The sequence below is a fragment of the Gossypium hirsutum genome, chromosome A05, assembly GCF_007990345.1.
Source record: "Gossypium hirsutum isolate 1008001.06 chromosome A05, Gossypium_hirsutum_v2.1, whole genome shotgun sequence".
Classification (NCBI taxonomy): domain Eukaryota; kingdom Viridiplantae; phylum Streptophyta; class Magnoliopsida; order Malvales; family Malvaceae; genus Gossypium; species Gossypium hirsutum.
Window position 1 is genome coordinate 108,756,078 of NC_053428.1, and position 72,089 is coordinate 108,828,166.

The 72,089-nt window shown below is 34.0% G+C and overlaps 3 protein-coding genes, 1 long non-coding RNA gene and 1 pseudogene across 5 annotated transcripts; 4 read left to right on the forward strand and 1 right to left on the reverse strand.

Annotated features, from left to right (window-relative positions):
• Positions 1 to 6,282: 6,282 nt before the first annotated feature.
• On the forward strand, positions 6,283 to 17,286 carry LOC107897015 (THO complex subunit 1). Of its 2 annotated transcripts, none has more exons than XM_016822343.2 (21): positions 6,283 to 6,623; positions 6,734 to 6,817; positions 7,484 to 7,558; positions 8,573 to 8,666; positions 10,290 to 10,435; positions 10,604 to 10,675; positions 11,559 to 11,631; positions 11,713 to 11,778; positions 11,876 to 11,922; positions 12,826 to 12,897; positions 13,015 to 13,140; positions 13,218 to 13,283; positions 13,382 to 13,420; positions 13,502 to 13,618; positions 13,708 to 13,790; positions 14,066 to 14,132; positions 15,458 to 15,529; positions 15,684 to 15,734; positions 16,195 to 16,254; positions 16,341 to 16,490; positions 16,838 to 17,286. In XM_016822343.2, the coding sequence occupies exons 1-21, from the start codon at positions 6,618 to 6,620 to the stop codon at positions 17,105 to 17,107; spliced, it is 1,836 nt and encodes a 611-aa protein (XP_016677832.1). In that variant the 5' UTR covers positions 6,283 to 6,617; the 3' UTR covers positions 17,108 to 17,286. The 2 variants fall into 2 exon arrangements, with proteins under 2 accessions (XP_016677832.1, XP_016677834.1); XM_016822345.2 differs by lacking the exon at positions 6,283 to 6,623 and adding an exon at positions 7,668 to 7,715 and having other exon boundaries at positions 6,728 to 6,817.
• Positions 17,287 to 19,547: 2,261 nt separating this feature from the next.
• Positions 19,548 to 27,206, forward strand: LOC107897016 (retinoblastoma-related protein-like; annotated as a pseudogene).
• Positions 27,207 to 29,907: 2,701 nt separating this feature from the next.
• Positions 29,908 to 37,533, forward strand: LOC107897018 (retinoblastoma-related protein). The gene is made up of 19 exons (XM_016822349.2): positions 29,908 to 30,192; positions 30,500 to 30,597; positions 30,686 to 30,790; positions 30,910 to 31,052; positions 31,141 to 31,237; positions 31,358 to 31,404; positions 32,103 to 32,301; positions 32,609 to 32,675; positions 32,897 to 33,079; positions 33,165 to 33,358; positions 33,459 to 34,350; positions 34,529 to 34,679; positions 34,769 to 34,841; positions 35,089 to 35,265; positions 35,351 to 35,470; positions 35,548 to 35,692; positions 35,807 to 35,919; positions 36,533 to 36,648; positions 37,104 to 37,533. The coding sequence occupies exons 2-19, from the start codon at positions 30,514 to 30,516 to the stop codon at positions 37,252 to 37,254; spliced, it is 3,057 nt and encodes a 1,018-aa protein (XP_016677838.2). The 5' UTR covers positions 29,908 to 30,192; positions 30,500 to 30,513; the 3' UTR covers positions 37,255 to 37,533.
• Positions 37,534 to 48,961: 11,428 nt separating this feature from the next.
• On the forward strand, positions 48,962 to 51,907 carry LOC107897020 (peptidyl-prolyl cis-trans isomerase CYP22). The gene is made up of 7 exons (XM_016822351.2): positions 48,962 to 49,361; positions 49,458 to 49,481; positions 49,575 to 49,662; positions 50,315 to 50,407; positions 50,894 to 50,926; positions 51,422 to 51,478; positions 51,592 to 51,907. Exons 1-7 carry the CDS (start codon positions 49,198 to 49,200, stop codon positions 51,700 to 51,702), a joined length of 570 nt encoding a protein of 189 aa, XP_016677840.1. The 5' UTR covers positions 48,962 to 49,197; the 3' UTR covers positions 51,703 to 51,907.
• Positions 51,908 to 53,258: 1,351 nt separating this feature from the next.
• Positions 53,259 to 54,059, reverse strand: LOC107897021 (uncharacterized). The gene is made up of 2 exons (XR_001684004.2): positions 53,670 to 54,059; positions 53,259 to 53,472 (listed from the first exon to the last, which is right to left on the reverse strand). It is a non-coding gene; the product is annotated as an uncharacterized lncRNA (long non-coding RNA).
• Positions 54,060 to 72,089: the final 18,030 nt, after the last annotated feature.

The following is a 72,089-nucleotide window of genomic DNA, read 5'->3' on the forward strand; positions in this document are numbered from 1 at the left end:
ATCATCATCGTCGTTCCATTCAGATGAGTGGATATTGGATTCGGGTTGTACCTATCATATGTCCCCTAACCGGGAGTGGTTCTCTGATTTAGTAGAACTAAATGGAGGAGTTGTTTATATGGGCAATGACAATGCCTGTAAAACTGTTGGGATAGGTTCAATCCAATTAAAGAATCAAGATGGATCAACCAGAGTTCTGACTGATGTTCGGTACGTGCCCAGTTTGAAGAAAAATCTCATCTCATTGGGAGCCTTGGAATCCAATGGTTCAGTTGTTACTATGAGAGATGGGATTTTGAAAGTGACATCTGGCGCACTTGTAATATTGAAGGGCATCAGGAAAAATAACTTGTATTACTACCAAGGTAGTACAGTTATTGGAGCAGTCGCTACAGCTTCCGGTAACAAAGACTTGGACTCAATGCAGTTGTGGCATATGAAGTTGGGACATGCCAGCGAAAAATCCTTGCAAATTCTGGCAAAGCAAGGATTGTTGAAAGGTGCAAAGGCTTGCAAATTAAAATTTTGTGAGCACTGTGTTCTGGGAAAGCAAAAGAGAGTGAAATTCGGCACTGCTATCCATAATACAAAAGGTATTTTGGAATATATTCACTCAGATGTGTGGGGGCCTTCCAAAACACCTTCGTTGAGAGGAAAACACTACTTTGTTACTTTTGTTGATGACTTTTCCAGAAGAGTTTGGGTGTATACCATGAAAACTAAAGATGAAGTGCTTGCAGTTTTTCTTAAATGGAAAACTATGATCGAAAACCAGACTGGCAAGAAAATCAAGCGGCTTAGGACGGACAATGGAGGGGAATATAAAAGTGATCCGTTCTTTGATGTGTGCCAAGAGTATGGTATTGTTCGACACTTCACAGTTAGGGATACACCACAGCAGAATGGATTGGCAGAGCGTATGAATCGAACATTGCTGGAGAAAGTTCGATGTATGTTGTCCAATGCTGGGTTGGGCAAGCAATTTTGGGCTGAGGCTGTGACATACGCTGGCCATCTTGTTAATCGTTTGCCATCATCTGCATTAGAAAGAAAAACTCCTATGGAGGTATGGTCTGGAAAACCGGCTACAGATTATGATTCCTTACATGTGTTTGGATCCACTGCATATTACCATGTGAAGGAGTCAAAGTTAGATCCGAGGGCAAAGAAAGCTCTCTTTATGGGAATCACTTCTGGAGTGAAGGGATTTCGTCTTTGGTGCTTAAGCACAAAGAAAATGATCTGTAGCAGAGATGTTATCTTTGATGAATCTGCCACATTGAAAAAGGTAGCAGATAAAGATATTCAGACGAGCAATACTCCACAGCAGGTGGAGTGTACTCCAAAACAGGTGGAGTTTGAGCAGATGGGGATTTGCCCAGTTAATAAGTCTAATTCTCCAGCCACAATAGAGGAATTAGAGGTTGAAGAGGTTCTGACCCAAGAACCACTAAGTACACCAGAACCAGTTGCAGTTGCAAGGCCACGGAGAGAAATTCGTAAACCTGCTCGATTTACTGATATGGTGGCCTACGCCCTTCCCGTTGTTGATGATATTCCTATCACTTATCAAGAAGCAATGCAAAGCTTAGAAAGTGATAAATGGAAAAGCGCCTTGGATGAAGAAATGCAGTCTCTCCGGAAGAACAATACTTGGGAGTTGGCGCAATTACCGAAAGGTAAAAGGGCAATCGGATGCAAGTGGGTATTCGCAAAGAAAGATGGATCTCCTAGCAAGAAGGATATTCGCTACAAGGCAAGATTGGTAGCTAAAGGCTACGCTCAGAAGGAGGGAATTGACTACAATGATGTATTTTCCCCTGTTGTGAAGCATTCCTCCATTAGAATTTTGTTGGCCTTGGTAGCACAGTTGAATTTGGAGCTAGCTCAACTTGATATTAAGACGGCTTTCTTGCATGGTGAGTTAGAAGAGGAGATCTATATGACTCAGCCCGAAGGATACACAGATGCTGGTGGTAGAAATTGGGTTTGTAAGCTGAACAAATCGCTATATGGATTGAAGCAATCCCCGAGGCAGTGGTACAAGCGATTTGATAGCTTTATGAGAAGGCAGAAGTACACAAGAAGCAAATATGACAATTGTGTGTATTTGCAGAAGCTGCATGACGGATCTTTCATTTATCTACTCTTGTATGTTGATGATATGTTAATCGCTTCGAAGAGCCAAAATGAGATAGATAAGCTGAAGGCTCAGTTGAATCAAGAGTTCGAGATGAAAGATCTAGGTGAGGCCAAGAAGATTCTCGGCATGGAGATAAGTAGAGATAGACAGAGAGGCAAGCTTTGTTTGAATCAGAAGCAATATCTGAAAAAGGTATTACAATGTTTTGGTGTAAATGAAAACACAAAACATGTAAGTACCCCACTTGCTTCTCATTTGAAACTTAGTGCTCAATTATCTCCGAAAACTGAAGAAGAAAGAGAATATATGGCAAAAGTCCCATATGCTAATGCAGTTGGGAGTTTGATGTATGCGATGGTGTGTACGAGGCCTGACATTTCACAAGCTGTTGGAGTTGTGAGCAGGTATATGCATGATCCTGGAAAATGACATTGGCAAGCTGTGAAATGGATTCTACGGTATCTTCGAAAAACCGTAGATGTTGGTTTAATTTTTGAACAGGATGAAGCACTTGGTCAGTTTGTAGTTGGATATGTTGATTCCGACTTTGCTGGTGATTTAGATAAACGTCGTTCAACTACGGGGTATCTGTTTACTCTTGCGAAAGCCCCAGTGAGTTGGAAGTCTACCTTACAGTCTACAGTAGCTGTGTCTACTACAAAGGCAGAATATATGGCAGTTACAGAAGCTGTTAAGGAGGCTATTTGGCTTAATGGATTATTGAAAGACTTGGGAGTTGTTCAAAGTCACATTAGTCTATATTGTGACAGTCAGAGTGCTATTCATTTAGCGAAAAATCAAGTCTATCATTCAAGAACCAAGCATATCGACGTAAGATATCACTTTGTGCGGGAAGTCTTTGAAAAAGGAAAAATTCTACTTCAGAAGATTCCGACAGCAGATAATCCCGCAGATATGATGACCAAGGTGGTAACAACAATCAAGTTTAATCATTGTTTGAACTTGATTAACATCCTGAGAATTTGAGCACCTTTAGGTGTATGGCGCTCGAGAGCGCATTTGGAGGCACTACAAAAGATAACTTTATCGAATTTGGGGAGTTGAAGGAAGTATGTGAAGATGTGATTATCCTAATCAAATCTTCAAGGTGGAGATTGTTGAAAAGTCAACAAAGGTAGGAAGCAACTTGTTAAAAAGGTTGAGCAAGTTGCACCGAATGTTGAAAAGTTGAATGGGATAATTGCAATTTTGGTCCCTAATTTTTTAGGCCATTTGCAAGTTAGTCCCTGAACTTCAACTATAAATAAGCCTTTTCATTTTTCATTTCAACCATCCCAACCAATCTTTCTCTCTTAGTTTTCTCTCTTCTCCCATTTGAGAATTCTTAAGGAATTCTATTTGTTTGTAATACTTTGGAGATAGTAAAGTTATCATCTGGTGTTAGTGCCCGAGGACGTAGGTATAATTTACCGAACCTCGTTAAATCTCTTGTGTTCTTTCTTGTCCTATTTTTCTTTCAATATTTGAGGGTATAATAGTAGTATTTAATTGTGCTATTAAATTACTATAGAAGGGATATTCTGTCTAAGGAAAGACTTGGTATTTAAGAGATCCATGTGATCCACCTCTCTTCCCTGGGAATTGAACTTTGTGTGATTTTTTAGTACAATAATTTACACGCTTCCGACCCTATTGGAACAACAGAAGAAGCATCACAGATAATATTATTATTGCACAATAGGTCATTCACTCGCTGCAGAGAAATATTCACAAATCTTGGTGTTTATTTGGGAATGTCGTTCTTGCATAAAAGAATCACTAATGGGACATTTCAATTTTTAATTGATTCTTAGCAAACTAATTGTTTTGTACAGCAGCTTATTGTCAATGGCCAGAATAGTGACTCTTGCCATATCGGTTTTACGTGTCGTACCTAGCTATTTCATGCAAACACTTTTAATTCCAATAGGTGTAGTGAATGAAATAAAGAAGGTTGTGCGCAAGTTTATATGGGATCTTCCAATGGTAAATGGAAGTTAACTCTTGTTAAGTGGGATACCTGCTGTGAACCGCTTGAAAAAGGTGGTTTGGGTTGCACCAATTACCTGTATAGAATAAGTCATTTCTGTTAAAATTAAGGATGGGCTTTCTCACTAAAAAGGATGAGTTATGGGTTCAAGTTCTTCGTAGGAAATACAGAATTGATGAGCTTTGTCCTATGAATCTAATTAGAGCAAGTTGTATGGCTCTCTATGGTGAAGATTAATGTTGATGGGGCAATTCATATGATGAATAGCTGGTCGTCTATGGGTGGAGTAATACGCGAAGCGAAGGGCCAATGGATAGTGGGGTTTCGAAAAGCTACAGGTATGGGAAAAATTATAAATGCAAAACTTTGGGCAGTCTTTACTGGTTTGGAGTTGGCATGGAGCAAAGGGTTTAAGAAAGTGGAAGTGAAAAGTGACACTATGCAGGTGGTAAGACTCATTAATAACAGAGGTTTAGCTGCAATCGTGACTGAGTATGGTAACTTTGCAAGCGGAAATGACAAGTAAAAGTTCTGAGGTGGCATCTTATTTGGCAAAAAAATGGAATAGAGATGTCAAACTTACCTGCCACATCATCACTTTAACGGTCAACATTAGTCAATAAGGTCTTTTTAATATGTTTTGGTAATTTGAGTATCTAATAATTGATTGTATAAAAAACAAGGGCTTAATTGATATTTTAAAAGGGTTCGAGGATTTTTTTTAACCTTTAAGCCTAATTAAAATCCCAAAAATGTTATAATGATATATTTGGTTCATTGATGGTAAATTTTGAAATAAACCCATCAAATAAAATGCTAATTTTATTATTTTAGTAATATTTATTATTAATAAAAGCAATTTGCTGTTAACAAATATGTAGTTTAATCTATTTATTTTAAATAAAAATAAAATAATATATTCATCTCAAAATTAGTAGATGTATAAATTTAAAAATAAAATTTAAATATTTAATATGTATTTAAATTAAAATATAATTTTATAGCATTTAAAATAAATTTAAAATGAAAATATTTTTATATGATTTTGCGGTGAAAAAGTATTATACAAAAAATAATGAAATAAATAAGAAAAAAGAGGTAATTTTGACTCAGATAAATTTTAATTTTCTAATTACATGGGAAAGTTACTTACTTATAATTATTTAAAGGAATCACGTTGACAATCCCATTATTAAGGAAAATAACATTCTAAATAGGGGTGAAATAAAAAAAAATTGAGTTGAAATTAAATTATATATTTTTTATGATTGTAAAAATGTAATTTTATCATTTTAATAACTTATATTTTTATAATTTTTAAAAGATTAAATAAAAATTTTATCATTTTTGAGACCAAAATATAAAATTATTATTACTAATTTAAAATTTTATCAATTATAAAAGGTCTAAATGGTTTAATTTTAGGGGACTAAGACTCTCACCGACTCCCTAACTTTACCCCGATTCTAAAGAAAAAAATACTTTTTAACATATTAAATCGAAAATTGTTATCTTACTGAATAAATTCCTATGAAAATGCTAACTTTTCATCTTCTAAAATGCTCAATTTCTTTTATTTCCTCTTAAACACACAAACAAAAAAAATCTATTTGATTCCTCTCTCTTTATTTCTCTTTCCTACCTTAATCTAATCATACAAAGAAAATATAATTTTTAATGTTTTTAAATTTTTTGATACATTATTTTTTTTCTTCATTTAGTTTTGTTATAAAAAATAAGACGATAAAAATATACAAAATTATAAAGTTTTGACTGCTATATTAAAATTTATATAAATATGAATCTCATGTGATAGACTGATAGTTAAGGGTGTTCATTATCCTTGATGTAGCTTAAGTTTGAGTCGTGTTAGTCATATTTGTTGTTTACTTTTATTAGTAGGATAAAAAAATTTTAATTGAGACCTACTAATTATAATAGTGACTTAAATATGTAATTTAAATGATTATATTTAAATCTAATTATTAAGTCATTTTTAAATCTAAGGTAAATTTTAGACATAAAAGAATTTAAATGCAGGAAAAGAAAAAAATGATTTTATTTAAAATTTAATTTTAAAAATATAAATGCTAATATAAAATATTTATTTAATTTATTAATTTAAAACAACAAAATGGAATTACGAGAATAACCTAAATTCAGATCAAACGATTTCTTTAACCCAAAAAAAAGAGAGGAGAAAAGGATTTCAATTTTCCATAGTCCATTTACTCGTATACCTTAACAACATAACGTTTTCTATGCTAACAATCTCATTTACTCCAAGCCTAGTGGCCACCATAAAACTAAAATCCCCAGCACTCGACCGCCGCCGCCGTCTCCGCCACCCTTAATTCGGAGCTTAAATTTTCACAGTCCACAACAGACGTTGTCTTATACACTGTTTCCATTATAATATCTAATATATTCAAACATTTCATGTTCAGTTTTCCAGATTATTCTTGCTAGGCCTGAGTCTTCTTCATGATGGTAAGTGTAACCCTACTTTCTTTATTTATTTTTTTTAAAATAATGTTTATATTTTTGGTGGTTTTTCTAATTTTGCAACTGAGATTTATGATTATTAATTAATTTTCCAGGAAGCATTCAGGAAAGCCATATTGCAGGCTGGCCCGCCGGAAACTTTTGCACTTAAGACGGTTCAAGAGGTTATAAAGCCTCAGGTATTTTTGAATTTTTGCACTGTTTATAATTCCTTTATTTAATGAACTTCTTTTTACTTTTGTTTTTCCCGTTGCCTTTGTATGAATCTTCCTTGCAATTCTTTGGTTTATGTATTGCTATTATTGGGCCTTTAGAGTAATCAATATCGATTTATGCCTTATTTCTCATTCATATGTAATAATTTATGAAGTGCGGTGGCAGTGGAGGTAGAGATGGTAAAAGGCTTTGAAATTGGGTGTTAGAATCGTCTATTGAGAAACAGATTTTAAGCTATCAGTTTGGGGAAATAAAATTGGACATATGCATTTCGAGATTCTCGTGAGATACATCCCCACGGTTAAATGCTTCGCAGATTTTAACATCTATAAATTGTTATCATCTCTTGTCCTGAAAAACCAAGTTCAGTGTTAAGCTAATCTTCTGTGAAATTTACAAGTTTGGTGCCGATTTCCTTGTTATAAATGGTGCCTGTAAGTGAACCTCAGATGAGTTCTGATGGCATGAGTTTAATGATGTTGTGACTTAGGTACAGATAAATTACATATATTCCGATGATGTCATTCTTTTGTCTTCTTTTTCTTTTCTGGTTGGCACTGCTTAGTTTCAGTATCTTGGTGATTGGGCATTTCTTGGTAATTTGCTTCTTTCTTATTATTTTTCAACAGAAACAAACAAAGTTAGCTCAAGATGAAAACCAATTATTGGAGAACATGCTTCGGACCTTGCTTCAGGAATTGGTGGTATGTAATCATATCTATTACTGCATTTATACAATTCTTTAGTCATTCTTTCTATATATACATATTCTCGGTCTTTAGCAAGTGTGCATTATGTAATCTTGTTTTACAGGCTATTCATTTTGGATGTTTATCAGTCATTCTCTTTAACTTCTTCTAGGTTGAGTATTCTCTTTGTTAACTTCTTTTTCTTTCTTCTTTTTAATTTTTCTTATATGATATGAAAGAAAAATAAGCTGATGCGGTATAGCTTATTAAACAATTAAAACTCTAAAGGATGGATGGGGCTTTAGTTTCTTAATTATCTGTGACAATTCTAGATTATACTATCCTGGTCCTGGATATTGGGCAACTATTAGCAAGCTGTTCCTTAATCTTGTCTTTTGTCTTTCTTCCATGCTCAATCTTCCATTCAGTTTCTCTCTTATACTAATAATGTGAAAAATGCCTTACAAGTATAATCTTTGCTAGAAACTTAAACTTAAACTTGCAACTATTGCATGGCATTGGAATTGTCATTCTTGGTTCTGTGGTATTGCTACCTGAGCATGAATTGTGTTACTTTTGAATATCTTGATTGGCAGTGGATATGCTGTCTTTTCAAGTGATGCAAATATTTACTTACAATTAGAAAGCATGCATGTCTGTTTTTTTTCCGTTTGAATCCTAAGACATAAAATGATGGGTCACCATCTACCCTTTCTCCATCTTTAAAGTTCAAAAGTACATCAGGCTAGTCAAAACTGGCATATTTCCTCTTAATAAATATTAAAAAGAGAGAGCTTTTCTTATAGATGATTTCATTTTAGTTAGAAAGGTGGGGAAAGAGTAATTTAAAATATTGAGAATCAACTGTAGTGGAAGTGGATATGAGTTTGGAAATAATATTTACGGAATTGAAGTGGGAGTTGACTTTGATGATAAGTTCCACTTTCAATATAGTAATTATATCCCTGTAAATTAGCTTAAGTTTGTCTGTTCACTAACATGAACGTTCTTACTTTTTCTCATGTGCAGTCATCTGCAGTACAGTCTGGGGAGGAGATAATGCTGTATGGGAAGTCAATTGATGATGTTGATGAAATGCAGGGTGTAATTCCACGACTTCTAGGTTTGTGATTACGCTTTCCAGATAAAGTTTTCATATCCGTTTTTTGTAGCCACTATAAAATTCAGTATTGCAGTTTTCATTAAATTATTTTACCTTCACAAATCTCCATTAGTCTATGATTTAACGTTACAAATTTAAGTGAACCTTAGGGAAGTTGTGATTTCTTCTAAACTGTTTAACAGGGTAAAATTTATATTTACTTTCAAGTTACTGACAAGTTCAAGCATAAGGCCATAGGCAGGAAGATAGCTTGTTAATGCTTTGACGGTGGAATTTTTCTCGTGTAGAAGAATTATGATAAACCTATGCATACAGATAAATACATTCGAACATATAATGAAGGTTTAGACACAAGGAAATTAGGTTTGAGGTCTATAAATTAATTAGATTGTGGACCAGGGTTATAGGTTCTGAGATTTGACATTGAATCATTGGCTGGAGTTGGGAAGTTTGGTTAATTGACTTTTTTATATCACCTTTGCTGCATTATGGTGCTTCTAAGTTGGTAGGAGTTGGTCTCGTCAAATTTGAAGAGTTTAGGATATAAAAGACGCAAAACAGAGGTTTCAGTGATAGAAGAGGAATATATTAAGTTTCGTGGGCCTGTTTCTATGTTGTGGTTTGTGAACACTAACTCAGACCTCAACTTAAATGAGTAATAGAAAATTATAGAAGAGCTAGAAGGAATAAAATAATGGATCAGACATCCTAAAGTTCTCTGAGATTCTAAATTGACTCAAATCCCTTTACAGATCATCTTTAATATATCAGAAATAGAAATAGAAAATAAGACCTAGCCCAAGCGAAAGAAAGACCGTATAAAGGTCTCGTTAGCTTAATTTGACTCAAGTAGGGAAGAATATGGGTCATAAATCAGAATAATAGGCCTGCTTTATGGCAGAAAGTAACCAAAATCTCTTGCACTCGGAATTCAAATAAACCACACAAATGGCAGGCTAACTGCTCAGTGACCTACAATGCGATACCTCCTTCTGAACCAAAAGTATATTTTTATTGTTTGACCCATGGACTTAGCTCTTGGTTTTGTGGGGGTGAAGGATACTGAGTCTATAACCTAGTTGCATATGCTCGACTAGCAGTTATTTAAACTCCTATCATTGCATTCTCTAACCAGTGGTAAGTCAAGCACCACGTCAGACTAGCTTGTTAGTTTATGGTGGTGGAAACTGTGGCTGCATATCTACTTAAACTCAGTTTACTTGATACCATCTCTTGAACCAGTGAGCTTTGCTTAGTTACTCCCTAATCGAATATGCATGTTTAAACATATACAGATATACCCACATTCAGCATTCACACCTGAGTCCGAGTGACATGTGTTCTATCATTTTGGTTGTTGACTTGGTTGTTCATTTCCATGTTCTAGATTTTATTGAATAGTTGAGTATTGGGGAAAAAAGATACGTTCATAGATATACTTGTAACTCTAGTCCCTCTCCATCCCCCCATTTTTTTCTAACTTGTCAATTGTTTCAGTAGGAACATTTCATCTACATGGGTAGTCAGACAGAAGCTTGCCTTTTAATTGATATGCTGACAATAATGTGATTGTTTGATTACGAATTTAATCAGATTCTCAGTTTACCTATTTCATTTGGTTAGATGTTGTGCTCTATCTTTGTGAGAAAGAACATGTTGAAGGTGGTATGATATTCCAACTTCTAGAGGACTTGACAGAAATGTCTACAATGAGAAATTGCAAAGACATTTTCCGTTATATAGAAAGTAAGCAGGACATCCTGGGGAAGGTGCGTTCTTAAAATCAATTCAGGTTTTTGGTGCTGTCTATAGATGTTAATTAAAAATCGGGAAGTTCTCATTCCTTATTGGTTCACTACACTCCCTATTAAGTGGTGTCCATGTCATGCCACAATCAATATTTACTCAAGAAAATTGATGCCTGCACTTTTTTACAGCAAGAGCTTTTTGCTCGTGGAAAACTTGTCATGTTGAGAACATGCAATCAACTTCTTCGTCGACTGTCCAAGGTATGTCTTAAGAATTTCTTTCTTCCTACATGCTCTCTTTTGACAAAGCAGTGTTTAGTAGTGAGAAGAACTTCTCACCGGTGTTCTTATACATGTATGTCATGCTCCTGACTTACTAGTGGTACGTACACTTTCTACATTAGAATTTGGAGAACTTGTTCCTTATCCGTTTCTTTGAAAGAAAACAACAACCATTTTCAGATCCCGTTTTGAATTCCATTTAGCTACTATTTAGATTTTGTGGTATCAGGTAATAGTTGTTTGCTGATTCCTTATGGCCAGATTTATTTAGTTTCCATTACCTAATAAACTAAAAACGTCATCATGCATGAAGTCCCCATCTATTATGGCATATGTATGACCTGTATGAACATCCAACTCAACCAGAGGCAGTATTTATATTGGTTCCAGTAATCTTGCTGGCATTATATTGTCTTGAAAGTGACTTTTCTCCCTCTCTAGCCTTTTGTTTTTCTGTTCAAGTGTATAGGTACACGGTTTAAAAAAAGAACCTGCTTGATACCTTCTGTTTATCTTGTTGTATGGTTTGTCTATCTCTGATATCAAGAAAATATCGATCTCTTTGTTTCAACATATCTGAGAATTCTAGAATCATGCAGAAGCATCCATCTAAGCAGTCAGGATATGATGATGAATTTCATTTTATATAGATTTATAAGTTTAATTTGAAAATTATTGTGATTGGCTGTTACATTAATTATGTCACATATTATTTTTTCTCTGATCATGAAAATAAGTTTGTAATGGTAATTATCGTTGTAAAATGGCAGTTCTTAAGCAGCATTTACTTTGATCTGGGTACAGCAATCCTGAAATATGCTGTTTATCTGTTTCTCTAATTCACTGTAACTTGAATTTATAGGCAAATGATGTGGTATTTTGTGGGCGAATCCTAATGTTTCTGGCTCATTTCTTTCCATTATCTGAACGTTCAGGTAGTTGTTTTATTCAGCTTCATTCTACTCTTCAATTGTTATTTCTGCTGCTTACTTTGTGCTTTCAAATAATGCTTGCAGCTGTGAATATAAAGGGAGTTTTTAACACATCAAATGAGACAAAATATGAGAAAGACCCACCTGAAGGTGCTTTTAACTCTGGGTTTGCATTTTGCTTGCAAAATTTTTGCATGTTTTGCCCGTCAATGTCAGCTTAAACTTTAATTTATATGTTTTCATTCAGGCATTTCTGTTGATTTCAACTTCTATAGAACCTTCTGGAGTTTACAGGTTAGTTGTGCTACTTTGAACTTTTGGATGTGGATCTTAGCTTTTCTGAGTCTCTTAGAATCTTTATTGTTCAAAATAGGCCTAAGATTAGCTTTTTGCTGATATAAATAAACTTCAGAGCTGCTGGTCTAGGTTATGTAGTCATTAGGTAGTATAAACTGTCTGGTATAGGTCAAACTCCATTATTTTTAAAACAGGGAGGAGATATAGTTCACTTTCTGTGCATTGTAACAGGGACAGATCTACGTAGGGTCTTGTGGGGGCTAATGTCCCACTGAACTTTTAAATATTGAAAATTCAAAATTTTAGTAAAATAATAAATTTGTCCCACAGTGAAGGTTTCTGATGGAAATAACTTTTTTGAACCCACAACAGTGAGTTTAATGAAAAGGACCGTTTTACCTCTACAAAATTGAGAATTTTAATGGAAATGACAGTTTTTCCCTTACAAAATTTTAAAAATAGTTTTCCCAATTAAAATTTTGAGCATATAAATTTTTCTCGAGTGAAGCATAACTTATTTTAGCCTCCCATTATTGTCTAAGAAATGTGAAAAAATTTATTATAAAAAGTAACTAAACATTTAGATAACTTTTCCCCATTGACCTGAAATCCTGCATGGTAAACTGATAACTTATGTGGGAACTTCAATTGCTGTATGCCAAATACATGGGTTTAGATTCCCTTGAGTTTCTGTTTTAGGAATTAATACTAGTTCTAAAATGATATCCCACGAAGGTTTTATTTTTTAGCTGTTTTAGAGGATCCAGCCTTGTTCTTCCCAGCAAGGTTTCTACTGTTGCACCAAAGAACAAAGTTGCATCCTGGATAAATAAACATTTATAAAGATTTCATCATTCTTAATCTGATTATCTTATTGAACTTAGCTTTCTGATTTTTCAGGAATACTTTTGCAACCCTGCTTCCCTTTCAAATGCTCCTATAAAGTGGCAGAAATTTACAGCTAGTTTAATGGTATGCCTTTTATAAGCTCTGAATGAGGGTTATTTTTTATTTTAATCTTCGTGGATATCAATTTTTTTGTTGCTCAGTTATAAATTGTGTTCAGCCACTGGGTATTGATTCGTGCAGGTTGTGTTGAATACATTTGATGCACAGCCTTTGAGTGAGGAAGAGGGAGCTGAGAACAATTTGGAGGAAGAGGCAACCACTTTCAACATCAAATATCTTACAAGCAGTAAATTGATGGGCTTAGAGGTGAGAAGCATTCAGAAGATAAGATAATTTATTTATGGCAAACATACTTATTTAATCTGTTGCCCTTTTGAAACCAGTTAAAAGATCCAAGTTTCAGGCGCCACATTCTTTTGCAGTGCCTCATACTATTTGATTATCTTAAGGTAATAATTTCTATGTTTGAAATAATTCATGTATTGAATAAGTTTTTTTTTCTTCCATCCATTATAGTAGTTGATAAATTATTTGTCTTTTCTGCTAGGCCCCAGGAAAGAATGATAAAGATTCATCTGAAAGCATGGTTAGTAATTTCTTTATTTTTTATGTTGTGTTCTGGGCAATCTGCTAATGCCCCTCTACTTTTTCTTAAACTTAATTCCAGAAAGAAGAAATTAATTCTTGTGAAGATCGAGTGAAGAAACTACTCGAAGTGACTCCTCCGAAGGGGAAAGATTTTCTTCATAGTATTGAGCATATATTAGATCGTGAAAAGAATTGGGTAAGCTTGAGTTCTTTTATGTTTCTAGATCATATCTTTGGCATTGTTAGGGCAGTCACTTATTTTTCCCAGAGTCTTTTTGCTCTTAGGTCTGGTGGAAACGCGATGGCTGTCAACCATTTGAAAAGCAGCCAATAGAGAAAAAAACAGTTCATGATGGAGCTAAGAAACGGTATGCTGAATGCAAGTTAATGTTCATGTTTATCATAAATTTCCTCAAACTTTGAGGTGTATGTAGATGAGTATTCATTCCAGGAGGGTGCAAAGAAAAACATATTTCTTGCTCAAAACTTTTTTGTGTTTCTATTATCCAATTAGCCTCCTACGTTTGGCGATACTCTTGTTCTGGTTAATTAATTTTGTTTACATAGTTTAAATATTTGTCATGCTTGTGGCCTCTGTCCGTGTATTCTTATAAAAGATATATCTTCTCCAATCTTGTTACAGTCGGACAAGGTGGAGATTGGGGAATAAAGAACTCTCTCAGTTGTGGAAGTGGGCAGATCAGAATCCGGTGTGTACTTACCAACTCAATGTTTTATAATTTTTCTACAAAATAAGAGTCAAACAAACTGTTAAACCCCCCCCCCCCTTTTTTAGTGAAACAATATTAACCATATACTGGACAAACTTATTGGTAATGTTGTGTGCTGTAACTTAGATCCATCGCTGACTTCTATGTTGCTACAAATCTTATTTTCCTTCAAATACCCATATTTGACATATATCCCATGAACAAGGGAATTGAGATTTGGTCTTTCAAATATATGTAAATCATGATAAAAATTTAAATGCATCCATGTTGGGTACACACCCATATATGTAACACTTACCCATAGGTCAGAGTAACATATGCGTGGAATTTTATGTTTTGGGTGCTTCTTTGCTTATCCTCCAAATAGTCAAGTCATAAATTTTCATGGCTTTAATTCTTTCGTTTTCTTTTATTACAAGTATTTGTATTAGCTACTGCTACTATATACTACAATCGTGAGGGGCTTTTTTTAAGAAACTGAAAAGCTTTTCTCAGTTAGTTCTTGAAAAGATTAAAAGCTATAAGATTATTTTTTTATCAATTTGTGATTCTGATTAATAAAAATAGTTGAAATGCGTGGGAATGATGTCATGGAGATTTATGATCCTATAGTTGTAGTTTAAAAGTATGGGACATGAAAGAGTTGTTCTGTTAATATCTAGAGTCATCTTTATGATTTATATTTTCTTTATTTCAATTTGAAAGGAACAAAACATGTTCCTCATGATTTAATTACCTATTGGCAAGGATCATTCATGACATGTTGGACTCTTTAAGATTCCATGTCAATTCTATAAACTTTCTGACATGCGGTCAGTAGCATAAAAAATTTAGAGGTTTGGTCACCAGTAGCCACAAGGGTAGTAGAGGTCCAGTCATGGATTTACTCTTAATAACATCTGTCATAGGTTCCTTGGAGATTTATATTTTCAATTGGAGGCCAAATTATCCATTAGACCTTGTCCTGTGATTTTTGTTTTCTCTCCTGTTGGTTTTTGTTCCTCTTGCTACATAACAGTTCTTACATACAATTGTTGCAACTTTGAGTTTTAAATGGCATTGGCATTGACTATTTCATTGCACTAGCCCCAATTCCAAGTATTTACTAAGACTTTGTATCATATATTCCTCAAATATTTTAAAAGTCCAGGGCTAGATCTGTATGATTGGAGTCAAAAGAGCATTGATGTCATTTTTCCCTTGTGTTTCTGTGATGTTTAGTTGTTAGCTACTAATTATTTCTTGCCGGGGTGCATTAGTTTTATGTGCTTCTAAATCTGCAAAATCTATTTTGGCATGTCCAGAATGCTTTGACAGACTCTCAACGTGTTCGAACTCCTACAATCTCAGATTACTGGAAACCCTTGGCTGAAGATGTAAGTTGATACTGATAATTTGTTTCAACTTTCTTTTAGTTCTTTCATGTTAGGAGATTTTACACGTCTTTCAACTTTTCTGTGATGCTGTTGTTTTATTTTCAGCACATAAGCTTTTAGAAAAGTAATAATAATCTCATCCTTGAAATTACAGATGGATGATTCTGCAGGAATAGAAGCTGAATATCACCACAAAAATAACAGGGTGAGTTTTGTTTCTCCGGACTTTTTAATTCTCATTCAGACCCGTACCTATACCCTTAGCCATATATAGACTTGTAATATAGATGCATGGTGTGCAGTTGGATTGATTATTATTAAGGACATTGAAGTTCACATGATATGCTTAAGAAACTTAACCTTTGACATTTTTAGGTAAACTGTCCAGTCTGTCATGGTAATTGGATTGAATCAATATATTAAGTTATTCACTAGATGCATAAATGCACTCATCCTTCATGCATATGGTTTTACCATTGGTATCAACAAACCTGCCAAGATTTTCTTTTTTCTTTAAATAAAACCTCCTAAGATTTCCAAATGTTTATGCATTTAGACATCAAAATGAGATCAAACTATCATAACCAATGTAACCATAAGATGTTATATTGATCACTTTTCCATATATATTTATTCATGGAAGTTTACAATTTTTTTTGATGCAGGTTTATTGCTGGAAGGGCCTTCGTTTTTCTGCTAGGCAAGACTTAGAAGGGTTCTCAAAAGTAAGTTATGTTGCATATGAAGAGTTCTTACATATAATTAGGTTAAATCACTGATCCTATCAAAATTTTTGTGGTGGTTATTACAGTTTACCGAACACGGTATTGAAGGAGTTGTTCCATTGGAACTTCTCCCCCCTGAAGTGCGATCAAAGTTCCAAGGTAAACCTAGTGACAGGTCGAAACGTGCCAAAAAGGAGGAGATGAGGAGTACTTCACATCAGGTTGAGGAAAGTCAGGTATCTCTTTGGAACTTTATCTTTCCATGTATTTATCATCTCTGAAAATAGGAGTGTTCGACCACACAGGACTTCTAAACTGCTTAATCCAGATGGTTGGAACATAAAAGATGCCTTTCAATCTTATTTTCTTTCTTTTCCTCGTGTTCATTGTGATGATTTGTGCGGAAATTTTCTATTATACATCTGCTTGGGGCTGGTATTTCATAAATACATGATTCATAGAGTGTTAACTATAGGCTTATCCTACAGTGTCACAGAAGTGAGCCAAAAGGATGAATATTTTCATACGCTGTGCAAGTCTTTTTTTTGTTTTAAATCTTTTCCCTTATTTTGCTGTCATCTAGATTGCAACACCGGCAAGTGAGATTGAGGGAGAAGGAATCAGAGCTGATGCGGAGGCCTCTGTAGCAGTGATGGATACGGATGTCTCAGCTGCAACAGGAAATAATTCCCAAGGGGGCACCCCAACCCCAGAACCAGATGAACATCAAAAGCAAAGCCCTGATACAGATGTTGGACAAGAAGCTGGGCAATTAGAAGCAGATGCTGAAGTGGAGACTGGGATGATAGACGGTGAGACAGATCCAGAAGCTGAATCTGATCATGTAGGATGAGATTCAACCTTCAAGGTATGAAGAAATAGTTTCTGCTTTCTAGTTGTTCATTAAGGGTTCTTAACACTAGATATTGGGGAAAAAAAAGGAGAGTTGAGTGTTTGACTGAACTTGATCCAATTTTGAACTATAAGTTCTGTAGTTATTGTTCTCAACCTCAATTGAATAACTTCCTTCCATATTACTGGTGCAGAGAAGATTATGAAGTTTCCGAGTTGCTACATTCTACGTAGCAATTTGGGGTAAAGATTATTATTCTGTACACCGCCAGTCGAGTAAAAAACTTCACAAATAAACTTAAGTTAATATCAAATTTCTTTTTTAATTATTTAATTATTAATATTTTACTACACCCCAAGTACAAATGGTGTATCTTATACCTGCATGTGGAGTTTTTTATTCTATTTACGGTGTATCAAATAATAATATGATATATATATACTCTCTTTATTCATTGCATTACAAGTGAAAATTTGGTAATATATAATTTCTTTTTTTATTTTTATTTTTAAAAATTGATGAATCAATTTGAATCATTCGAACTCAATTTGGTTTCTTTCTTTTTATTGAAAAAAAATACTGCACAAATGGTTTATACAGTTATTATGTTAAAAAAATCATACTATGTTAAAATACTAAAAGAGCCCTTAAACCATTACATTTTATTTAAACAAACCCTATTATTATTTTTGTAGTCAAATAAGCTCTTATGATTTTTATTCATGAAAGCCCTTAATTTTAATATATAGGCTAATCTCATGGGTAAAAATCAAGGGACTCTTATTAGGGACTTATTTAATTACAAAAATAGTATAAGAGCTTGTTTAAATAAAGTGCCTAGTTTAAGGGTTTTTTTAGTATATTAGCTTATAATTATCATACATAATTTTCTTTTCAATTTTCAATTATGATACACTTTATGAGTGAAATTTTATGAAAAATAACATAAAATATAAAAATTATAACTATTAAAATATAATTTAATGATTTTTAAATTGATTTGTAAGACCATGAAAAAACGATTTCATTTAAAAATTTATTTCTAATCAATTCCAATAAAAATGAAATTCATATATTCACAAGGAAAAATTCAAATAAGACTCAACTAGATTATTAAAGCTTCAATTTAAACTACTAGTTTACATACTCATGCATTGCATTGGTTAATATAGTGTGTATTATTTTAAAATTAAATTAATTAAAATTTTTAGTTTATAATATTATTGTTTTAGAACTATAGAAAATTTTGTTTCTTATTTTTCGAATAAGTAAATTATTGCATGATATTAGAGTATGAATATACACATGTTAGACTGTAATTTTTGGTTGCACAATTTAAATTATTTTTTAATACCCTTAATGGATAATGAATAAAAGTTGTGAAATATATTTGTCATTTGAATGTGATCTCTCTTTCTCGAATTTATTATTGGATCGTTTAAGGGGTATTATAAATTTGAGCTAATTTGAAGCAATAAAAATAAGAAATTCAATTATAAATTTTGATACTATAAAATGTTTAAATACTAATAAATGAATGCTTGTTTAATTATAAGTTAGTTTGAGTCGTTTTGGCAATTAATATAGTATTTCACATTTGAACTAGATAATCAAGTCGGGTGTAGAGTGTCACATATTATTATGATGATTATATCTATAAAAAAATTAGAAAAACATCATAATATAAGATTGAATGGATTGTTGTTGGCAATAATGAAATTACCAATGGATAATCTCTTAAGTAGTGTTAAATAGAATATTAAAGGTAAATTTTATAGAAATATAAATGATTTGAAATTTTTTTATGCTATAATCATGTTTGAATTGTAAAAATTGATTTGAAATAATTTTTTTTTTAAAAAAAAGGGTTAATATTTCTAAATTTGTCTAAAAGTATTTAGTTGTACTTTTTTTTTTGTATTTAGTTGGTACCACTATATTATGTCACACATATTGTCTCAATTTGTTCAAAAAGTACTTAATTGGTACTTAAATTTGTCTAAAAAATTATACTTTTTAAAATTAATTTATATTATTTAAAAGATTTTTAAAATTTCAATTTATGTCCCCCACATGTTATAATGAGAGATTACCGCATGTTACTATAAGATTGGCCATCAATGCCACGTTAATATAAACTAACAATGTTAGTATGAATGTATCAACTTGGGTGATGGAATACAAATTCAGATTCAGGTATCAACTAAATATTTTTTTGACAAATTTAACCTTATATATAACAAGTAATACAATACAAAAAACTAACAAATAGAAAAATAAATAAAATCTAACTAACGCTTTGACCCAAATGCACGTATGAGTCGAGCCCCCTATTTCTAGATTCAGCCCAGTACCACTACCCATTAGAAACCAGGTACCCGGTATCCACCCACTACACCTATCCACTACAAACAAGTACCCGATATCCACCCACCATCATCCAAACGGTCAGCCAAACAAAGTAAAACTCAAATCCACTGCCGCAGCAGAGACACCATTTTCGTTTCTTATCAAACTTTTCCTTTCCTTCAATTTTGTCTAATTTGCTTCCTTCCCACTGCATCATTGAGCTAGCTTAATCTTGTATATGAAGATTATGAGTAAAACTGTTGGAGAGATTTGAATCCTCAACTTTTCTGAGATTTATAACTTTGAGATCCACCGCTAGGGTTATTAATAAATATGGAAGACATGAAGTCTTCAGTGACAACTTCTGGTGGCACAGATGGCGATGCCGTTGAAGCTAGATTCAATGCTTTGTGCAAGGTAGTGCTATGTTCTTTTCAGTAATATTATTTCAAGCATTTCTTTTCTTTCTTTTTGTGTGTTTATGTTTTTTATGATTTCCAGAATGGGTTATCTCTGGATGAGAAAGCTTGCTCAAATGCTACGAAGCTATTCAAAGAAACAAAGCACCTTTTAACGTCAAATGTTTCAGCAATTGGGAGCGGAACGGTGGATTATTTTTATTATTTTAACTTCCTTTTATATGGAAATTACTAAAGGGAGTTGCTTTCTGATTAACTAACTTTGTTGCATTTATTCTGGATTAGCTGGAAGAAGCAGAGCGATTTTGGTTTTCATTTGTCTTATATTCGCTCAAGCGGCTGAGTGAAAAGGTTGGAGAAAATACGCAACATGAGTCTGATGAAAGTGGGTTTTCGTTATGCCAGATATTGAGAGCTACAAAGCTGAAGTATGATACTGTTAATTTTGTGTATATAAGGGTAATTTTTGTGATCAATTACCGGTTCAATGATGGTGAGTTTATCTTATTTTTGCAGTATCGTGGATTTTTTAAGGAGTTGCCTCAGTTTGTGGTAAAAGCTGGTCCCGTTTTACGTAACATGTATGGTGAAGATTGGGAGACTCGACTTGAGGTATTAAAGAATATAGATTTATGTTTTCGCTTGTTTTCTATTTTGTCTATATTTTTTAAAAAATGTACGACCATGTCACTTCAATCTGACTATCTGCTTATGGTACTTATATCAATTAGGCTAAGGAGATGCAGGCCAATTTTGTGCACTTGAGCCTTCTAAGCAAGTAGGTACCGATCTTTTATAACCTAGGTTATAAGATGATATGTGCAAATAGCTTTGTAATTGCATTGGCATTTCTCCCCTTATCATTAATAGGACTACAATTTGCTAAATTTGATGGGTTAGTTTTAAATGCACGAAATCACACTAGTGAAAAAGGTATATTGCTTTTGGTTCGTCAACTTATGTTCTACAAGGGTTAGAATTGCAGTTTACTTTCATATTTTGTCTTGAACTTTGTCTGAAATTTGCAAGGGGAGGCCTAATTATGGTGGTTTTATAAAGTATTTATCCTCCACAAAGAAAAAAAATTGTGTGTTGGGGGAGGGGGGGGGATGTACTGTGCAGGATGTGCATACCAAAGATGTTGGAAAATAAAATAGGATAATGATGTCATACAGCCATACACGTGTCCTAATTATAAGAGTAACTGGTCATGTGCCCTTGTTTATGGCATGTTTTGACTGTTGTCTTCTCCAAATGGATAATAAAATTAAATTTAAGAAAGTGATATAAATATGAAATTCTCATTTGCGCAGATTGCAGAATTATATTTTAAATAATACATTACACAGAATTTGTACTACGCATGTGATAAAAAAAATTTTTTTTCTTTGAGCAGCTGTATCCTCAAAACCTCATTTTTCTGGTTACTTTGTATAATTTTCCATTTTGTAAAGTAAATAACATTTGCATCTTGCTGTTTAATGGTATAAAAAGGTCATACAAGCGTGCATTTTGGGAACTCTTCATGACAAGTGATGCAAATATTGAGAAGCAGCAAAATCCTACCAGTCCGCCAGATTATGTATCAGAGTGCCATCGATTTGGATGGTTACTGTTTTTGGCACTCCGCGTGCACGCATTCAGTCGTTTTAAAGACCTAGTGACCTGTGCAAATGGTTTTGTTTCTATACTGGTCAGTTACGCATTTCTTTTGCTTTATTACTAGTTGCTTTAGGAAGACAGACCTGGTTTCACTAAGGAATATGTTCTGATATTATTCGTACATATAATGGATTAATTTAATAATTATCAAATAGAATGCAGAGGTAGAGAGTTACAATTACATGTGCTTCAAAAGATTCAACTCAACTATGCTGTTGTCTTTGATGCACTCTATTCTTGTACATTCCTAGCACATTGAGCAATACTGGTGAGGTTAATGTTTTCTTACCTTTTAATATGATTGTCGACAGGCTATTTTGATTATACATGTTCCTCTTAGCTTCAGAAACTTCAAGATCAATGACTCTCCTCATTTTGGTAATTATCTGCTATTTCATGGCAGTCAAATTTTCAGATCTGTCCTTTCTGATAAAGAGATTGCAGTTGTGATTCTTCACTGGTCTTTATCTTTTATTCTGTCCGGTATTCTTTACTGGTGTTTAGTCGTTGCTCTTTTACATTCTTTTATTTGCCTTTCCTGGCGGGGATAAAATTGAGGCATTCCTAATTGTTGACTTCTTTAACATGTAATCATTCAGTTAAGAAAGGTGACAAAGGTGTTGTCGACTTGCTTGCGTCACTTTGCAACATGTATGATGCTTCAGAAGATGATTTGAGGAAAACAATGGAGATGGCCAATAAGTTAATAGAAGACATATTGAAAAAAAAGCCATGTCCAGCAGCTGAGTGCAAAACTGAAACACTGGAAAATATTGATAACGGTTCGTCAAATAAGTCATGAATGCAATTTTGGCAGCATGCTTTTGTCGGTCGGTTTTGCTTGTAATTTATCTGATCTTCTTTGATGCAGATAGCTTGATCTATTTTGAAGGTTTAATGGAGGAACAATCTCTTTCATCCAGTTTGAAAATTTTAGAAAAGGATTATGATGATGCAATTTGTAATAAAGGTGATCTGGATGAGAGGGTGTTTGTAAACGATGAAGATAGTTTGCTTGGTTTAGGGAGCTTGTCTGCAGGGGTTATGAATGTTACTGGTATCAAGGTCTGTTTCAAATTTGAGAAAATGTATTCTACTTTTTAGTTTTTATGCTTTATTTTGCGGTCAGTTTATTTAAGAAAGCATTTATTCTGTTTTGAGTAGAGGAAACGTGATTCAGTAGCTTCATCATCAAGGTCGATCTCAAGCCCACTGTCTCCTCAACGCCCTTCTGCATCTCATGCAAATGGTGTCCTTGGGCCGCCAAATGTAAAGATGGCAGCTACACCGGTCAGCACTGCAATGACAACCGCGAAATGGCTTCGTTCTGTTATTTGTCCACTTCCTTCAAAACCTTCAGCTGAGTTGCAGCATTTTTTATCGTCTTGTGATAAAGATGTTACCAATGATGTGATATGTAGGGTGCATATAATATTGGAAGCAATATTTCCTAGAAATCAAGAGTGTAGTGTAACTGGAAGCCTTCAGAGTGTAAACCTGATGGATAATATATGGATGGAACAACGAAGACTGGAGGCACTTAAGTTGTACTATAGGGTTTTGGAAGCTATGTGTACTGCAGAGGCCCAAATATTACATGCACCTAATTTGACCTCTTTATTAACTAATGAGAGGTTTCATAGATGTATGCTTGCTTGTTCTGCTGAACTAGTGCTGGCGACACATAAGACTGCCACAATGTTGTTTCCTACAGTTCTGGACAGAACTGGTATTACAGCCTTTGATTTGAGCAAGGTGATAGAGAGTTTTATTAGACATGAGGAGTCTCTACCAAGGGAACTGAGGCGGCATCTAAATTCTCTGGAAGAGAGGCTTTTGGAGAGCATGGTGTGGGTTAAAGGTTCCTCAATGTACAATTCTTTGATAGTTGCAAAACCTGCCCTATCTGCTGAAATAAATCGTCTTGGCTTATTGGCAGAACCAATGCCACCTTTGGATGCAATTGCGACACATATAAACTTTTCTGGAGGAACACCTCCGGTGCCTTCTTTGCAGAAGCATGAAACATCAACGGGGAATGCTGGTAGCTCAATCTTAGGTATGCAACATTGTTAGCTTAATTTTAGCAGTTATATTTTCAGATATGGTGAAACTGTGATCAGTATGCCAATTTTCTTGTTTAATGCAGTAACTTGTGTTACCGGATTTTATTATGGTTCTTTCTCACAATGTATTCTATCCTGAACTTAATTTACATTGTCATGTTACTTTTGTCAGGACAAAATGGGGATGTCAGGTCTCCCATGAGACCTTGCACGGAGTTGAGGAGTGTGTTGGTTGAACGGAATGCTTTTACATCACCAGTGAAGGATCGTCTATTAGCATTAAGCAACCTTAAGAAGGCTCCTTTGCAATCTGCATTTGCCAGGTATTGTAGGGTACAAGTTCTAGGGAAGTAGAGACCTGTACTAATTGCACTGGCTAACTGCATTTTCTTTTTGGGTACTCTTTTTGTAGTCCGACACGTCCTAACCCTGGTGGTGGAGGAGAAACATGTGCGGAAACAGGAATAAATATATTTTTTAGCAAGGTATCAAAACATGAGATGAATTAGACTTTTTTTATGAAACTATGGTGTACCTTAATACACTTTTAACTGGTTCAAAAATTTAACCTCCTAGTACTTGATTGTAAAATGTAAATCTACTGCGATATAATTTTCTTGTGGCAAATTGCCCACAAGTACTTACTATTGAATTTGATTTAAATTCAGTGGTTATCATCTACTACATGTCTTACATTTTGCTTTTTTTTTTTTTTTTGCACCGCCCAGATTAATAAGTTGGCTGCTGTCCGGATTAATGGTATGGTTGAGAGGCTACAACTGTCTCAACAGATAAGGGAGAGTGTGTATTCTCTTTTCCAAAAAATACTTAACCAGAGGACTTCTTTGTTCTTTAACCGTCATATTGACCAGATCATCCTTTGTTGTTTCTATGTAGTCGCGAAGGTCTGCGCTTCTTATGAGATCATTTTAGCCGCAGTTAAATTTATCTGCACTATTTCCTCTTACTTCCTGAAGGAATGACTTGCAGATATCTCAGTTGCGCCTGACTTTCAAAGAAATTATTTGCAACTATAGGAAGCAACCACAATGTAAGCCACAGGTTTTCCAAAGTGTATTTGTTGACAGGTCATCTGCACGAAGAAATGGGGTACAATATCTTATCTCCAGTTTCTTTTCTCCCTCCTTTTCAAGGAAATTTTAACCATTTTAATGATATGTAAACAGAGAACTGGGCAGGACAATGTTGATATCATTGCATTCTACAACGAAATATTCGTTCCTTCCATAAAGCCTTTGCTGGGAGAACTTGGTTCTGCTGGAACAACCACAAGAACAAGTAGAGTTGCTGAAGCCAACAATAGTAATGATGGTAAATGTTTCATTTAGACCATTATTGTACCCAGGTTTCAGTTTTATATTCTGTTCTTGCTGCATCTGCAGGCTATCTAATTTTACTTGTTCTATCTTCATTTTGCCTAATTAGGTACATGCCCCGGATCTCCTAAAGTTTCTCCTTTTCCAAGTCTCCCTGATATGTCCCCAAAGAAAGTATCTGCAACACATAACATATATGTGTCTCCATTGCGGACATCCAAGGTACTTAAATCTTTTTTTCTTTTTTTGGTCTCTCCATTGAGTTGACTTTGAGTCGCCAATTTTACATTTAGTAGAAAATCAGACTCGTACATTTAAGATTTGACCTGCCTTCTAGAGCAAACAGGAAAAAGTTTAGTTGATTGCTTAGAACTGCACTTTGTCCAAGATGCAGCACTTGTAAAAGACCAATAAAAGAAAAAGATCCTATAAAAGTTCCAATATTAAGTTCTATGAATCTTGTAGAAAAAGTTGAATCTCGGGTTATGACTCTTGATTGACTGAACAAGGTATGATAGAAAATTATTCTATTTTTAGCTTTTGGCATTTGAATCCTATGTTACTCGGGCTCTCAGGTTTGAGTGTGTGATATGGGAATGTTTCTGGGATGGGTATGTTCAGAATTTTCTAGTTTTTTCATGTATCTGGAAGGCTTTTTTAGGCTATATCCTTGTACATGGTTTGATAAACATGTGTATAGATATATGAGACTGGTGTCTGAACATGGTACATACAAAAAAAAAAAAACCTAAGAGTCTTGAGTAATATAGTTGGTTCCATAGGAAAGAAGTATGTGCCGTTGTTTATTAATTAGATCTTGTTTTCATTTACAGATGGATGCTCTAATCTCGCATAGCTCAAGAAGCTACTATGCTTGTGTTGGAGAGAGTACTCGTGCCTATCAGAGCCCTTCGAAAGACCTAACTGCTATCAACAATCACTTGAACGGGTATTCTTCTTCTCTCCCTGGGTAACAATATTTTTTTTAAGCATAGAAGTTCTTGGGTGAAAGTACCTACAAAAGCCTTCTATTATCGGGATTGAATCAAATTAGTCTCTCTACTATTAATATGAATTCCTATATTAATAAGGCTAAAATGCAACAGAATTAATATTTATTGATTAAAGAATGATATATATATATTATGTAATTTATAATATATAAAAATTAAATCTATAATGTAAACATTAAAAATTTTAAGATAACTATATACAAATTTTTAATAAATAAAAAAAATGAAACTATTAAATATCAAATTAAAAATAATATAAGCGTGCTTGAAATTCTAATCAAACTCGAACAATAATAAAATGTTTTAATAACATGCCAAGGTCCACTCAAAACCCGACTTATCCATGAATACATCCTTAATTTTTTTTTCAAGAAATTTGTAATATTGAGTGTCATGTAATGGATTCCAAAATATATGAGCAACAAGCATATTGCAAACTTAGGTTGGAATTGAAGTTTTTGGTGATTGAACAATTGATGATGTTATCATCCCGAGCTTGATCTTTTTTGGGATGATATAATATGTTATTGTCCATAATAAATTAAATACGATAAGAATTAAAACAAATATAAATATGAAAATGAAAATGATGCAATAAAATGTATGTATATAAAAGAAAGTAATTTTTTCATTTACAGTTCTACTCTAAAAAGAATATTTCATTTGCCATTAAAAGCTTGGTTGAATTGAAAATGACATTTTTTAAATAGTAAATATGAACTCTGTTGAAATTTGGCCTTAATTGATTCTTTTTAATAATACAAAGACTAAATTGATCTTAGATAGGCTAATTTAATCTGGTCCATATAATAAAAAGGACCTACCAAGTACATTCACCAAAGTTATCGTGATGTACTTAAGTAATGAAGCTGCCATTTTCTTTGTTGCTTCCAGTGGCAGGAAGATCAGAGGGGCACTCAACTTCGACGATGTTGATGTCGGCTTGGTTAGTGATTCTATGGTTGCAAATAGCCTTTACCTGCAAAATGGGAGCTGTGCATCCTCATCCGGTGCACCTTTAAAATCCGAGCAACCAGAATCTTAGCCCAGCGTGCTCTTATTCCTTGTATATTCTGCCCCTCTCCTGTATTCTTGTTAGCTCTTATGTATGAATGTAAGTTCATCACACGAGGTACGTATGAGCGGTGTGTTACTGTAGAATAGCCGCCACCTTCCCAATGTGTTCACTGATGTTTGCTAACAGTACTTTGAAGCTTGGCCTAACAAATTGAATAAAGTTTTGCCTTTCTTTACCCGATTGTAGCCAAATGGTACCGCTGATTGATCATCATTTATATCGGAATCACAGTGCTCCTTCAAGGGGGCAATTTTCTTTGGGAATGTTTTAGGAGATTTTTAGAGGTCAATTTCTTTTTTAACAGTATCTTCTAAGGTAAAGGTGATAAAGGAGGGATATAAATATATGATTTTGTATCACTTGTTAAATCATCTTAAATGAATGAAAATGTTAATGTTAATGTCTGTAACCATTCACGTGATAGTTAACTTATAAAAATTTAAAAATATATAAAAATATTTTTATACTTTTTAAAATAATTTTTAATTTTTAAAATGATTTTATAATTTTTTTAAATTTTAAAATTTAATTAGTTAATAAGTTTTTTTATTTATTTCTGGCGATTTTACAAAAAATGCTAGTTCAAAAGCTAATTACATGAAAAAAATAAATAGAGGGCTAAAATAATTTTAATTTATTTTGTAAAGTTGAAAAATTAAATAATTTATTATGCTTAGTTTATTTAATGACACATAATTCAAATTATCATCTAATTTTAAGATTTTAAAGAAGTTATCTAATTATCTAAAATGTATAATATATATTAAATTTTAAATATATATTTAAATTTCTTATTTGCTTCGGTTTATATATATTTTAAATTACCTAATTTGTTTTTTTTAATAAAAATTCCTAATTATCTATGTAACATTATTTAAGTTAAAATAAAATTTTAACAATTTTTATTATCATTATCTGACTGCAAACATTACTAACTTAATTTAAGATTTTCTTCTATAAACATGATTTGAGCTAATTTTATAATCTTGTAACAAATTAATTATTATCAAAGTGTTATATTACATATTTAAAATTATAAAAATGGATTAAAGTTTCACTTTACAATATTATTAATAGACAAACTTTTATTAATTGTTATAAACAAGCGATTAATAATAAATTAAATTTTATATGTAATATTTTTTTAATGAAATGTGTGTGGTAGTTAATTTTTTAGTTATTAAAAATTAGTTTGATGATATCTTTAAAAATATGGGAAGTTTAGGTTTAAGAAAAACATAATTAAAAATTTAAATAAATAAAATTTTCATGTGCATTGCAAATGTTACAAAATTAGTTATATTAATTTTATAATGAAAATATATACTGTCATAATTTTATGATGTCACAAACAGTTTTTTTTACCTTATTTTATAATATATATTAGTTTTTTAACCGTGCAATGAATTCATTCAATTTAGCCTTTTTTTCTTTTTTGTTCGACAAATCCTAACTTGATATTGTTTCAAAAATATTCTTTTCCTTTTTTTTTTAAGTTACAACTTTCATTTTGGGGTGTGCACTTTTGTTTTCTTCTTATAGCTTTTTTTTTCTAGATAAAAATGTTTACCTACACCACGTAAAAAAACCATCATCAATATCAGAAGGCTTAGAAATTGATTCTCAACTTTTATGCAGAGGTACACAAATCATGTTATTAGCACTGTTCCCTCATTCTTATTGACATAACACATGAATGAGAAGTTTACAGCTATAGTGTTCCCTAGCTTGGCCATCGGTAATTTATCATGAAGAAAGCAACAATCAAGTTGGTGGAATCCAAAAACTAAGCAAAAACTGGAAACTCAGAATCCCACTAAAATCCAGTATTTTTGGTAAGGAGAAAACAAGCAAACCATAGAAGGATTGGCATTGTAAACTATACTGTAGAGGAACCAAAAACAAAATTTAATCCAACATGCATGATGATTTTGAGGTTCTGGTTTTTCCAAATCCATGTTGGAATACATTTTTCATAAAAATATTCAGCATCAAAACTCTGGCTCCCAACAGTAAGTCACAGAACTGTAGGAGAAGATGCGCCACCTTAGCTCCAGTCTCTGGAGGAGGAAACAAATCAATCCACCTTTTGCAAGCAACAATGCCAGAGGTGCTAGGATGGTCCTCCCGTTGGCAATACCTATCTAGTTCATGTTGTTCCTGAAATTAGTTGTACTAAACTAAATAATAGAAGATAATGTGCTTTAATATATTCGAACCTGCATCCTTTTACATTGGTAACAATGTTCATACCAATCGAGTTAAGATACAAAAACTCTTTTAAGAGATAAATGATTGGTTATGAAATGTATTTTATTCTTTTGAACAGAGATCGAATCTTTAATATCATAATTAAAGGATAAAATAAGTAACGACTACACTACATTTTATAATTTAGACGAGTTGGATGGTTTAAACTATTATGAAAATCTACATAAAATGGTGTACGCTTATAATGTAAGGTGTAAGGCCTTACGTGCCTAAGCATCAGTGACGTGGTCCTACAGAAAGGTCTCTGTGGATGCACTCATCCTAACATTTCACTCACATAAAACGACACAACTTCTTACCGCTAAACGACACTATAAAAAAAACCCTTTCAGTGGGCCCCATACTCACACGAGTCTACCGACACTATCTCTGCCCCATTTTCAAGACTCCGACAACAGCTCGGCCCGACTCACCAACTCTCCGTTAAATTCACCGTGACGGAGAAAACGCGAATCCTTTACCGATCTTTTCCAAAGCGGGAATCTCCGTTACGGCTAGATGTTAAAGGATTTTGGCGGTAAAATCCAATGGCGGCAACAGTACGCGTCAAAAAATAATTGGCTAGCTATGAATGTCATGTGCATGGTGCATGTCCATCATGATGTTATGTTGGTTAATTTTCCCGCGCTAAAGAGCGAAAGATCCTTCATTGATAGGGTTTTCCACAAAAAGAAGCCCAAGGTTAAAAAGAGAGAAAATATATAAGAAAAAAAGGGGAAATCTTAGGATTCTTGTTCCTAATCCAAATTATTAAAGAACGATTTTTTCCCTTTTTATTTCTTCTCGATCCCTTAAAACGCTATGTTTTGGGCGGGGAATTTGAAGCTAGGGTTTCTGGTTTGCTGGATCGTTAGATCCGAGATCTCAACCTAATTTCAAGCCTAAATTTTGTAAGGTTTCTTTGAATATTGTTTTATTTTTTTCAACTTTTTGCTTTTCACTCTTGAAAAGTAGTTCGCCATTTCCAGAAGTATAAATGATTTTTTTACTGATTATTACTTTTTCATTGTATAGTAATAGCTAAAAATTTTGAAATGTTGGCATAAACTTTTATTTTGAGGCGGAGGTTTAAGTTGCTGTTATGAATCTATAGATTTAGCTAGTTTAGTCTTGTATATGCTGATTAAGAGTAAAATTGTTGGAGAGATTTAAATCCTGAACTTTTCTGAAATTGATAACTTTGAGATCCACTGCTAGGGTTATTAATAAATATGGAAGACATGAAGCCTTCAGTTGCAACTTCTGGTGGCACAGATGCTGATGCCGTTGAAGCTAGATTCAATGCTTTGTGCAAGGTAGTGATTTGTTCTTTCCAGTAATATTATTTCAAGTATTTCTTTTTTCTTTTTGTGTTTTTTAGTGTTATGTTTTCCTGATTTCCAGAATGGGTTATCTTTGGATGAGAAAGCTTGTTCAAATGCTATGAAGCTATTCAAAGAAACAAAACACCTTTTAACGTCAAATGTTTCCTCAATTGGGAGCGGAACGGTAGATTATTATTATTATTATTATTATTATTATTATTATTTTAACTTCCTTTTATATGAAAATTACGAAAGGGAATTGCTTTCTAATTAACTAACTTTGTTGCATTTATTCTGGATTAGCTGGAAGAAGCAGAGCGATTTTGGTTTTCATTTGTCTTATATTCGCTCAAGCAGCTGAGTGAAAAGGTTGGAGAAAATACGCAACAAGAGTCTGATGAAAGTGGGTTTTCGTTTTGCCAGATATTGAGAGCTACGAAGCTGAAGTATGATACTGTTAATTTTGTGTATGTAAGGGTAACTTTTGCGATCAATAACCATTTCAATGATAGTGAGTTTATTTTATTTTTGCAGTATCGTGGATTTTTTTAAGGAGTTGCCTCAGTTTGTGGTAAAAGCTGGTCCCGTTTTACGTAACATGTATGGGGAAGATTGGGAGACTCGACTTGAGGTATTGAAAGAATATAGATTTATGTTTCCGCTTGTTTTCCATTATGTCTATATTTTTTAAAAATTGTACGGCCATGTCACTTCGATCTGACTATCTGCTTATGGTACTTATATCAATTAGGGTAAGGAGATGCAGGCCAATTTTGTGTACTTGAGCCTTTTAAGCAAGTAGGTACCCTTCTTTTATAACCTAGGTTATAAAGATGATATGTGCAAATAGCTTTGTAATTGTATTAGCATTTCTCCCCTAATCTTTAATATGACTACAATGTGCTAAAATTGATGGGTTAGTTTTAAATGCACGAAGTCACACTAGTGAAAAAGGTATATTGCTTTTGGTTTGTCAACTTATGTTCTATAAGGGTTAGAATTGCTTACTTTCATATTTCGTCTTGAACCTTTCCAGAAATTTGCAGGAGGCCTAATTGTTGTGGTTTTATCAAGTATTTATCCTCCATAAAGCAAAAAATTTGTGTTGGGGGGGGGATGTACTGTGCAGGATGTGCATATCAAAGATGTTGGAAAATAAAATACAATAATGTTGTTATACATCCATACATGTGCCATAATTATAAAAGTAACTGGTCATGTGCCCTTGTTTATGCCATGTTTTGACTGTTGTCTTCTCCAGATGGATGATAAAATTAAAGTTAAGATAGTGATATAAATATGAAATTCTCACTTACGCAGATTGCAGAATTATATTTGAAATAATATATTACACAATTTGTATCGCGCATGCTATAAATTTTGTTTTCTTTGAGCAGCTGTATCCTCAAAACCTCAATTTTGTGGTTACTTTGTATAATTTTCCATTTTGTGAAGTAAATAACATCTGCATCTTGCTGTTTTGATGGTATTAAAAGCTCATACAAGCGTGCATTTTGGGAACTCTTCTTGACAAGTGATGCAAATATTGACAAGCAGCAAAATGCTACCAGTTCGCCAGATTATATATCAGAGTGTCATCGATTTGGATGGTTACTGTTTTTGGCACTCCGCGTGCACGCATTCAGTCGTTTTAAAGACCTAGTGACTTGTGCAAACGGTTTTGTTTCTATACTGGTCAGTTACGCATTTCTGTTGCTTTATTACTAATTGATTTAGGTAGACACTTGGTTTTACTATGGAATAACATGTCATCTCTTTCTTCTGGTCAAACATGTTCTGATATTATTCATATATATAATGGATTAATTTAATAATTATCAAATGGAATGCAAAGGTAGAGAGTTACAATTAAATGTGCTTCAAAAGAGTCAACTCAACTATGCTGTTGTCTTTGATGCACTCTATCCTTGTACATTCGTAGCACATTGAGCCACAATGGAGAGTTTAATGTTTTCTTACTATTTAATGTGATTGTGGACAGGCTATCTTGATTATACATGTTCCTGTTCGCTTCAGAAACTTCAAGATCAATGACTCTCCACATTTTGGTAATTATCTGCTCTTCATGGCTGTCAAATTTTTAGATCTATCCTTTTCAATAAAGAGATTACAATTGTGATTCTTCTTTGGTCTTTATCTTTTATTCTGTCCAGTATTCTTCACTGTTGTTCCGTCCTTGCTCATTTACATTCTTTTTATTTTCCTTTCCTGGTGGGGGTAAAAATTTGGCGTTCCTCATTGTTGACTTCTTTGACATGCAATCATTCAGTTAAGAAAGGTGACAAAGGTGTTGTCGACTTGCTTGCATCACTTTGCAACATGTATGATGCTTCAGAAGATGATTTGAGGAAAACAATGGAGATGGCCAATAAGTTAATAGAGGACATATTGAAAAAAAAGCCATGTCCAGCAGCTGAGTGCAAAACTGAAACACTGGAAAATATTGATACTGGTTCGTCACATAAGTCATGAATGCTATTTTGGCAGCATGCTTGCGTCTGTTTTGCTTCTAATTTACTTGATCTTCTTTCATGCAGATAGCTTGATCTATTTTGAAGGTTTAATGGAGGAAAAATCTCTTTCATCCAGTTTAAATATTTTAGAGAAGGATTACGATGATGCAATATGTAATAAAGGTGATTTGGATGAGAGAGTGTTTGTAAACGATGAAGATAATTTACTTGGGTTAGGGAGCTTTTCTGGAGGGGCCATGAATGTTACTGGTATCAAGGTCTGTTTCAAATTTGAGAAAATGCATTCTACTTTTTTAGTTTTTATGCTTTACTTAGTGGTCAGTTTATTCAAGAAAGCATTTATTCTGTTTTGAGTAGAGGAAATTTGATTCAGTAGCTTCACCAACAAAGTCGATTTCAAGCCCGCTGTCTCCTCAACGCCCTCCTGCATCTCATGCAAATGGTGTCCTTGGGCCACCAAATGCGAAGATGGCAGCTACACCTGTCAGCGCTGCAATGACAACTGCGAAATGGCTTCGTTCTGTTATTTGTCCTCTTCCTTCAAAACCTTCAGCTGAGTTGCAGCGTTTTTTATCATCTTGTGATAAAGATGTTACCAATGATGTGATCTGTAGGGCGCATATAATTTTGGAGGCAATATTTCCTAGAAATCAAGTGTGTAGTGTAACTGGAAGCCTTCAGAGTGTAAACCTGATGGATAACATATGGATGGAACAACGAAGACTGGAGGCACTTAAGTTGTACTATAGGGTTTTGGAAGCTATGTGTACTGCCGAGGCCCAAATATTACATGCACCTAATTTGACCTCTTTATTAACTAATGAGAGGTTTCACAGATGTATGCTTGCTTGTTCTGCTGAACTAGTACTGGCGACACATAAGACTGCCACAATGTTGTTTCCTACAGTACTTGAGAGAACTGGTATTACAGCCTTTGATTTGAGCAAGGTGATAGAGAGTTTTATTAGACATGAGGAGTCTCTACCAAGAGAACTGAGGCGGCATCTAAATTCTCTGGAAGAGAGGCTTTTGGAGAGCATGGTGTGGGATAAAGGTTCCTCAATGTACAATTCTTTGATAGTTGCAAAACCTGCCCTATCTGCTGAAATAAATCATCTTGGCTTATTGGCAGAACCAATGCCTCCTTTGGATGCAATTGCGACACATGTGAACTTTGGAAGTACACCTCCAGTGCCTTCTTTGCAGAAACACGAAACATCAACGGGTAATGCTGGTAGCTTAATCTCAGGTATGTAACATTGGTAGCTTAATTTTAGCTGGTATATTTTCAGATGGGGAAAACTTTGTGACGAGTATGCCAATTTTCTTGTTTAATGCAGTAACGTGTTAATAGATTTTATTGTTGTTCTTTCTCACAATGTATTCTATCCTGAACTTAATTTACATTGTCATGTTACTTTTGTCAGGTCAAAATGGGGATGTCAGGTCTCCCATGAGACCTTGCACGGAGTTGAGGAGTGTGTTGGTTGAACGGAATGCTTTTACATCACCAGTGAAGGATCGTCTATTAGCATTGAACAACCTTAAGAAGGCTCCTTTGCAATCTGCATTTGCCAGGTATTGTAGGGTGCAAGTTCTAGGGAAGTAGAGACCTGTACTAATTGCACTGGCTAACTGCATTTTCTTTTTGGGTACTCTTTTTGTAGTCCGACACGTCCTAACCCTGGTGGTGGAGGAGAAACATGTGCGGAAACAGGAATAAGTATATTTTTTGGCAAGGTATCAAACCATGAGATGAATTAGACCTTTTTTATGAAACCATGGTGTACCTTCGTACGCTTTTACTGGTTCAAAAATTTAGCCTCCTAGTACTTGATTATAAAATGTAAATCTACTGCAATATAATTTTCTTGTGGCAAAGTGCCCACAAGTACTTACTATTGAATTTAATTTAAATTCAGTGGTTGTCATCTACTACATGTCTTACATTTTGCTTCTTTTTTTTTTTTCTTTTTGCACCGCCCAGATTAATAAGTTGGCTGCTGTCCGGATTAATGGTATGGTTGAGAGGCTACAACTGTCTCAACAGATAAGGGAGAGTGTGTATTCTCTTTTCCAAAAAATACTTAACCAGAGGACTTCTTTGTTCTTTAACCGTCATATTGACCAGATCATCCTTTGTTGTTTCTATGTAGTTGCGAAGGTCTGTGCTTCTTATGAGATCATTTTAGCCGCAGTTAAATTTATCTGCACTATTTCCTCTTACTTCCTGAACGAATGACTTGCAGATTTCTCAGTTGCGCCTAACTTTCAAAGAAATTATTTGCAACTATAGGAAGCAACCACAATGTAAGCCACAGGTTTTCCAAAGTGTATTTGTTGACAGGTCATCTGCACGAAGAAATGGGGTACGATATCTCATCCCCAATTTCTTATCTCCCTGCTTTTTGAGGCAATTTTAACCATTTTAATGACATGTAAACAGAGAACCGGGCAGGATAATGTTGATATCATTGCATTCTACAACGAAATATTCGTTCCTTCCATAAAGCCTTTGCTGGGAGAACTTGGTTCTGCTGGAACAACCACAAGAACGAGTAGAGTTGCTGAAGCCAACAATAGTAATGATGGTAAATGTTTCATTTAGACAATTATTTTACCCAGGTTTCAATTTTATATTCTGTTCTTGCTGCATCTGCAGGCTATCTAATTTTACTTGTTCTATCTTCATTTTGCCTAATTAGGTACATGCCCCGGATCTCCTAAAGTTTCTCCTTTTCCAAGTCTCCCTGATATGTCCCCAAAGAAAGTATCTGCAACACATAACGTATATGTGTCTCCGTTGCGGACATCCAAGGTACTTAAATCCTTTTTTCTTTTTTTGGTCTCTCCATTGAGTTGACTTTGAGTCGCCAATTTTCCATTTAGTAGAAAATCAGACTCGTACTTTTAAGATTTGACCAGCCTTCTAGAGCAAACAGGAAAAAGTTTAGTTGATTGCTTAGAACTATTGCCACTCAAGAGATGCTGCACTTTGTCCAAGATGCAGCACTTGTAAAAGACCAATAAAAGAAAAAGATCGTTTAAAATTTCTGATATCAAGTTCTATGAATCTTGTAGAAAAAGTTGAATCTCGGGTTATGTCTCTTGATTGACTGAACAAGGTATGATGGAAAATTATTCTATTTTTAGCTTTTGTTATTTGAATCCTATGTTGCTCAGGCTCTCAGGTTTGAGTGTTTGGTATGGGAATGTTTCTGGGATGGGTATGTTCAGAATTTTGAAGGCTATATTCTTGTACATGGTTTGATATACATGTGTATAGATAGATTATACATGAGACTGATGTCTGAACACGGTACATGCAAAAAAAAAAAAACCGAATTGTCCGAGTAATATGGTTGGAATTTGTGGTTCCACTAGAAAGAAGTATGTGCCGTTGTTTAATTAGATCTTGTTTTCATTTACAGATGGATGCTCTAATCTCGCATAGCTCAAGAAGCTACTATGCTTGTGTTGGAGAGAGTACTCGTGCCTATCAGAGCCCTTCGAAAGACCTAACTGCTATCAACAATCACCTGAATGGGTATTCTTCTCTCCCTGGGTTACATTTTTTTTTTAATTATTGAAGTTCTTGGGTGAAAGTACCTACAAAAGCCCTCTCTTATCGGGATTGAATCAAATTAGCCTCTCTACTATTAATATGATTTAATTTAATTTTTATATTATTAAAAAGAATTAAATAAGGCTAAAATCGAATAGAGTTAACATTTATTGATTAAAAAGTGATGAAATTTATTGTTTCCATTTACAGTTCTGCACCGAAAAAAGAGTAGAAAATAATATTTTATAAATAGCAAATATGAATTCTGTTGAAATTTGGCCTTGATTGATTTTTTTTTAATAATGCAAAGATTAAATTGATCTTGGATGGGCTAATATAATCCGATCCATATAATAAGGGGACCTACCAATTACATTCACCAAAGTTCTTGCAATGCACCTGACTAATGACGCTGCCATTTGCTTTGATGTTTCCAGTGGCAGGAAGATCAGAGGGGCGCTCAACTTCGACGATGTTGATGTCGGTTTGGTTAGTGATTCTATGGTTGCAAATAGCCTTTACCTGCAAAATGGGAGCTGTGCATCCTCATCCGGTGCACCTTTAAAATCCGAGCAACCAGAATCTTAGCCCAGCACGCTTGTATTCCTTGTATATTCTGCCCCACTCCCGTATTCTTGTTAGATCGTACGTATGAATGGAAGTTCATCACACGGGGTACATATGAGCGGTGAGTTACTGTAGAATAGCCGCCACCTCCCCAATGTGTTTACTGATGTTAGCTAACAGTACTTTGAAGCTTGGCCTAACAAATTGAATAAATTTTTGCCTTTGCCGGATTGTAGCCAAATAGTACCACTGATTATTAATATTGGAATCACAGTGCTCCTTCAAGGGGGTAATTTTCTTTGGGAATGTTTTAGGATATTTTTAGAGGTCAATTTCTTTTTTAACAGTGTCTTAAGTGATATTGGATGGATAGAAATATTTTACTTCTGACTGTTTGTCAAATCATGTAACGTCTTAATTTTCAGGAATTCTGTGAATGTTGATATAGGTTTAATTATGTTAGTGGGCTTTTAGAAGGCCCAAGTTTAAGATAGAACCTGATAATTTTAGTTAATTTTTGTTCCATAAAAAAAAGGGGTGAAATTATGAAATAGGATTTATGTGAAAATGTTTGAAAATGTTATAGGCTAAATTGAAGTGGCCAAATAAATAAGAGTGCAAAATAGGAGGATTTGCATGACAAATCTTTCATTTTACATGAAGTGGCCAGCCATTATGTTGTTGTAGACAATATGAGCACTTGATATTCATAATTTATGGTACAAATTGATAATAGGTTAAGTAAATGTTCCATGTTAATGGATTAGGTAAATATTTCATGATAATGGGTTAAGTAAATGTTTCATGATAATGGTTTAGGTAAATATTTTATAATGGGCATTTCATTTTTTTTGTATTAAAGAATTAAATAGATAAAATATGAAATTTTATTAAAAGAAAAAGGGGTGAAAAGAACAAAGTTTTGTCATCATAGCCGAAAGTTAGAGAAGAGAAAAGAGAGGAGAAAGCTCTTGAATGTTTGGTCACTTGGGGAAGAAAGTTAAAGGTAAGTTCATGGTAGTTTGCTTCTATCTTGATGTTTATGAGTTTTTCTTGATTCTACCTTAACTCTTGAAGCATATTTTGGTTTTTAGTTGTGTTATGAGTATTTAGTCATGAATTAAAATGAAGGAAATGGTTGTTGTTTCATGTTCTTTTGATGAAAAATAGAAGATAGGTGAAGTTGAGCCAAGCAAATGAGCATGCATGTGGCGATGCTAAAGGGAAAAATCGGCTAACATGTTGTGCTTTAAAATGATGAAATGGAGATTATACTTAAGTAAAATCATAGATATGTGATAATTGATTGGTGATATACATGTTTAAATAACATGCATGCAAGGCATGTGTGAAAGAGTGATTTGGTAATAAATCTGCTTGGGACAGCAGCAGTAACGTGACTTTGGAAAATCACCATAAATTGTGGGAGATGAATTAGAAGCTGAATAAATTATGTAATTAAAGCTTGTTGAGTCTAGTTTCAAATTAAATAAACGAGAACATATTTTGAATTCTGTACAATGAGATTTGATTCGTAATGAAGAGTGGTCAGATTAGTCAAACAGTGAGATTAGTCAAACAGTGAAACATGCGAAACTTTGAAAAAAATCTGGTATTGATTGGCGAAACCAAAAATTTTGAAAATTTTATGGATATAAGATATATGAGTCTATTTTTAGGCAAAATTAACGGCACTTGATTTGGAGTTTCGTAGCTCCATTTATCAATGATTTAGTGACTATTGCTCAGGAAGACAGCTTGCAGTGAAATTATGATTATGTGGTAAACATCGACAAAAATTTGTTAATGAGTTGCTTATTGATTTCTTATAAGCTTACTATGATCTGTAGGTGTGGTTGGTCGAATATTGTAAGGGGTTAATACGTAGTTCGTATTTGAATAGTTAGATTAATGTGTTATTAATCCAATTGTAGGCAGTTCGTGTGTGGATCTCGTCAGCATATAGTCGCAAACAGGTGTGTAACTAACACCCTCTTTCTTAGTCTGGATCGGCAAAAGTCGAAAAGCTGAAATGTCGAAAATCGGTATTTTGTAGATTTGCGAGTGTGCGAATGCTCGTGAGGTAAATCGATTAATGTTTTTGGTAAGCTACAAAATTTGGACTGCAAAGTGCATGATTTCTGTGCCCTCGATATTTTTGGGCTTAATGGGCCAAAATTGGAATGATTGACCAACGGGCCCAATTCGGTAAGAACCCTCGGTACGTGATTCTGTTAGTACGTGAAAAGTAGGAATATGCATGAATAACCCTAAAATAGATAAATTATTGAAATACCTTTAAAAGTAGAAAATTTATAGTTTTACCCCTAGTAGATAAATTACCGAAATACCCTAGGGTTAAATTGACCTAAATGCATGTTTGACTATTATTATTTACTGCATGCCATGTTGTTATTATCTGATGCATGGGATTGGGATATTGACGGAGTAAGTACTAAAAGTGGCTTGTCCACGTACTGGAGGCTTTGCCTCAATTTACTGTTAACTGAGCAGCAAGGCTGCAACTGTGGAGTGTTAGGCTAGGTGGGTTGAGCTATTCCCCACATGGAGTGTAGGGTTAGTACGGGTGGAGTGTAGTGGTTGGTGGGTTGAGTAGTCTCCCCAAATGGGCTTGCATATGTTATTGATGTTGCATGTATTTTGAAATGGGCCTATGGGCCATACTGTTATCTGAATAAGGGGCTAAGGCCCAGTTTATTGTAATCTGAAAAGGGCTCTGGTCCAGTACCACTGTTACCTGAATGGGCTTAGGCCCAATAGGCTTGAGCTGACTTGGGCTTTGAATAGGTTTTCCTTACACACTGAGTTTCTCCAAACTCACCCCTTTTATTTTCATCCACGCAGGAAATCCCCAATCATAGTGAGCTTGGAGCTGTGAGGGAATTCGGAGTGGCTCTGAAAATTTGATTTTCTTCTGGTGAACTGGACATCCTTTTATTTACGTTTGAAGTTTTGGGTTTTTTTTAAATGTAATAAGGCCGCTTAATTATTTTTGATGGTTTTAATATGTATTACTATGATAGGTATTACTTATTTTAACTGTTGAAATTGGATAGCTTTAGGGCGTGTTTTCAAAAACAACAATTGATTTCAAAATAACACGACAACAAGCAAAGCTTCCGCAATGAAAGTATTTTTCAAAATTAATCACTTTTCCTAAAAATGACATAATCAAATCGGTTTCCTAGAAATATCCATGACGTTAAGGTGTGGCAATGGCGGTATGTATGTCTAAGATTGGATCCGAAGGGAGCTTGGTACTTAAGCAGTCCGATGGACTCACCACCTCTTTTTCGGTTTCCTACCTGGTGCACAGCTTCCATTCACTTGGTTAGTTTGACAAAAGTCGGCTTTTTAAAACACTAAAAAGGGAACACGGGTTTTTGACTTCAAAGTGGCACATCGGATTCGGCCTTAACGTCTGGGCCGGGTTTGGGGTGCTACAAATCACTTTAAATAAATTAAAATGTTAATGTTTGTAATTGTTGATGTGGCATTTATATAATAGTCAATGTATATGTTACATTAACAATTTAATTTTTAAAAATAAAAATATATATATATGAATAAATTTCATATATTTTAAAATAATTTTTAATGTTTTAATAATTTTATAATATTTTTAAATTTATTAAAATTTAAAAAATTAATTAATTATTGATGTGACATTAATCAAATTCTAAATTAGCAAAGCCAAAGCAAAAAAAAGGAGTCTTTAGCATTAAAATTTGGCCAAATATTTCCTTGATTAAGGATAATCCACTCTCAACAAATAATTAATAATATGTATATCAAGGACATTATTAAAGCTATATTATTAGACTATCATGTGGATCCTATGTCATTAAAATTAGTAAATGTTAATTTTTTTTACTCATTTTAAAGTAATATTGCAAACAATTCTAGTTCAAGAGTTAAAAGTGTTATAAAAATAAATGCAATATTTAAATAATTTTTTTATAAAATTAAAAGGTCAAATAAATTATTGTAATTTAACCACACATGACACAATAACTATTAATTTAAAATGCACTTTTAATTCAAATTATTTAATTTTAATTTTTTTAACAAATTATCTAATGAATCATCTAATTTTAAGATTTTAAACAAGTTATCTAATTATCTAAAATGTATAATACATAATAAATTTTAAATATATATATTTAAATTTCTTATTTTTCTTGGTTTATATACATTTTAAATTATCTAATTTATTTTTTTATAAATTTTTCTAATTATCTATGTAACATTATTTTAAGTTAATTAAAATTTTTCTTATATATTAGCACATCGTAAACATTATTTGGGCTAATTTTAAAATTTTTAAAAATTAATTATTATCAAAGTGTTATATTTAAAACTTGTCAACGACTATTTTCAAACTTGTCTCGAGATATTGTGTTAGCTCTCAAGACATCTTCTCTTTGTTGTAAAGATTATACTTAAGGTTTTTAAGGTATAAAAAAGAGCTTGTTTGGTTTGGTGTATTGGCTAAGCCAATACACCCCTAATCGGTGGGCCCCATTTAATCCCACTTCAATCCTCTGTTTGGTTCAGGGTATTGGCTAATACCCGTCTATTACATTACACCCCTAATCCCCAAAATCCACCGATTTCTATTACGTTCCTCTTTCTCAGATTAGGTGCTGCTTGAGTTTTAGACCCTGTTTTACCCTCCTGCTTCCCCTTTCCGTCTTCTGTTTCTTCCTTCTGTCTTTCTTTTGCTGAAGATTACAATAGAATCGACGCTTGGCCTTCTCAACCTTTTATTTTCGGAGTTTACTGCAACTGGAAAGGTAAATTCATATTTCTAACTCTCTTTTGCTCTCAAATTTATATGGATTCCTGTATTTTAATTAGCTTAAGTTCCGAGTAGATTTCTATTTCTTAAAGGTTTTTGTTGCTGGTGGAAATTGGAACTCGATTGCAATGTAAATTGTCTCGTTTTCTCTGTTTTAATTAGCAATGTAAATTGCTTCAAAACCCAAGACTGAAAAACCAGCTACTCCTCGAACTACCACTCGACCCTCTGGGATTTTTAAACTTACCCCTGTTTCTCCTACTTTGGCTCGATTCCTTGGAGCCCCAGAGGCTTCCCGTTCCGATGCTGTTAAGCATATCTGGAGCTATATCAAATCCCATAACCTTCAGGTTCTCTCCATCTCTATTGCGTCCTATATAAAGTTATATTGTTTGGTCTAAATAAATGTGGGCTTGAGTAAATATCTGGGAAAATGTTGTTCAATTTTGGTAGTTAATTTGTACCATTTATTAATGGTTCTTGTTGCGAGTTGTTTGCTTGATGGCTTTATGAGGTTTCTTTACCCTTTCCATGGGCATTTGTTCCCTCTATAATATTTTTTTTGTGCTTGTTAATGCCGGGGTTTGGACCTGTTTGGTGTTTATTGTTCAAGAGTAGTTAAGCTAGCAGCTGTAGTAGGATTAGTTCATTAGGTAAATAGTTCTCTGTGATTGGATTCAATAATTCAATTATATCATCAATCACTTCCGAGTGAAATGTTTGCCGGATTCTGTTTGTTCTAAATTCATTCCACATTATGTATGTTTGATCTAAATTGTTAACCACTATGGTCAATAATTGATAAACAGGTTTTTTGTGAAGAATTTGAACAGAGTTGTGTATGCTTTTCATTGCAGTTTCCTTTGTGGTATTTGAGATTAGATTGTTTTCACATGAGCTATTGGCAATTTCGACTACACAGTCCGATCTTATCGCCTCACTCGTTAGTTTATTTACTTGAATATAGTTATGAAACTGCAATGGTTGTTTGCTGTTAGGGGAGATTGATGATGTGCTGGATATGTGATTTCAGTTTGGTATGATCATTGACTCTTTTGCTTTTTTTGAAATTGACACTGGCTCCTCTATTAGTAATCAGATTGTATTTTGTTTCTTTTACTAAAAATAGGTAAATTAATATTTGTACATTACATCAAAGAGCAAACTGGTCATTCTTTAGTCTTCATACCTTAGTATGAGGTAGATGCCACGTGTCACATTATTCTATTAGTTATGCTAGTTTTTAAGAGTACAAATGAATGAAATTTTTAATAGAAAGGATTAATTTGTTCTTTGATCTAATGGACAATGAATGATTTAAAATACAATTTGATTCCTATTGCAGGGCCTCCTTATACTTTTACCGCCATTTGGATGTGCTTCATTTGGCTGGTGATCTATTCCCCTCTACCCCATATTTGTCTTTGCTTTCATCTGTCATTGGGACATTTGCTATTTTTCTTCATTCATTCTTCATCTCAAGTTGTGTTGCTCCTAAACTCTTCAGTACTCGATTCAACAATCTCAAAATCAATATATACCCCAAGACTTGTTCTACTTGTATGAACCTACAAGTTCCACAGAAAGATCATTCTCGCCAAAATCATGAAAAATCAACAATGCTAAATACCATGTTTGCTATTCATTTCTTTATTCAATTCATTCGCACAAATGACATCTTAAAGAATCCATCTTGGAAAATTTCTGGGAAAATGTTGTTCAATTTTGGTAGTTAATTTGTACCATTTATTAATGGTTCTTGTTGCGAGTTGTTTGCTTGATGGCTTTATGAGGTTTCTTTACCCTTTCCATGTGCATTTGTTCCCTCTATAATATATTTTTTTGTGCTTGTTAATGCTGGGGTTTGGACCTGTTTGGTGTTTATTGTTCAAGAGTAGTTAAGCTAGCAACTGTAGTAGGATTAAATTTTATGAATATTCATTTGCTACAGTTAGTTTCATTGATGGAGATTGGATTGTTATGGTTCATAAATATAAGTTTAGCCTTTTCACAGTTTTATATATAGCTTACATGCTAGCTCGCTGTTTCATTTTCCTACTAGCAGGTTTTTGTGGTGTTTTAGTTCTCTTCTTTCTAGATTTCTACCTCCTAAGCAACATTTTCACCCTCTACTTCCTTTCTATCCTTTAATGCTTGCTCAATTATGGTTGTTTTGAAATATAAAACTAGTCACTTTTATCTCAGGAAGACAAACAAACAACAAAATTAGTCAAAAATAACCTGCCTAATCACATGAACCCTCTGAAGTCTGAACAAAAAATAAAACCACTACTGAACTGCACATGATATCTCACTTTAAAATTTTCGTTTTCTACAACTTTATAAGCATCAAGATTGGGAGAAAGAAACCAAAACATAAAACAACTTTGTTTCACTAAATGAACAAGGATTCCTCATGGTACTAAAAGTTCCTCATGGTACAGTGTATAGTTAGAGGAATTTGAATTATTCATTAAGATCAAACTTTGTTTGCTGAATTAATCATTTTTTAGCCAATTTATTTTATAGGTTATTATCTAGTTGATGCTGGATACACAAATTGTGAGGGATTTCTTGCACCATTTAGAGGACAGCGATATCATCTGAACGAGTGGCGTCAGGGTTATCAGCCAAGTTCTCCGCAAGAGTTTTTTAATATGAAACATGCCTTAGCACGTAATGTCATTGAAAGATGCTTTGGCTTATTAAAACTTAGATGGGGAATACTTAGGAGTCCATCGTTTTATCCTGTAAGGGTGCACAATAGAATTATTATTGCATGTTGTTTGCTCCATAATTTTATTCGAACCCATATGAGTATTGATCCCATTGAAGCGGAGGTGGGAGAAGGATTACCTACTAATGTGGTGGATGACGATGAACTGAATATAACAAATATTCATCCATGGGATGCTTGGGCTACTTGGAGGATGGAACTAGCCAACCAAATGTTCGATGAATGGCAAGCATCTAGAAATTAGTTAGGTTTAGGGACAATTTGAGTTTGAATTGATTTGTTGATGTTATTTTATGTATCTAGTTTATTAAACTTTGGTAGTCTTTGATTACAATTCTGTATTGTACTAAACTTTGTTGAATTATAATTTAATTATCTTTTCATTCAGCATGTGTTATAAATTTAAATTTAGTATTGAACTACCGATATAATATATATAAACTGTTCACCTTTTGATTCATGATATTCAAAATAGTAAATAATGTGTATTTGTTTAAATACCAAAACAATTTACCAAAACAATTTTATTAAAATATAAGAATTTTACAATAATGTGTATCTGTTCTCCTTTTGATTACAATAATCATTTACCAAAACAATTTTCTGCTAATTATAAGAATTTTATTAAATTATATATTTTAATTAAAATATATTTAATAATAATTATGTTTAAATATGATTAAATTATTTATTATTGATATTAATAATCTTATTAAAATTTAAATAACACTAACAAATTTCTGCTAATTATAAGAATTTTATTAAATTATATATTTTAATTAAAATATATTTAATAATAATTATGTTTAAATATGATTAAGATATTTATTATTGATAATAATAATCTTATTAAAATTTAAATAACATTAACAATAATCATTTACCAAAACAATTTTCTGCTAATTATAAGAATTTTATTAAATTATATATTTTAATTAAAATATATTTAATTAGAATTATGTTTAAATATGATTAAAATATTTATTACTGATAATAATAATCTTATTTAAATTTAAATAACAATAACAATAATCATTTACCAAAACAATTTTATGCTAAGGGTATTCTAGTCATTTTATTTTTTTCCATTATGCTATTACACCTCTATTCCATTCAACCAAACACAAGATTACTATTACGCCTCTATTCCATTACATTCAACCAAACAGTGGATTAGCTATTACACCTCTAATCCAATACACCTCTAATCCCAATGCACCTCTAATCCAATACACCTCTATTCCAATACAGCGAACCAAACGCACCCTAAGGGGATAAGAAAGGTTCTAGTTAAGCCATAAAAATTAGGGGAAGGTTTTATCTTAGCTTTGTCAAAAAGAAAAGGATTGTAAGGGTTATGTCTTGTCCTTGAAAGGTATCAATTCAAGTTTAGTGAATTGAGAAATCCTTGGTTGAGGTATATCGAGGGAGTGGAGGTAGGTAATTAGGGCGAAACCACTATAAATCAAATTTTCCAAGCTATTCTCCCTCCTATTTTATTTTGGAATGGTTTGTAGAGAATTTTTAAAATACCAATTCACCCCTCTTGGTATTTCTGGGCCTAACATACCTAACAAATAGGCTTATAATCCTTGATGTGCTAGATGTGTTTAGGGTGGTCAATTTGATGAATTTATTATTTGATATCATGTTGACATGAGTTAGTAATGTGTTGGTTACTTTTTAATGAGTTAGAAAGTGTTTTATAGGTAAAGTGACTAATTGGTATCGAGACATTAAGAACATGTCTCGAGACACCTAAACATTGAAGCTAGAGGTTTGAAACAGGAGAATTATGCCTGGAGACTTGTTTTGAGACATAAGAGGTTGAATCTCAAAACATGAGCCCCATTGTCTCGAGATAACTTAACTTTGAAGCAAAAATAAGGAAACATGAGAAGCATGTGTCTAGAGGCCTGACTTCACTGTCTTAAAACACATTATTCAATTTTGATAGTTTGAGTTTAGACTTGAATCTTGCCTCCATGTTTAACCCATACGACCCCGTGTCACTACAGGTGGGCTCAATTAGTCTTAATTAATTGTGTATCATTAGTATAACATGTAAATTTTGAGTTTATGTCATGTTTTTCTTTTAAAGTTTGATAAAAATTAATCAAGATAGTCTGAGTTGCTCCGGCAACATAATGTGACATCTCGCATTCAGATCTGACAACCGAGTTGGGTGTGGGGTGTCACAAAAGAAATGATGACATTGCCTTTTTTTAATTGGTATAATAACACACTTTATCTTCAACATTTATACATTATAAACTTTGGTTCTAATTCTAAATAATTCAACAAATTTAACCCTCTACATTTATTAATCCTATCAATTTAGTCCTTAAACACATCTTCATCATAAATCGAAATTATAAATAAAAAATTTCTAAAAACATTCAAAATCGCACCAATGATGAAATCTAAAAAAAAATTATAGTGAAGGAAGGAAATGTCCATTAAAGAAAATTTGCAACATTTATTTCAATTTCAAAAACAAAATGAAAAATGAAACAAAAGAAAATTTTAACCAAGAGGATCAAAACTCCACTTTTTCATTTCCAACACTTCTTCCAATTTCTATTTTGGCTGTAACTAGGGTATCCATCATTAGTAGCAGTGACTATTTCTCTTGTCGCGGGTGCTTTCCAAAGAGGTAAATGGCTGGCTATGAAATGTGCTCCATTCTCATGGGTAGGGATTGAATCCCTGACCTCAAGGTTAAGGGATGAGGTAAATAGCTGGTCATGAAATATGCTCCATTCCAACACTTCAATTTCAGGTACTTATTTCCCTTTCCAATTCATCTTCTTTTTCTCATATAGAATTGTTTCAAATAAGAAAGCAAATATTTCAAAACAAAAAATTGTGAACGCCATGAACACTCGCAATATTCTTTAGATGGAGAATAAAGGAGTTTAGCTTTATGTTTATGAACTAGCAGGTTCCTTTAGGTTAAAATCCACCTTATTTCATTGTTGGTGTTCTTAGAATTTTGATGATTTGCCAAATTATATGTTTATTAATTTATTTAATTTTGCAAACCCAAGATCAAATATTGTCAGTCTTCATTGTCTCCAATGCAAATCAAAGTCGGTGACCAACTTGTAACATTTTGAAATTGGTTGACTGAAGTGTTGAGTGACCAAAATCATATAATTGTCGTTCAATCTTTGCACCATTATTCCCCAACTTGATAATTCAAATAGTATTAACAACAACTCACAACCACAATCAAAGCAAAGCAAACAAAAATTTCAAAAAAAATAAAAAAAAGGGAAGAAAATCTACTTTATTAGTGAGCCCCAAATAGGACTTACAAATGCAAAGAACCAAAATAAAATCATAAAGAAGAGAATCAAAATATCACCAAAAAAAAAACTCAAATTTACCAAATTTAGTTAGGAGTTAGTAACAGAGTTTCTGTTGAGGAGGCTTAGTCCAAAAGGTAAAGGAGAAAGTCTTGTTAAGAAAAGGAACATATCAAAGTCATTTGCCCATCCGATGAAGATGGACAGACGTTGAAGAGCTTCTTCTTATGGCTTCAAGTTTAAATCAATGGAGTTTTATGCCACTTCAAGGAAAATTAAACCATAAAGTTGAAAAATAAAGGAAAAAAGATCTAGTTTAGTGTGTTTCTTTGCTACAGGAAGAGTTGGACGGTGGCACAATTACTAGTATACAACTGCGAAGGAGTAACTTTGGGTGTATTTCCATAACTAACTTGTCACTTTTTGAAATTAAATAACCAAAGTTTAGATTTACTAATATTTGAGTGACCTTACGTAAGTTTACTTTTTGATAAATAGTAGGTTAACAACCATCAAACATATGTTAGCAATTTAACAACTTAATGACTTTAAAGAATGATTTTCAAATAATTTAGTGACAAATTTGTAATTTTTTAAATTAAGTGATCATAGTGTAAATTTGTTAGTAATTGAGTGATCTTAGATGTAGTTAAAAGAAAGATTATTCTTCACTAGCATTGTTTCAAAGGTTGAAACCTATATTAACTTCCACTATTATTGTTTGAATTGTACTAGATTGATCAGTTGGACTAATTGAATTAAGAACCAATCAGGGTATCGATTCAAAGAGTAGCTTTGAACTGATTAGATTGAAAATTAGTATAAACTAATTGAATCAACTAAAAATTGATTCAACCAACTAAAAACAGATTAAACTAAAAAATTTTAAATTTTTAATAATTTTTCAATCACACCAATGGCGAAACCGTTCCTTTTAATCTCAATTAATTAAATTTGAGTTCAAGTGAAAAGGCTTTCAAATCTCGACGGCGCCACCGGAGAGATCAAAGCCTACAAACCCAGAATCTTTTACTAGAGCCAAAGTTCTTAAACAGTGAGAGCAAAAAGAAAAAAGAGAGGCGTGTGCGGCGGCGATGATGTCCGGAGGCGGTGCTGGCGGAGTGGAGTGGCACGTTAGGCCACCGAATCCAAAAAACCCAATCGTATTTTTCGATTTAACCATAGGTTCTATCCCCGCCGGTCGTATCAAAATGGAGCTCTTCGCTGATATTGCCCCTAAAACCGCCGAAAATTTTCGGTCCTTTCACTTCCCTTCTTTTGTTCTTTTTCCATAACTACTTTTCACTTTTCCAAATTCCTGTTCTGATTTTCAATTTTTCTTCTCGTCGTGCAGGCAGCTATGCACTGGCGAATACAGGTTCACTTTTTTTTTTCCCTTAAAATTTGTTGTTACCTTCATCAAAATAAATAATTCCTACTTACTCATTTTATTAATTGGATTGAATATCAGGAAAGCTGGGTTGCCTGTTGGTTATAAGGGTTGCCAATTTCATAGGGTTATTAAAGATTTTATGATTCAAGCTGGAGATTTCCTCAAGGTTGTTACTTTACTGTATTAGCTTTCTTTTTGCACTTATTATCTTAGCCACTTTGCTCCTCCATGTTAGTTCTAAATACCCAGAATTAGCTTCTTCAGATTTTTGCAGATTATTGATCTCTTTACTCTTTATGTATCTGGGAATAATGATTTTGCGGGACTCCTTTTAAATTATTTCAGAAGTTAAAAGTTTTGGCTTGCTGACTTGAGAGGATGATATGATTGAAGTAGATTGTTGTTGTTTTTTTTCTGTTGTTAAGTTCTTTGTTAAATGTCCATTGTAGCCTGGATGAGGGCGCAAATATCCTTATTAAGGATTGTTTTCACCCAAAAATTGGAGTGTAGTGTTTGCCAAAGTAAAGTAATGGAAGGTCTAGCTTAGACCATTAAAATTTGATTTGTTAAACATAAAAGATGCAGAAGAGCTAAGTTACTGTTTAATTTTTTTTTGTCTTTCCATATTTTTGAGGGTCCTTAGAGGATCATATTCCTGACCCAAGTCTAAATGTATGTCGGGCATGGGTATCTCAAGCAAAAATAAAGAGTTGGAGTAAAATATTGCAGGAGTATTACTTTTTGTTGACAATGATGATGCTATTTAGACGATTTTCTCCCATGTTATGTATTAGTTACAGTGAAATCTTACATTGCAGGGTGATGGTAGTGGATGTACTTCCATTTATGGGCACAAATTTGACGATGAAAATTTCATTGCCAGACACACTGGTCCTGGTTTGCTATCAATGGTATGCTATTTTCTATATGGTATTCCTTTAGCTATATTTTCTTTTCTCAGTTTTCTCTAAACTTTTCAAACGAAGATTCTTCATTTTTTGTAAATACCTTTTTGATAAAGAAAGGTATAGAAAGCATTGACTTCTTTGATTTTGGAAGTGATTGAGAAAACTTAGATGTGGGAGGTTCGTGGGACAGGATTTTGTTGCCATATCTCGATAATCTTTGCAAAGTGCCTTAATTTTTATAGTCCTCTTCCAGTCCCCAATATTCTATATCACACCTCTGTTTCGTTGATAAACTGGTGATCTTTTTTGTACAACTGTGATTCGAACCCAGGCCAATAGCCCAGAACTTGGGGTTCATAACTGGTGTTAGATTCACATTCTCTTAACACTGGAGGGAGAAACAGAAAGAAAACTATGAAGATACTAGAATATTATGGATAAGTTCAATGAAAATTTATTAATTGCTATCTTTTTCTGTTTCCATTGCAGGCAAACAGTGGACCAAACACCAATGGTTGTCAGGTAACTTACTCTATCTCTCTTACGTAAATTTTACTCGGATTTTGGATTCCTGTCTAACTTAGGCATGTTCAGTTTTTTCTAAGTTTTCCATGTATTTAAAGGGTCATATCTCAATTACCATGTCCAGAAATGCATCTTACACTGGTGTTTGACTTGGGTACTTCAAGAAAAATGAGTAATTGGAGTAACATATGCTTACATACACATGCACACACATGCAATTTGATGATGTAAAAGAATGTCAATGTGCTTTCATGCCCGCAGCATTGGTATTGATCAAGCATCTCTATATATTAAAGGGGCACGGGAATTATTTCTCTGGTTTGTCCAATCCCAGTTTTGTGAATTGAGATTGGGTGGAAGCATGGCTATTGCAAATTAAATCAAGCCTTTGAGTGCTTTTAGTTAAGATTTCTAAAGGTTCTCGGTAGAACTTTTATCATCTACCGTTATAAACTTCTAGGTTATATTGATTTCAGTGTTTATTGACTGCAGTTTTTTATCACATGTGCAAAATGCGAGTGGCTCGATAATAAGCATGTTGTATTTGGGGTACGTTCTCAAACCTATTAGTGCCGAATGTATCAAGATTTCCTACCTTCTGTAAAGTTGAAGAATATTGTTACTTCTTCGAACTAATGAATAATTCGTCTGTGGTCATGTAGAGGGTGCTCGGAGATAGTCTTCTTGTTGTTCGGAAGATTGAGAATGTGGCTACAGGTCCGAACAATAGGCCAAAACTACCATGCATTATAGCTGAGTGCGGGGAAATGTAAACGTGATATCAATAACTCATATGCTGAAGACTAACCACAAATGTTTTAAAAACCATTTTAGAGTTAATTGCCTCTAGGTCTGTTGACTTTTTATTCTGGGGTTCTTTTCCCCCTTTGGCTCGAAATATTTTATTACCAATATATTGCTGGCATTGGAGGTTTGATGAATGTTCGTCTAATAATGTTAAATGCTTGATTTGAATGAGATTTTAAGTAGGCAGTGGACATGATTGGATTAGTAATTTATGCCATTGAGTCATTGTATACTATTCTGGTCAGGCAACGCTAGTAGATTTTTTTACTGTTGTTTTATCATGAAGAAAACACAGGTTAAACTTTTAAAAAAGCCCTTGAACTAGTTTACTTTTATTAAGTAAAACCTACCTTTTTTCTTCCTTTTTTTTTGTACTTAATATAGGGGGCTTATTTAGATACCAATCAAAGATTAAAAACCTATTTGGGTAGATATTAAAGTTTAAGGGTTTATTTGAGTTTGGTTTAATGACAAATTTGGCGACAAATGTTTGCAAGTTTGTCAAAAATGCCTTAATTGTATTTTTGAGCTTTTTTTTTCCATAAATTTTTGTTTTTTTTAATATGTTTTTTCTAATAGATTTAATGGAAGTACTATTAAAAAAATTAACAAGGATGATGTAGACTTTTATTTGTGAAATATTTTTAATGAGATATAATTTATTATTTAAATAACTCAATAAGATAATTACATGTGAAAAATAATAAAATAAATAATACATTAAATTAAAAAGATAACTTTTAATTTAAAGAAAATAAACGTAATTATCCATAAAAAAATTAACTCAGTAGAAAAATTTTTCAGTACATAAATATACGAAAGATTGAAACTTTTTGAAAGGAAAGAAAAATTGAAACCTTCAATTTATTTGTTAAATATGTTAGAAAAAACAAATTGAAAAAAAAAATTGATAGCAAGGGTTTATCTAAATAACTTAGTAAAGTAGGATCTTCTTAATATATTAGCATAAGCTGAATGATTAACTCCACTGTCAAGAGAGTTAAAATTTTATCTAAAACTTGGTATTATTTTATATAGGTCCAATTATAATCACAAATATAAAAAACTAAAATTATAGATTTGTAATTTTTATTATGCTATAATTTTGATTTTTTTTATGAATTTTATAAAATCGAATTTAATTCATCAAATAAAGCTCTTTTTATGTACGATTTGTAAGTTGCAACTTGATTTTTCATGTTATACTTTAGATGAATATTCTGTCTTAATTAAGACATGTTATTATGATCATAGTTGTGCCACTTTATCATGTTCATAGTTTTTTGTCCAAGACATTCATATATAGTTGAAAGAAAATCACTTTTACCCTTTTAATTATAAATAACTTTTTTTTACTCTTAAACACTTGTCAGCATACAAATAACATAATAATAAAATAATAAGATAACTATCACATATAAAGATGTAAATTATTTGGACTAACTAATATCATTATTATAGACTCAATTTTTGGCCCGAGCCCATACACATACAAAAAACCAATAAATAAAACTCACATAAAAATCCAAAAAAGTCTAAAAATTACAAAAAAATCCAAAAATTACAAAAACATCAAATCCAATTATAAGCTCAAAAATGAACCTAACCCTAGAGCCCAAACAGCCCCAAAAGGAAACAGTTGCTGCTTCCCTCCACCACGTGCGTCGGCACACCGAGCACGACCCCCTGGTTCGCGCGTCCACGCCCATGAACGCCCTCTTCACGTCTCCACGTACCTGTAAAATGGGGAATAGCAGGGAACTGTTTGTATTTGGCTATAAAGCCTTCGATTTTTTATTGTAAAGGGATGGTTTTTTTCCTCCCTCAGAGAAAGAGAGTACAGATTGAATACAATATATACAAAAAATCAGCAGAGAGCAGCAAAAATAGTACATTTCAAAGGTAATATTTACTACAATTTATTCTATTTTACCTTTTTTTTTCCTTTCCCATTCAGATCCACAACACAAATTAAAGGTAGGAGAGAAAGAGAGGAAGTTCACCGGAGTCACACCGAGCACGCACCGTCGGCGGGCCTTCGCTGGCTGCGAATGGAAGGCCTGGGTACTGGCCTTTCGGCTGAAGAGCGAAGGGAGAGCGTGGGAGATGGGGAGCCATAAGGCATTTAGGATTTTTCTTAAAACAAAAGTCAGAATGTTTGTTTTTTTTTCAAAGCAAAAATTGTAAAAACATGTTTTAATTAAGTAAAATAGCATTGGGAAGGGAAAAAGTCAGTAGATGACTTGGTCCACGTGCATTTGCTTTTTAAATGGGGGATTTTCACTTTTAATCCCCCTCCTTCGAGTCTACTTCTAAATTGGCTCAATTCACATTTTATTGTCTTTTAAAATTTTCCCTGAAGTTTGCATACTGTTTTAATTTGGCCCGTGCCTGGGTGAAGTGTTTTGGGGCATGGTTTATTTGCTTTTTCAGTCCTTGCGAATTTACGCGTGCTACATTTGGATCCTGATTTTGGTTTCAACCGCTTATTTTGTTTATTAATTGTCCCTTTTATTTTATTTTATTATTATTATTATATGTATAATTCATTATTTCTTTAATTTATTTAGCATTCAACTTTTAAAAAATTTATTTAAACATACGTTTTGGATTACTTTAATATGATTATTATTATTATTATTATTTTTATTTATTTATTTGTTTCAATTGCAAAGTATAATTTTAAAATTCTATTTTATGTAGTATTATTCTAAATTCTTGTATAATATTTAATTAAAATAGTTTTATATATTATTATTGTACATATATAATTATGATGAAATTAGTTTTATTTCATATACATAGTTTATTTTATTTTATTTTTATAGTTACTTTTAAATCTATTTAATATATATATATTTTCTTTTCAAATCTGTTATGTAAATATTCTCTTTTAAAATTTTTTTATATATATATTTTTAAATTTATTTATGTATAGTTCGATTCTCTTTAAAGGATCATTGTATATTTTATTAATTTAAAATATTTTAGCATCTTGGTATATATCATTTGCTCTTTTTTATGTTTTTTTCCATTTTCATATATACATGTTTAGTTAAATTAACTTGTCTATGTTTTTTTTTTTCCTTACGTAATATGCATATATGTTATTTCAAATTTCTGCTTGGGTTATTTCTTTGTATATATTTAATAGTCTTTAAATTGTCTATATCATTGATTCCTAGTTCTTGTGTTGTCTTGCATATCATGTTATCTTTAAATTCGTTTTTTGTAACTATCAATTGTAAAAAACTTCTAAAACAAAGGCAATGTTTGGCGTTTTAGAAATTTGGAAAATCGTGTCCTAACGTGTTGGGCTTCAATTTTCCGCTTGCCCAAAATAGTCAAATATTCTTTTAAAATTTCATTTATGTTTTTCTAAATTTTAAAATAAAGGCAATGTTCTATGTTTGGAAATTCGAAAAATTGTGTCCTAACGTGCTGGGTTTCGTTTTTTCATTGGACCAAATAATGGAATACCATTTTCGTGGCGTTTTGGAAATCATAAAGCGATCTCAGCTTTTGGGAGGCTTAAAATATCATGTCCTAACGTGCTGAATGTGGTATTTTATTTCTTTGAAACGAGTGAATTTTGAAATCCCATTCGAGTGATCACACATTTTTAAAGGAATCGTATTTTGGCAATTTTTCTTTAAGTTTTCAATGATAGGACATTAAATAATCAATTGGTACCAATTTTGGGCGCTACGAGAGTGCTAACCCTTCCTTGTGCGTAACCGACTCCCGAACACTTTTTCTCAATTTCTGTAGACCTAAAATTATTATTTTAATAAATCAAATGTTTTATTAAAATGATCAACCTCAAGGTGATCCGATCACACGTAAACTAAAAAAGATTAGTGGCGACTCCATAATTCGTTTTTTAAAAAATCGATCCCCGTTTTTTCAAAACTCTTTAAAAATGGTTTCGATAGCTTGGCGACTTCGCTGGGGACTATTTGAGAGTCAAGCTGTAAAATTGATTATTTTCTGTCCTTTTGTCGAAAATTTAAAATTTAGATTTTAACATACGATCCTTTTATTGCATTTCATGGGTTTTATGGTTTTTGGTCATTTTATTCGTGTCTTCCATTTTGAGTTTTTTTATATTCATTCACATCATCTTGCATGACCGTTGTGGTCGCACCTTTTTAAGTGAGAGTGAGAAACTACGCCTTCGTGAGGTTTTCACCTCCGCATGGGCTAGTGGACTGCTTCCGGGATACATCCGTACCTATGTCTTCGTGAGGTTTTCACCTCCGCATGGCCATAGGGAAATGTATTTCCCTGAACTGAACTCGATCTGCATGAGCCTATAATGGGTGAAGGTTGAGGAATCTGCTGGTTCAGGTACCATTTCCTTAGAACCGAGCCACATATAGTGAACTCTAGGAGCCCGCCCTAGGTAGAGCTATGTTGAACTCTAGTGATTACCCAGTTAGGTGTTTAATTATTTTCTATTTGCTTGAATTTTTATTTCTTCGATACTAACTTGTTGTGTTTTGTTGCGATTATGTTTTGCATGTCATTTCATATTAAAGAAGTGTTGATTTCTGTTCGGTTGCTAAATTAGAAAGCTTGTTATGGAGAGCTAATTCATTGATAAAGTAGAAGATAATGCGGCTGTCCGTATGTGGTTAGAGAATATGCAACTTGAGAAAGGGGATAGCCTAGCTGAGGGGTATACATCAGGGTTGCTGGGCTTCACTCGCATCAACGTGACCCAAAACGAGTTCCAAGAATTGAGGGATATATGGGCTCGTTGGGATGATGAGACCAAGCAGCTATTCTATCAAAGTTATGGTGACTTACCCTACCTGCTCGATATCAAGGTAGACAAGTACTTGTTTTGGGCTATGGCTCAATTTTGGAACCCGGCGTATAGTTGTTTCACCTTCGGGAAGGTGGATTTGGTGCCTACTGTGGAGGAGTATACGACTTTGCTTCGTTGTCCAAAGGTTTAAGTCGACAAAGTTTATTGCAAGGCTGCTAGTGCCCCAGCTTTTGTAAAGAAGTTAATGAGTATCACTGGGATGAGTGAACAATGGGTTACAACTCGAATTCAGCAAGAGGGTGATGGTAGGTGCATTCCTTGGGTAAGTTTGAGGGACCTGATCGTAGCACATCCGGATACAAAGAGGAAAGTTGACGTCTTCGCCCTAAGTATCTATGGTTTAGTGATTTTCCCCAATGCTTTAAGGCATATAGATGAAGCAGTTGCTGAATTCTTTGATCGACTTGATAAAGGGGTCACACCGGTGCCGACAATTCTTGCTGAGACATTCAGATCCTTGAGTACATGTCGGAGGGCAAGTGAAGGTAGATTTATAGGGTGTGCGCAGTTATTGTTGGCTTGGTTCCACAGCCATTTCTGGAAGGTAGATAAGGTTTCCTATCGGGTTTTTTCTGAGAGTTACTCCCTGTTAAAGGAGATAGCAGCAATGTCTAGGAGAGATGACATATCAGAAGAAAATTGGATCGCGCTCCTCCGAAATCTTCAGGAAGAGGATGTTGAGTGGAGAGCTCTTTGGTTTGTTCCTGATGAGATTTTCTATCGGTGTGGGAGTTTTGATTGGGTACCTCTACTTGAATTTGGGGAGCTGTTGGATATGCCCATTTGCTCGTTTTAAGACAATACAGGTCAAGGCAGTTTATACCGATGACGCATGGATTAGCCCAGAGTGAGTTCGCGTATAAAGAGAAGAATTATAATAAGAAGGTTCAAGAGATTTCTAATGCTTGGAAACAGACGCGACAGATGAAAAGATTGGCTGTTGGATCAATGATGACTCTTGAATACAATGGGTGGTTGAGTAAAAGAGTTAATGATAATATCCCCAAGCCGAGTTTGGAGGATGTTCGTACGATGGAAGAATATTTGCAAGTAATCCTCTCCTAGCTTGAAATCGTAAAACGGGACTTCGAAGAGAGAAATACAGAGTTAGGGAAAAAGATAGAACAATTAGAGGAGGAAAATATACATTTGAGATTGGATGCCGACGTTCAGAAATTTAAGGCCGAGAAGTTGAAAAAAGGAAAAAGGAAGGTTGAGGAAGACCTGGACAGTCTGAAAACTAATTACAAGAAGCTACGTATGTCGATGAGAACTGCTGGGTTGGGGAAGATGTCAGAGCAGTGGCGACAGAAAATTCAAGCAGAAAAGGCTAGAGCTGATCAGTGGGAGAAGAGGTTTCATGATGCTCGAGCACGTGAAAGTGCCTTAAAGAAAAGCTTGGTTGAAGGCCAATGTGAGAAAGAGATGTTGGTAGCTCGGGTAGTGGAGCTAGAAAAGGCCTTGCATCAACACCGTGGTCGTAAATCTGATATTGAATTAAGAGCCAGCCTGAGTAGAATTGAAGATTTGAAAGGGAAGGTAGAAGAGCTCGAGACTGCACTACAAAACTGTAAGCTTCGAATTGAGTTACTTGAGTCAAACAATGAGCAATGGAAGGAACAATTCTGTCAATCGCAAGACCAGGTCAGGGATAGAGATCACATCATGGGTGAAGTTGCAGCTCAGATTCGAGAAATGGCTGATTATTTACAGACCTTAGCGGTTCAGGCTGATGTCCTAAGTGTGAATTATGAGTTAGAGTCGGACTGGGGTCGTGAGTTAGCTTGCCTTCTTAAGAAAGTTAAAACTTTGAGCATTAGGGCTAAGTTGTATATGTGATCTATTTTATGTAAAGGATTTTTCTTTTTAATAAAGATATTTAAATGGAATTAAATCAGAATCGACGTCTCTTTAGTTTTGCATTCATTTCATGCATTTGCATTTCATCGCATCATGTGCATTAAATTCCACAAAAAATCCTGATTAAAAATTATATTATAGTTACCCTGGAACATCAATACTACACATGGAAAAAGACTAAAGCTATGGATCAATGGTTGGAAAAGTTAAAGCAAATGTAGAAAGAAATGCAAGAACAAATGCAAGTGCAAATGTAAGAGCAATTAGCTAAGATCCAGAAAGATATGAAAGATCAAATGCTGGAATCTCAGAGGAGTATGATGAGCGAATTGACTCAGCTACTAGTTGCCAAGCCACAAAAAGGGGAAGAGTCCCATGGTCAATGCTGAAGATGATAGCAGGATTCTTACTTACCCTCCGGGTTTCACCCCAACAAACACCCCAGTGCATCCGCAAAAGGTGTCTGTCAGTATCAAACCCTAATATCAAACTGGTACTTCGGCACTAGTTAATTTTCCAACGGGCTCGTGTTCTAACCCCGAAGAAAATCGTGTAAATCCTACAGTCCCTGACTTCGATGAGGTCGCGGAAGTAGGAAAGGCAGGAGCAGAATTTCCAAAGCGGCTAGAAGACCATACAAGTGGTTGGAGGAAAAATTCAAGGCGTTGGAAAGCACTGATTATCATTATGGAATGGATGCCAAGGAGTTGAGCTTGGTCCCAGATCTGGTACTCTCTCTGAATTTCAAAATGCCAGAGTTTGAGAAATACAACGAAACTAGTTGCCCTGAGGCTCATATCACTATGTTTTGTCGGAGAATAACTGGTCATGTCAACAATGATCAGTTATTGATCCACTGTTTCCAGGACAGTTTGGTTGGGGCTGCGGCTAAGTGGTACAATTAATTAAGTCATACCCAAGTCAAATCATGGAAAGACTTAGCGCAGACTTCATGAAACAATATGGCCATGTGACTGACATAACGCCTGATAGGATCACATTGCAAAACATGGAAAAAAAGTCGAATGAAAGTTTCACGCAATACGCTCAGAGATAGAGGGAGATTGCTACACAAGTCCAACTCCCATTGTTGGAAAAGGAAATAACCATGCTTTTCATTAATACCTTGAAGGTACCTTTTATTAATCACATGTTAGGAAGCGCAACTAAGAGTTTTGTGGATATAGTTATGTCTGGTGAAATGACTGAGAATGCAATAAGGTGCAGAAAGATAGAGGCAGGGGAAAATACCAGGAGGTCAGCCCCGAAAAAGAAAGAAAATGAAGTCAGCAATATGAATATGGGTTATACGAAACCAATCATGGTAAATCAACCGAAAGTAGTAGCTACGGGCTAACAAGCTTCACCAAGACAGGAGCCCAATACAAAGCAGAACACAGAGAAGCCCCAGTTTACTCCCATTCCAGTAATGTATCGGGAGTTGTACAAAAGTTTGTTTGATGCACACGTCGTATCTCCTTTTTATTTAAAACTACTACAACCTTCATACCCCAAGTGGTATGATGCAAGTGCTCAATTTGAATATCATGCTTGAATCGCGAGACACTCGATAGAGAACTGCACCTCTTTTAAAAGGGTAGTCGAAAGGCTCATCAACATAGGTATTGTGAAATTCGATGATACACTTGGTGTAGGATATTAGTTACCTAATCATACTGATAAAGGGGTAAACGCAATAGTCAAGAATATGGGTAGGAGAATTAAGTTGGATGTGGCAGAAGTGAGAACCTCGATGAGGGAGGTTTTGAAGAAGATGGTAGAGAAATGTCTAGTCATGCAAGACTTTGGGAGCAAATCCCGAGAAGTAAGGAACTATTGTGAGTTCCATGGAAAGGAGGACCATGAGATAGAAAAATGTAATGAATTTAGGGCCTTGGTACAGGCTCTAATGGACAACAAAGAATTGGAATTCTTTGAGTTTACTGAGAAAGAAGATGTATGCTCCTCGAATGAGGGGTTGATAGAGAAGGTTTCTGAGGTCAATCACCCAGTGGTGATCATTTCGCGACCGAAATTTAATGAAGTTTAAGCAAAAATTACATCGAGAGTTGTAATCCAGAGACCCGCGGCTTTTCCGTATAAGGACAACAAAATGGTGCCTTGGAATTACAACTGTAATGTGACATATCCAGGGGAGGAGAGTCTGGTCATCACGCCAAGTACAAAGGTCCAACCTAGAAAAGGGAAGTCCGTGATGATTGAACAAGGGAAAGAGAGGACAAAACCATTGGTTAATGAACCAGTAACGGAAGATGAAGCTAAGAAATTTCTGAAGTTCCTAAAACACAGTGAGTATAGTGTTGTGGAACAATTGCACAAGCAGTCGGCGCGCACATCGATACTAGATCTGCTCCAAAACTCGGAGGTTCACTGAAATCATTGATGAATGTGTTGAACGGGACCTATGTCGTTGAAGATATTTCAGTGAGCAAGCTAGATCGCCTTGTCAGTAACATAAGTGCCGATAACTTCATCTCCTTCAGTGATGATGAAATACCACCAGGAGGCATGGGATCCACCAATACTTTGTACATCACCACTCACTGTAAAGGATATATACTGCTGGGGGTATTAATTGATAATGGGTCAGCGCTGAATGTTTTGCCCTTGTCCACATTAAATAGGTTACCAATAGATAGCTCTCATATGAAGACATGCCAGAACATAATAAGGGCATTTGATGGCACTGAGAGGAAAGTGATGGGAAGAATTGAGGTACCTCTGCAGATCGGACCAAATAGATACGAGGTAGATTTCCTTGTGATGGATATTACTCCTTCCTATAATTGCTTGTTAGGGAGGCCTTGGATTCACTCGGCAAGGGCAGTACCGTCATCTTTGCACTAAAAGTTAAAGCTGGTGATGGAGGGTCGCTTGATAACGATAAATGCTGAGGAGGACATTATTGCATCTGTTACTAGTAGTGCACCATATATAGAAAATGATGATGAAGCAATTGAGTGTTCCTTTCGGTCATTGGAGTTTGTAAATGCAACTTTCATCATTGAAGGGGACAAGGTCCCAATGCCAAAATATCTGAGGCTACGAGGATGAGCTTGCAATTAACAGTGGGAAAGGGAGCTTTGCCTGGAAGAGAACTTGGAAAGTATCTTCATGGACGAGTTGAGGTGCCGATTTTGGCTGATAAACAAGATCGCTTTGGCTTAGGGTATAGGCCAGATGTAAATCAGAAAAGAAAGGAGATGGAAAGGAGGCAGAAAAGACGAAGAGCGCGACTGAATGAGGCAGAAATCGAGTGGGAATCAATGACTTTTCCCCATATATCCTATACATTTGTGTCGGGTGGAGTTATTTATCTTGAATTGAAGATGACAAGAGCGGGAACAGCTAAAGACGGAATCGAAAATTTGAATATCAATGTCATATCTGAAGAGGAAGTGATGAAATATGATTTAGCAAGCATTCGCCCTTATGAGCCTAGAAGTGTTATGAACAACTGGACTGCGGAAGAAAATCCTGTAATTTTTAGTGCTAATACAGAGTAATGTTCAAAACACACTTGTTGTTTTAAAAGCTTAGAAGCAATAAGAATCTTTTGTGAAATAGGCTCATGTTCAAAACGTTTATTTCAATATAAATACACTTTTATGTCTTATTCTGAGCAAATATTCTTTTATCTTGAGCAAATTTTCTTTTCTTGCATTTCATTTATAATCATACCATACAAATAACGCTATATTCAGGTTCATTTGTTTGTTGGATATTCTTTCGTGGCTACAATAGGTCTTTAGATATCAATGGCATGAGTGACGCTGTTACAAATCCAAAATTTCTTTTTAAGCGAGACGTGTGTCTGAAGTGATTTCAGGATTTTGAAGATGATGAAGACTGTAACTTACCTTTAGATTTGTTAAGGATGGTAGAACAGGAGGAGAAACAGATTCTACCCCATAAAGAGACAATCGAAAGTGTGACCTGGGAAGAGGTGAAAGAGGTGAACATTGGAACTTGCATAACTGAGGAAACAATACGGGACCTTATTGATTTACTGCAAGAGTTCAAAGATATCTTCGCGTGGTCATATCAGGACATGCCCGGGTTAAGCGCTAATATTGCGGTGCATCGCATCCCTATAAAAGAAGAGTGCAAGCCTGTTCAACAAAAGCTTCGAAGGATGAGACCTGATGTTGCAGTAAAAATAAGAGAAGAGGTTAGGAAGCAATTTAATGTCGGGTTCTTGCAAGTTGTTAATTATTCAAAATGGGTAGCTAACGTCATCCCTGTCCCAAAAAAAGATGGAAGGATGAGGATGTGTGTAGATTACAGGGACTTAAACAAGGCCAGCCCAAAGGACAACTTCCCCTTGCCTCACGTCGACACTTTGGTGGACAACACGGCAGGTTACTCACTGTTCTCTTTCATGGATGGTTTCTCTAGGTACAATCAGATAAAGATACATCCTGAAGACATGGAAAAGGCCACATTCATAACCTTATAGGGGACTTTTTGCTATAGGGTGATGCCATTCGGGTTAAAGAATGTGGGGGCAACGTATCAAAGAGCCATGGTAACCTTGTTTCATGACATGATGCATAAGAAAATTGAGCTCTACGTCGATGATATGATCGCAAAATCCCAGACAGAAAAGGAGCATATATAGGTTTTGAGGAAATTGTTCCTGAGATTAAAAAAGTTTTAGCTAAAGCTCAATCCAACAAAATGTACTTTTGGAGTTAGGTCAGGGAAGCTGCTTGGTTTCATAGTCAGCGAAAAGGGAATTGAGGTCGACCCTGACAAAGTCAAGGCTATACAAAAATTGCCTCCGTCGCGCACTCAGAAGGAGGTTCGAGGTTTCCTAGGAAGATTAAATTATATCGCCCGATTTATTTCACAGCTGACTGAGAAATGTGACCCCATATTTTGCCTTCTCAGGAAACACAACCCGTGCGTGTGGGATGATGAGTGCCAGAAAACCTTTGACAAGGTTAAATAGTATTTGTCTAATCCCTCGGTACTAATGCCACCTAGCCCTAGTAAGCCGTTGATATTTTATTTGACAGCATTTGAAAATTTAATGGGATGTGTGCTTGGTCAAAATGATGAGACGAGAAAGAAAAAAATGTGATATATTACCTCAATAAGAAATTCACTGAGTGTGAAATGAGATACTAGTCAATTGAGAAATTATGTTGTGCCTTGGTTTGGACCACTCGGAGATTGAGGCAGTACATGTTATACCACACGACTTGGTTAATCTCAAAATTGGACCCTTTAAAGTACATGATGGAGTCAGCTGCTTTGAGTGAAAGGATGGCCCGATGGCAAATTCTTCTTTCCGAATTTGACATAGTTTATGTGAGTCAAAAGGCTGTGAAAGGGAGTGCAATAGCAGATTTTCTAGCCAGCAGAGCTTTGGAAGATTATGAGCCTTTGAACTTTGATTTCCCAAATGAAGATCTAATGTATGTGGCAACTACCGAAGAGGACACCTCAGAAGATTATCCGTGGAAACTAAATTTTGACGGAGCATCAAATGTCGTTGGTAATAGAATTGGGGCAGTCTTGATATCCCCAATTGGAGATCATTATCCGTTCACTTGCAAATTGGATTTTGATTGCACAAATAATATGGCAGAGTACGAAGCATGTATCATAGGAATCCGTGCAACCATCGAACGTAAAATTAGGGTGTTAAAAGTGTATGGGGATTCTGCACTGGTGATCTATCAGCTCAAAGGTGAGTGTGAGACAAGAGACCCAAAGTTGATCAACTATCGAGAGCTAGTTCGGGATCTAATTAAGGTGTTTGATGATATCACTTTCTTTTATCTCCCGCGAGACGAAAACCAGATGGTAGATGCCTTGGCTACGTTAGCTTCTATGATCAGAGTAAATGGATGAGAGAATATGAAGTAGATCCATATGAGTATTTATGAGGCTACAGCTCATTGTTGCAATATAGACGACGAAGAGGAAATAGATGATTATCCTTGGTATCATGATATTTTACGATATGTGAAAAATCGTGAATACCCTGACCAGGCAACAGAAAATGATAAAAGAATGTTGAGAAGGCAAGCCAGTGACTATGTTTTGGATGGAGAAATCCTATATAAGAGGAGGAAAGATCAGGTACTGTTAAGGTGTGTTGATGCTGTTGAAGCTAAGAAAATCCTAGAAGAGGTCTATGAGGGTGTCTGCGGGACGTATGCCAATGGGTTCACAATGGCCAAGCAAATTATGAGATTCGGGTACTACTGGTCCACAATGGAAGGAGATTGCATCAGCTATGCTAAGAAATACCATAAGTGCCAATTTTATGGTGACAAAATCCACGTGTCTCCTTTACCCCTTCATGTCATGACTTCTCCGTGGCCTTTCTCAATATGGGGCATGGACGTCATTGGGCTGATTTCACCAAAGGCTTCTAATGGGCATCGATTCATCTTTGTGGTCATTGATTACTTCACCAAGTGGGTAGAAGCTGCTTCATACGCCAACGTCACAAAGTCAGCGGTTGGCAAGTTCTTGAAAAAAGAAATCATATGTAGATATGGCATGCCAGAAAGGATCATATCTGATAACGCGTTGAATTTGAATAACAGCGTGATAGTAGAGGTCTGCAGGCAGTTCAAGATTAAGCATCACAACTCGTCACCTTATCGCCCAAAAATGAATGGTGCGGTTGAGGCAGCCAATAAGAATATCAAAAAGATCGTAGGGAAAATGACTGAGACTTACAAGGATTGGCATGAAAAGTTACCATTTGCTCTTTATGCTTATCGAACATCTGTCAGAACTTCTACCGGGGCAACACCTTACTCATTGGTTTATGGGATGGAGGTAGTTTTGCCCATTGAAGTCAAAATTCCTTCTTTTCGGGTTTTATCAGTGTTGAAGCTAGACGAAGTAGAATGGATTCAGTCCCGGTATGATCAACTGAACTTGATTGAAGAAAAGAGACTGAAGGCTATTCGTCATGGTCAAATGTACCAGAGGCGAATGATGCGAGCTTATAGCAAAAAGGTTCGCCCTAGAGTATTCTGTGAGGGGGACTTGGTATTGAAACAAATTCTTCCTATACAAAAAGATTTTAAAGGGAAATGTATGTCAAACTGGGAAGGACCTTATGTGGTAAAGAAGGCTTTTTCTAGATGAGCACTGATATTAACTGAGATGGATGGTAGGAGCCTGCCTAACCCGGTAAATTCAGATTCAGTCAAGAAGTACTTCGCTTAATAGGTGAAAACCCGCAAAGGGTGTCTAAAAAAAAAGGGAGAGGCCGAGATGAAAACCCGCAAAGGGCGCATTGAGACCAAATGGGTTTTGAATTAAAAACCCGAAAAGGGCAATTCAAATTTTGACCAAGGATGGGGGAGGAGGTAGTCTTGCTATGCTGGAATTAATGAAGAAGAAGTACGCATGTCTTGGGGCATCGATAGAATATGCTAGATCTCCTAGGCACATGATAAGCTCAAAATGGTTCTCGTGGAGTTCATACGGAGGAGCTTGGGCTGTGATATCTGATGCGCTCATTTTTGTTCCTCTTTACCTGTTTTTGTACTTTGGCAATATTTGCTTCCTGTAATTAATCTATTTGTCTTGAATCTTGTTCCTAATAAACTTCAGTTTCGTCCATCTTTATCTTTATGTTCACGTGCTTGTATTGAAATAACGATTAATGGACTAATAACACTTTTGCAAAAGAGGTTTTGCATATTACTCTGGAAGTTTCTAAATGGTATAAGAACCTGAAACAGGACTATCGTTTAGAACTTACCCAGCTTAGGGGTGGAATATTTGTGTTCAAATTGGGATTATCTCTTCAGTCAAATATATTGATTGAATAAGAAAACAGGATGTTGTGACAACCAAAGCGTAAGAGGGGGTCATGATGCTCTTCATTAATGAAATATCGGGCGTACATACCTGGTCATAGGGCCCGGGGAGTGGTGTAATAGACCGAATTGATGGAAGAGGGGGTTTTGAAAATGGTACAAATCTTAGTTTCTAGAAATATAGTAAAATAGACCCTGAAGTTGCAATGGGGCAAACCAGTTGAGCAAAATGGGTTGTTTCTGTGGGTTTCGCTAGTCGAGTAGGAAGACAGTATAATACGATGTGATAAAACTCTGATGAATAACGAGTGATGACACTTAAAGCTTTAAAAAAGAGAAGTCATTTTCATTTCTACATTCATATCATTCATAACACATTTGGTTAGGAGCATCTAATTCATTTCGGTCTTAGCATTCTAATCATCTAGCATAAATATAAACATAAAACAGAGTCTGCAGAGTAAGCTCCCCAGAGGATAATGTAATGACATCAATGAAAATTACAGATCTTATCTCCATGTATCACTATGGAGTAGATCAAGAATGGCGAGTCTTATCTCCATGTATTGGTTATGGAGCAGATTTTAGCCACCAGCCTTATCTTTCTGAAGTTGCAGAGAGCAGGTTGAAGATGCAAGTCTTATCTTCCTGAAGTTGCAGGAAGCAGACTGAAAATTACAGATCTTATCTCCATGTATCGGCTAAGGAGCAGATAAAAAATGGCGAGTCTTATCTCCATGTATCGGCTACGGAGCAGATTTTAGCCACCAACCTTATCTCGTTGAAGTTGCAGAGAGCAGGTTGAAGATGCAAGTCTTTCCTGAAGTTGCAGGAAGCAGACTGAAGATTACAGATATTATCTATATGTATCGGCTATGGAGCAGATCGAAGATGGTGAGTCTTATTTCTATGTATCGACTATGGAGCAAATTTTAGCCACCGACTTTGTCTCCCTAAAGTTGCAGTGGAGCAGGCTCAATATGCAAATATTATCTTCTTGAAGTTGCTGTAAGACTACTTGGAGAAGAGAAACACCAAAGAAGTCAAAGATTCAGCAAGACCGGGCAAAATTGGTCCTTTTAAGGTCTTTGCTCCGTTCTTGTTACACAACAACGCGCAAAGAGGGACAGCTGTAGACCCAATTTTTGGCCCGAGCCCATACAGATACAAAAAACCAATAAATAAAACCCACATAAAAATCCAAAAAAATCCAAAAATTACAAAAACAAAAATTACAAAAAAAAGTCTAAAAATTACAAAAACAACAAACCCAATTATAAGCCCAAAAATAAACCTAACCCTAGAGACCAAACAGCCCAATACTAGACTAACTTTTCAGCAAAAAGGAAACAGTTGCTGCTCCCCTCCACCACGTGCGTCGGCACACCGAGCACGACCCCCTGGTTCGCGCGTCCACGCCCATGAACACCCTCTTCACGTCTCCACGTACTTGTAAAATGGGGAATAGCAGGGAACCGTTTGTATTTGGCTATAGCCTTTGATTTTTTTATTGTAAAGGGATGGTTTTTTTCCTCCCTCAGAGAAAGAAAGTACAGATTGAATATAATATATACAAAAAATCAGCAGAGAGCAGTAAAAATAGTACATTTCAAAGGTGATTGTTACTGCAATTTATTCTATTTTACATTTTTTTCCCTTTCCCATTCGGATCCACAACACGAATTAAAGGTAGGAGAGAAAGAGAGGAAGTTCACTGGAGTCACACAGGGCACGCACCGTCGACGGGCCTTCGTTGGCTGCGAATGGAAGGCCTGGGTACTGGCCTTTCGGCTGAAGAGCGAAGGGAGAGCGTGGGAGATGGGGAGCCATAAGGCATTTAGGATTTTTCTTAAAACAAAAGTCAGAATGTTTGTTTTTTTTTCAAAGCAAAAATTGTAAAAACATGTTTTAATTAAGTAAAATAGCATTGGGAAGGGAAAAAGTCAGTAGATGACTTGGTCCATGTGCATTTGCTTTTTAAATGGGGGATTTTCACTTTTAATCCCCTTCCTTCGAGTTCAGTTCTAAATTGGCCCAATTCACATTTTATTGTCTTTTAAAATTTTCCCTGAAGTTTGCATACTGTTTTAATTTGGCCCGTGCCTGGGTGAAGTGTTTTGGGGCATGGTTTATTTGCTTTTTCAGTCCTTGCGAATTTACGCGCGCTACATTTGGATCCTGATTTTGGTTTCAATCGCTTATTTTATTTATTAATTGTCCCTTTTATTTTTTATTTTTTTATTATATGTATAATTCATTATTTCTTTAATTTATTTAGCATTCAACTTTTAAAAAATTTATTTAAACATACGTTTTGGATTACTTTAATATGATTATTATTATTATTATTTTTATTTATTTATTTGTTTCAATTGCAAAGTATAATTTTAAAATTCTATTTTATGTAGTATTATTCTAAATTCTTGTATAATATTTAATTAAAATAGTTTTATATATTATTATTGTACATATATAATTATGATGAAATTAGTTTTATTTAATATACATCGTTAATTCTATTTTATTTTTATAGTTACTTTTAAATCTATTTAATATATATATATTTTCTTTTCAAATCTGTTATGTAAATATTCTCTTTTAAATTTATATATATATATATATTTAAATTTATTTATGTATAATTCGATTCTCTTTAAAGGATCATTGTACATTTTATTAATTTAAAATATTTTAGCATCTTGGTATATATCATTTGCACTTTTTTATGTTTTTTCCATTTTCATATATACATGTTTAGTTAAATTAACTTGTCTATGTTTTTTTTCCTTACGTAATATATATATTTTAATAGTTATTCATATATTGTTAGTTTTTATATGCATATAAGTTATTTCGAATTTCTGCTTCGGTTATTTCTTTGTATATATTTAATAGTCTTTAAATTGTCTATATCATTGATTCCTAGTTCTTGTGTTGTCTTGCATATCATGTTGTCTTTAAATTCGTTTTTTGTAACTATCAATTGTAAAAAACTTCTAAAACAAAGGCAATGTTTGGCGTTTTAGAAATTTGGAAAATCGTGTCCTAACGTATTGGGCTTCAATTTTCCCTTGCCCAAAATAGTCAAATATTCCTTTAAAATTTCATTTATGTTTTTCTAAATTTTAAAATAAAGGCAATGTTCTATGTTTAGAAATTCGAGAAATCGTGCCCTAACGGGCTGGGTTTTGTTTTTTCGTTGGACCAAATAATGGAATACCCTTTTCGTGGCGTTTTGGAAATCATAAAGTGATCTCAACTTTTGGGAGGCTTAAAATATCATGTCCTAACGTGCTAGATGTGGTATTTTATTTCTTTGAAACGAGTGAATTTTGAAATCCAATTCGAGTGATCACACATTTTTAAAGGAATCGTATTTTGGCAATTTTTCTTTAAGTTTTCAATGATAGGACATTAAATAATCAATTGGTACCAATTTTGGTCGCTACGAGGGTGCTAACCCTTCCTTGTGCGTAACCGACTCTCGAACCCTTTTTCTCAATTTTTGTAGACCTAAAATTATTATTTTAATAAATCAAATGTTTTATTAAAATGATCAACCTCAAGGTGATCCGATCACACCTAAACTAAAAAAGATTGGTGGCGACTCCATAATTCGTTTTTTAAAAAATCGATCCCCATTTTTTTCAAAACTCTTTAAAAATGGTTTCGACAATTATAAAAGAAAACAATCAAATTATGTCAAATTAAAATATAAAGAATAAATATTTATTGTGAATATGTAGAGAAATCAATATTACAATTTTACTAGTATCTTATAATTACTAAAAAAGGAGAAAAAAAAATCATATCATTTGTAAGTCCATATAATTAGCATCGTTAATAATTTTGGTAGTTAAGGTGGGTTTAAAAAAAAACATATTCTAACCTATCATGCCAAAATGAATTGTTTTGATAATATCGATCTTTTAAATCCATGTAAAAAATTTAATTAGGGTAGTCAACAATATTAACTACTATTTTTTTTATCTTGTGCGATACATGGGTTAAGTTATATTTATCAACTTCAATGTTTTATATTTATCTATCAAAAAGTTGTTACAAAATCCTGATCATAAATATTAAATATAATACTTAATTTGTATAAATGAAAAAAATATAAAATTTAGGATAGGTCTGGATGGACGGTGCGTTTATCTGCAGTTAGTGTAAAAACAACGGTGGCAGTAAAATTAGATACTGTAACAATACTGTAGCGTGAGATAAAATGTAAATTAAACGCACCGCACCATAACTTACCGCCCATCCAAACTCATCCTTGATATTTTATATTTAAATTTAGATTACAACATTAATTAAATTGTGTTCCTTAATTTATATTTCCTCAATTGAGTTGTTAAATTATTAACATATAAACCTACTTTTTTTTTTATTGTTTGAATTGGATTCAAAATATAGACAACTAAGTTGCTTTTGCAGAATTTATTTAATTCAACATTGTAAGTTTTAGTTAATTTAATTGAGTCCCTTAATTTATATTAATTAGATGCCACAGTTTAATATTATTGAAATGTAATTTACTTTTTTTTATTCAATTAATATGAACATCCCATTTTAAACAAATATTAATTAAAATAATGGGACTCACAAAATTTTTAAAGTTAAAATGCTGACGTGTTGATCTAAAAATTATTCCACTTTTCAGAATTCTAATTATGCTACATATGATTATTGCCTTTTTGCTACAAAACCTTGCTATAGATTTTATATATATAAATAATTTGGACTAAAGATTATAAAAAAATAGGAAGGAATTGTGTAAATTCAAGCATAAAGATTAAATTGTAATTGTAGTTATAGTAGATGGACCAAAAATGATATTTGATCATTCTTTAAAGGAAGGAAGAAAGAGAAGCTCATACCTTAAGAATTTTTATTTATTTTTACATAAACTCTAAAACTACAAATAACCTCTCATTAACTCATAAATAAGAGAATAATACACTTCAACGCATCCAGATCCACGTCTTCTGTATTGACAATAATACTCATACTAATCGAATTAAGATTCAATCGGCAAGTTGCATTTATATATAAGTTATAGATATTGTAAAACTATTCAAAACTTTTTTATTGAAACACCGTACTTAGGTGCTAATATTTTAATTTGATATCATAACATACGACACAAAACAATATTAATATAGTCAGGGCTAATTTAAGAAATTTTTTTAGAGTGGTCGAAATTAAGTTATATTCTTTTAAGATAGTAAAATTGAAAATTCTCCATTTTAATAATTGACATTTTTATAATTTTTAAAGAATTAAATAAAATTTTTTTCATTTTTAAAGAACTAAAAGTATAATTTTATCATATATTAATTTAAAATTTTATAAATTATAAAAAAATAGAATTAAAAATTTTCATTTTAATGGGAAACCTTAATAAAAATATAAATTTTTTTTATTTTTATTAAATCTTAAATTTAATAATGTTAATATATTGATTTAATTTTTAAAATTTAAAAAATATAAAAAATTAAATTCCTGAAATAAAATTATAAAAATTAAATTTCGAAAAGTACTAAAACTTATTGTAAAATTTAATCTAAAACATAGAAAAAAATTAAAATATATTTTTTTAATAAAATAAATTATATAAAAGAAGTATTACTTCTAATTCTAGAATTAAATAATGGTAGAGAAAGTAAAAAAAAATTCAACCTACTCCTTAAACAAACTTAAGTACAACGTTACTTTTGAAGGTCTCCGGTCTACTCGACCGTTTGAAAGTGTACGACATAACACTGTAGAGGAAAGACCGTCCCCGCAATTGCCGCATTCTCTCTCGAAGGAGAAGGGCATTTCAGTCAACACG

Bases quoted from the DNA above. Each gene is read 5' to 3' on its own strand.
- LOC107897015 (XM_016822343.2), top strand. The intron at 7,559-8,572 runs GTATGTAATCAT...TCTCATGTGCAG, and splicing joins CCTTGCTTCAGGAATTGGTG to TCATCTGCAGTACAGTCTGG. The intron at 15,530-15,683 runs GTAAGTTGATAC...TTGAAATTACAG, and splicing joins GGAAACCCTTGGCTGAAGAT to ATGGATGATTCTGCAGGAAT.
- LOC107897018 (XM_016822349.2), top strand. From the start codon at position 30,514: ATGGAAGACATGAAGCCTTCAGTTGCAACTTCTGGTGGCACAGATGCT. The intron at 30,791-30,909 runs GTAGATTATTAT...ATTCTGGATTAG, and splicing joins CCTCAATTGGGAGCGGAACG to CTGGAAGAAGCAGAGCGATT. The intron at 34,351-34,528 runs GTATGTAACATT...TACTTTTGTCAG, and splicing joins TGCTGGTAGCTTAATCTCAG to GTCAAAATGGGGATGTCAGG.
- LOC107897020 (XM_016822351.2), top strand. From the start codon at position 49,198: ATGATGTCCGGAGGCGGTGCTGGCGGAGTGGAGTGGCACGTTAGGCCA. The intron at 49,663-50,314 runs GTTGTTACTTTA...CTTACATTGCAG, and splicing joins AAGCTGGAGATTTCCTCAAG to GGTGATGGTAGTGGATGTAC. The intron at 50,408-50,893 runs GTATGCTATTTT...TTTCCATTGCAG, and splicing joins GTCCTGGTTTGCTATCAATG to GCAAACAGTGGACCAAACAC.